The sequence below is a fragment of the Symphalangus syndactylus genome, chromosome 3, assembly GCF_028878055.3.
Source record: "Symphalangus syndactylus isolate Jambi chromosome 3, NHGRI_mSymSyn1-v2.1_pri, whole genome shotgun sequence".
Taxonomy (NCBI): domain Eukaryota; kingdom Metazoa; phylum Chordata; class Mammalia; order Primates; family Hylobatidae; genus Symphalangus; species Symphalangus syndactylus.
Window position 1 is genome coordinate 104,341,872 of NC_072425.2, and position 72,089 is coordinate 104,413,960.

The window sequence follows — 72,089 nt, forward strand, 5'->3', positions numbered from 1 at the left end:
TAATAAAGTTTGACAGGTGTTGGTTTGAGGTCATGGGAATGGCTGCTAATAGGTATGAGGTTTCTTTTGGGGGTGATAAAAAGATTTTAAAATGAATTGAGGTCACGGCTGTGCAACCCTGTGAATATACTAGAATACATTGCATTGTGCACTTTACAGCAGTGGTCCCCAACCTTTTTGACACCAGGGACCAGTTTTGTGGAAGACCATGTTTCCATGGACTGGGGGATGGTTTCGGGATGAAACTGTTCCACCTCAGATCATCAGGCATTAGTTAAATTCTCATAAGAAGCGCACAACCTAGATCCCTTGCAAGTGTAGTTCACAATAGGGTTGGCGTTCCTATGAGGAGCTAATGCCCCTCTGATCTGACAGGAGGTAGAGCTCAGGCGGTAATTCTGGCTTGCCTGCTGCTGACCTCCTGTTATGCAGCCCAATTCCAGCCTGGGGCCAGGGGTGGAGACCCCTGCTTTATAGGATCACTTGGAGACCTTTTTAATTTTACTAAGGTCCAAGCCCTACCAAAGATCAAATGAAAAAGAGGTGAGAAGAGGCCATCAGTATGTTCTAAATATCCTCCTTCTTCTTAAAAATCTGAGTTGAACATTCAGATGGTTCAAAATCACAAAAATGTAAAAGAACTCACTTCCAGTCTTCTCTCTATCCGAGTTGTACCCGGCCTCCACTCTTATACAGAAGTAACCACTTTTATTAGTTTTTGTGAATCTGCAAGTGCACTCGCAAGTGCCTCAGGATCACTTGGAGGATTTGTTAAAACACAGACAGCTGGGTCCCATCCACAGAGTTTCCGATTCTTTAGGTCTGGTGCAGGGCCCAGAATTACATTTCTAACCAAAAAAAAAAAAAAAAAAAAAAGCCAGGACTAGACAAGATCAATGATGAGAATAAGAAAAGGGAGGGGTAATTGTTTATATAAGAGCCTGAGACTGGCAAGCAGAGAAGGCTTAAAGGAGCAGTGGGGATGAGGGTGGTTAAGGAAGATGTGTCTTCCTTAGACAAACTTGCAAAGGAAGGGCCAGAGTCAAGACATTCAGAGACTTGAGGCTGGAGAAGAATCAGCCACCAGTAGTGCACTGTTCAATATGGCAGCCACTAGCGGCCTGCAGCTGTTGAGCAATTGAAATATGGCTAATCTGATTGAGGACATATATTTTTAATTTAATTAAGTTTAATTAATTGAAATGAATATGGAAAAACTGATATTTCATTCAGTTAATGAAAAATTTTAAGTATGCTTTGAACAACTTGGTATAAATCTGTGTTTTCAACTGTAAGTTTTATGATATTTAAATACAGATCAAATAATTCCCATGAAAATCTAGTATCTGAATTAAGATGTTCTAGAAGTATAAAATATATTCAAGATGTTGAAAACCTAGCATGAAGTAAGATTGTAAAACATCTCATCAATAATTTTTATATTGACTACACAATGAAATAATAATTTTTTAATATAATGGGTTAAATATATTAATTAAATAAAAGTAATGTTATTAATCATATAAAAATAATTCCTGTTCATTTTTAATTTTTTAATGTACTTACTAGAAAATTTGAAATGATATATGAAATAATTATGTTTGTATTGGATAGCACTGATTTATACCTGTGGCATGGAATAGAGTAGCTATTAGCTATACGTTGCTATTTAAATTTAAGTTAATTAAAATAAAATAAAATAAAACATCCAGTACCTCAGTCTTACTAGCTACATTTTAAGTGTGCAATAGCTGTACATGCCTACTGGCTACCATATTGCATAATGCAAATATAAAACACTGACATCATCACAGGAGTTCTATTGAGCAGCTTTGGTCTATATCTTTTCAATGAATTAAGAGAAGAGGTCCTGTCCTAGGGGTGATGTTGAGAATTCAGAGGAGAGAAATAAAGGTATGAAATGGTGGATGTAGAAATGCTTCAGGGCATCTACAAGAGATGAGTAGAAGGATTGGAAGTGTAGCCAGAAAGCCCTCACAAAAGCGAGGCAGTTGAAGATTGACAGAGAGAGAGCACGGCAGCATGTCCAAAAAGTCTACATAAGAAGTGCCCTGTTTAATAGGCTAACCAGAAACTCCAGGTTAGGGAAGAAGAGGACATCAAACCCAAAAGGGGACAGAGGTGAAGCATATTGTGAACATCCAAGGGCAAAAATGAAGATCACAATGAAAACAACAAACAAAACATAGTTTGTTAAACGTAAGTGAGAAATGAAAGAGGGGTGAGATGCATCATCTGATAAGAGAAATAACAGGAGAAATGTTTAAGTTTGTGTCATTGGGGTGGAACCATTTCAAGGGATGATGGAGGCTAAGTTTTGACTACATCAGAGGGTAGCTGAGTTTGGAGTCGATAATGAAGGAGTCAGCATATTTGAATGTCAACAACATTCAACAGTTTCTGAGGATGTTAGCTGGTAGAAAAGATAGGGAGAAGACTGGGCAGGTGCTGAAGGTGGAAGAGTATTCAGGAGTTGGTGGGTGGCTGTGGTCAGGAAAGGGAAATGTTGAATAAGCTAATGGTCTGAACCCCAATAAAAGCTGTAAAGAGAGGAGAACGATTATCAGAGTGATGTGGGGAAGCAAGAAATATGCTGATTTACGACATTGCCCTGAACTTCCTTAGTAAAATGTAATCTTTCCTTCTTTTGAACCCTGGGGCACTTTGCACTCCTCAGGTAAAATTTTTATGCTTTGAACTGTGACTATTTATGTAGTAATCTAAGCCCCGCCTCTTACTCCTCTTCCCTACCAACTTCCCTGATCCCCAACCACTGCCTCCATCAGATACACCATATATACTCTCGTCAGACTGGAAGTCCTTTGAAAGTTGGAACAATGTTTTCCTCATTTATTCCAGTTTCTAGATCTCAATAAGTTTATGTCAAGCTAAGTTTGGTTGAGATTCTTGCAAGCAAAAATATATAGAGAGAGCCTGGATCTATAAGTTTAGGTGAAAATTAGAAGAACATCTATAGTGAAACATCACATAGCTCTGCCCTCTGTGTCTTCTTGTTCATTATTTTGTCAAAGATTTGAATGAAGACATCCTTAGGCAAATAACACAAAGCTGAGCCACAGTTCATCTTCACAGATTGTTAAGCAGAAGCAGCCTAGTGGCAACATGGAGGATGGATTCATGATAAAATGGGATCCAAGAAGAATGGTATCAGCACCTCAGTATCATTTAAACAACATCTCTCTCTTTTTTTTTTTTTTTTTTTTGAGATGGAGTTTCGCTCTTGTTGCCCAGGCTGGAGTGCAATGGTGTGATCTTGGCTCACTGCAACCTCCGCCTCCCAGGTTCAAGCAATTCTCCCACCTCAGCCCCTGGAGTAGCTGGGATTACAAGCATGCACCACCACATCCAGCTAACTTTTTTTTTTTTTTTTTTTGATATTTTTAGTAGAGACGGGGTTTCTCCATGTTGGTCAGGCTGGTCTCGAACTCCCGACCTCAGGTGATCTGCCTGCCTTGGCTTCCCAAAGTGCTGGGATTACAGGTGTGAGCCACCGTGCCTGACCCCAACAGCATCTTTTTTTTTTTTTTTTTTTTTTTTTGCACAAAGCACTGTGCTGAGCTCTGCATATGGACCTGGCACGGCAGTAGTCCCATGGTGGAGTGCTAATCATGCAATGTAGAACTATGAAGGCAAAAATGCAAAGCAGTAAATTTCAATGACCTGGTCCTCAGAACAGTGCCTACTAGTTGACTTGGGCAATCATTGTTAGAACAAACTAAAAGTTTAGGACACAAACAGCCAAATAGGAGAAGCTGACATTCATCTACATAAGGACAACAGTTTGAGCCCCGTGACTGATATTTTAATCCTTCAGCACCCAGAGGTCAGGGCTATATATGCCAGGAATGGATCAGTTACGCAAATATAATGGTAACATAGAGCATGTGCCTGGAGCAACATGTCAGTCTGTGTCATCTTGGATGTCCCAGGGACTACACGTGATGTATGCCAGGATATCCAAAATACTAACATTGACTTCCTCCTGACTGCCCTTAATATCCTTTTGAGGGTAATTAACAATTTGGCAAAATTGATTTTGAAAAGAGGGGAAACAAAGACAAAATTTTATTTACTTTTTTCTTTTCTTTCTCTAAGATCTGTTTCCCTCTGTACTCCTTACAGTTCAAGTTCATGCTGTAAATAATTGTGTCTCATTTTGTTCTTGAATTTGGGGTAACTCTATAGTGTAAGGGCCATCTGGACACATTTGTTGTGACTCTCCTATCTACATTTGCATAACCTGGACCATCAACGGGAAAATGCAGCCTGAATTCTGCACAGAGAATGGCAAATCCCAGGCAGTGAAATGGAAAAACTTAGTCGGCCCAGGGACGCCTCCATTTTGGGCTGCAAATTTGGATATTTGGAGCCAAATTCTCATTCCATGTGACTCCAGGGGAGCTTTGGTCAGCGTGTAATTCAGTGTGGGTTGGGAAACGAAAAGACAGAAGAACACGAAACTGCCAAGTTTGAGGCCCCATTACGCAGTTGTGATCTGACCGAAAATACGGTGCCGAGTTGTGTGTGGGTAACTCAGCCATAAAAAAGGCAGCTGTGGTCTTATTAGTCGTGAACTTGAGATCATTTTAGTAAAAGATGAATTGCCCCTAAATGATTGATCTGGTATTTGGAGGAAATGCTGTTCTCTGTGCTTCTCTCAAATGGAGAAACTAACCAGACGCTTGTCCCACACCCAGAATGGGTATTTGTGGTGTAGCTTGTACCATGGCCTGCTGGGGAATGATGACCTTGGACTGACAGTTCCCCTTTAAGTAGTAAACTTGTGTTTTTCATCTTAACACGATATGCCAGAGGCACTGAATAACAACCTACATCCTTTCACATACCACATGTCTGCTCCGGGTTTAAGCTGATAAAAGCTGGAGAGAGTGTGTTCTGAATGGCCTGACTGAGCCTGGAAATGGGGATATTCAATAAGAGATGGCAGGCCCTCCTTTTTTGCCCTGAGGCCCCCTCGAAGAAAATCATAGAGATGCTCTGTGAGCTTGGACTCAAAGTAGCTTAAAATTTCAAGCCAAGGGGAATGTCCCTCCCCTTTTTTTGTGAGATTTTGCAGCAAAATAACCTGTTTGCCTGAGATATTACATTTGTCAACTTTGGCACTGCATGAGAAGGTCTGACCTTGAGAATTACGGGGCTCTCGGGACAATCAGCCATGGAGGAGAAAAGCAAGCCGGTGGCTGGGATCAGTGGGCCAGACTCTCTCTGATAAGAACCCAGAAGGGGAGAGCCTGGGCATCGGGGAGGCCTGCCTACTAGCCTCTGTCTTCTCCTGAGTCACAGAAAAATCAAAACCTGGGAGCAGATGCTGGAACACAGACACCATACCCTTTTATTTCTGTTCCAGAAGAAATAGAGGTAGAGGAGGGATTTTCTTCCTATGCTGCCTCTTAACCTGTACCATGGTGCTAGATTTTCTTCTGAACCTTCTCCCTACCTGTTGGCCCTTCCAGCCTTAGTGGGGGACCAAGGAGAAGGAGGAAGAGACTAGAGAGTAACCCACCAGGATTGAGGTTATTTTGGTCTTGAAAATGCAGATTATTTTCAGGTGTGAACTAAAAGAAGTCAAGTGTTATATCAGCTATTTGGTGAGAATAAAAGTTTTGAGAATGTCTCCTCTTTGTATAGCATTTAATTACCTACCCAACAGTTTCTGCTGTTTCATCATTTGATTCTCACAAAAGTTCTATGAACTAGATCAAGCAGGTGTTATTCCCCAATTCTACAGATGAGAAAACTGAGCCCCCACCTGATTTTGTAGCCAGAAATCACAGAAATATGTGGCAGAGCAAGCGTGGTCTAGGAATTTTGTCATTCTACCCAGTTTCCTGCCAAAGTCTTATCTCATTGCAAAATAACACAATATGATGAGTGACCCTTGGCATACTCTGTCATCATATCTTCATCTGTACGTATGTATGTATGATCCTACTTCAGCTTTGGTCATCTCAGCTGGGATGATTATAACATCTTTCTTTTGGCTGCCTCAAACTTCCCCCCTTGCAATCCATCAAAATATTTTCCAGCAGGATCTTCTTGGCAGACCACTTTGGACTGAAGTGGGTTTCACTTCCCATGAGATAGGAGCTGAATTGCTAATTAAGAAGTCTATCAAGAGGCCCCTTCTTTCCCCTGTCTTCTTTCCTTGCAAGTACATGACTGTTAGGTGGTCCTTCTCACTCCATCACCAAATAAGCTTGCTCTTTTTAGTCTCTGCATGTGATCTGAAACTCTTGGAATAACCCTTACCTGGGTGGATAAGTGTGTACCTATACACATCTTTACCTTTTTGGCTAGCATAGGAAGGCTTTGAGATCTTTTCAGGACACTGGTTTTTGTTTCTTTTCATTTTGTCTTAAACACAGGAAACTTTCAAAATCTCAGCTATGTGGAGGGTCTCATCCTCATGGCTCCCTCTGCCTGGAGTGTTCTGTCTCCAGATATTAACATGGCTTGTTCCCTCACCTCCTTCGAGTCTTCACTCCAGCTTCATTCCTCAGTGATCCCTCTTCGTCATCACCAACCTATTTAAAAAATCTCAACCCACCCACTCCCACTTCCCATCCCCAATCCCACTTACCTTGATCTACCCTTTCTTTTTCCATAGTATGTATCCCCTCCTAAAATACTGTGTAATTTACTCATCTGGTCTGTCTGCTGTTTATTGGTCTGACTCTTCTTTTTAGAATTAAGTCCTAAGAGGAGAGGAAATTGGGTTTTTATTGTTCACTGATGTATCCTAAATGCCTAAAGCAATGCCTGGCAGAAAGTGCTAAAAAAAAAAAGTTTTGTTGAATCAATGAAATTTCAGTCCTTTGTAAATATTACCTCCCTTCTTCAACCTTCAAGATTGTTCCCATTCCTCTCTGCCAATCACTAGTTTCTTCACATGAGACCAATAATTATTTCCAGTGCATAAAAATCTAGGTGCCAGTTTTCATAGCTTGATAAAATGTGAAATGCTTCACCCCCTCCATCCTTTGTGACCCTTCTCCCTGCTCTCTATTTTCTGTCACAATAATTGCCAGCACATGTGTGTTACATGGAATGTTGTGTATAGGTCAGTAGATATCACTGGGTAAAAGCAAGGAAAAGAAAAGTTATTCAATGTTTGCAAGCATAAGGACAGAATCATTTGTGGTGGAGGTATTTGGATAATGGCAGCACATACTAGGCCATGCAGGCCATTGCATGTACAGTATTAGCTTGCAAACTTTCCCTTACCATATGAACCAGTTGTTAGGGGAATGATGGAGTGGGGGGATGATATAAAACATCACCTCATTTACTAAAGAACTGAATAATTCACAAAGAGATACATAGCTGCCAAGCTAATCAGAATAATGACACTGGTTCACTTGATCATTGCCTTCTCAGTAAGGCAGTCTGCTTGGGAAACTAAATTATGAACTGAAGGGCTGCATGATGTATATAAATTCAGAGAAAAGGAAATTGGTAGTGACTAACTGGCAGCAGTGATACCCCAACTCCAGTAATTAGAGATATGGACAGTGGACAAAATGGTCACATCAGTGGTCACAGTACCCTCAGCCTACACCTGCCACAGACACAGTGGCATAGGCTGTCAGCCTTAATTCTCTTGTTCTTGACTTAATGATAACATTATACTTTTGTTATACTCATCGCTCTTTCACTCATTCTTATTTTAATATGCACATGGACTTTACATATTAAAATTTCAGTTTATAAGTTTCCAGTTTATTATATACGTTGATTATATTTTATGCCCATTGCTAAGTGGTAATAATGGCAGAACCTTTCCACTCCAGCCCCGAATTTGAGTAAGAATAATATGGGGTGACTTTCCCTCAACACTATATCTTCAATACATGCATCCAATGCCATTGCCAATGGCATTAGAGAATGGATTACTACTACGATCTATACAGATTATGTAAACTGTGATTTGCCTCAACCACAGAATTCACCATTCTGGCACTAGCCTATACTGTGTGTTCTGTAATTTCTAATGCTATATCCATCCTATATGATAATTGTCCTTGTATCATCTGTCCTAATGCCTTCTGTCTCTTAAGCACAGTAAACGTTCTTATGTGTTTTAAAATGAATGAAAGTATGCCTCTCCATCTACATATATACCTGTGCATAGCCTAAGTGAGACATGAAAGGCAAGCATCATAAATGAAAAGACTAGCAGATTTGACTACTGTCAAATATACTAGAGACTGAAAAACAGTAATCTTATTATCTTAACATAATAAATGTTAACTAAACATACAACATATTGGCAGAATATATTTGCCACATATTTAACAGACCAAACTTAACACATATGGGAGGAAATATTCACCATGACTATTTGTTACTATCCCAAGCATACAAATATTTATGTTAATTTAAAAAAAGAGAGCTATCAGGGAACAGCAAAGTATGTAAGTTGGCAATTCTCAAAATAAGAACTTCAAATGTCCAGAAATATGAAAAGTTTCCCCATCTCGCTAGTGATTATAGACATATGTGCTAAAATTTTTAACACATATCTAACCTGAAAGATAAAGAATTTCATCACTTTTAAGAGTTCAACTATACATATGTTGAAAAGAATGTAGAGGAAGGGACAATCTCAAACTCCATGTCTAGAGTGTAATGGCAACATTTTTTAAAGTTTTCTTTTAGAGCAGTTTTATCTTTGCATCAAAATTGAGAGGAAGGTACAGAGATTTGTCATTTACCCTCTGTCCCCCAACAAGCATAGCATCCCCTTCTATCAATATCCTCCCACCAGAGTGGTACATTTGTTACAATTGATGAACCTACACTGACACTTTATCACTCAAAGTCTGTAGTATACATTAAGGCTCACTCTAGGTGTTGTACATTCTATGCATTTGGACAAATGTATTATGATATGTATCCACCATTACAGTATCATGGAAGAGTATTTTCACTGCCCTAAAAGTTCTCTGTGCTCCACCTATTTATCTCTTCCTCCCAGAGCTCCTACAAACCACTGATCTTTTTATTGTCTCCATGGTTTTACCTTTTCAAGAATGCCATATATAGTTGGAATCACACAGTATGTAAGCTTTTCAGTTTGGCTTCTTTCACTGGAAATATGCATTTATGTTTCTTCCACATCTTTTCATGGCTGGGTAGCTCATTTCTTTTTAGTACTGAATAATATTCCATTGTCTTTATATAACACAGTTTACTTATTCATTCACTTATTGAAGGACATCTTGGTTCCTTCCAAATTTTGGCAATTATGAATAAAGCTGCTATAAACATGTATGTGCATGTTCTATAAGTTTTCAACTCTAGATAAATACCAGAGTGTGATTACTGGATCCTATGGTAAGAGTATGTTTAGTTTTGTAAGAAAGCATTAAACTGTCTTCCAAAGTGGCTGTACCATTTTACATTTCCACCATCAATGAATGACAGTTCCTGGCTCTCCACACTCTCACCAGCATCTGATGTTGTCAGTGTTCTGCATTTTAGCTATTCTAATAGGTGTGTAGTAGTATCCTACTGTTGTTTTAATTTACACTTCCCTGGTAATATAAGAGGTGGAGAATCTGTTCATACGCTTATCTGCTATCTGAATACCCTCTTTATTGAGTTGTCTGTTTAGGTCTTTAGCCCATTTTTTAGTTAGGTTGTTTTCTGACTAACAGGTTTAAGAATTCTTTGTCTATTTTGGATAACACTCTTTTATCAGATGTATCTCTTAAAAACATATTTTCTCCTGGCCTGTGACTTGTCTTTTCATCGTTGAGACTGTCTTGCAGAGAAGAAATTTTTAATTCGAATGAAGTCCAACTTATCAGTTCTTTCTTTGTTGGATCATGCTTTTGGTGTCATATCTCTAAAGTCATTGGTTATCTAGATTTTTTCCTATGGTATCTTCTAGGAGTTTTATACTTTTGCACTTTCCATTTAGGTCTATAAATCCATTTTGAGTAATTTTTGTGACATATATAAGGCCTTTCTTTAGGTTTTTTTGTTTTGTTTTGTTTTAAAAAAGATTTTTGTATTATTATACTTTAAGTTCTAGGGTACATGTGCACAACATGCAGTTTTGTTACATAGGTATATGTGTGCCGTGTTGGTTTGCTGCACCCATCAACTCATCATTTACATTAGGTATTTCTCCTAATGCTATCCCTCCCCCAGTCCCTGACCCTGCAACAGGCCCCAGTGTGTGATGTTCCCTGCCCTGCGTCCCTGTGTTTTCATTGTTCGCTCCCACTTATGAGTGAGAACATGCAGTGTTTGGTTTTCTGTTCTTGTGATAGTTTGCTTACAATGATGGTTTCCAGCTTCATCCATGTCCCTGCAAAGGGCAGGAACTCATCCTTTTTTATGGCTGCATCATATTCCATGGTGTATATGTGCCACATTTTCTTAATCCAGTCTATCACTGATGGACATTTGGGTTGGTTCCAACTCTTTGTTATTGTGAATAGTGCCGCAGTAAACATACGTGTGCATGTGCCTTTATAGTAGCATGATTTATAATCCTTTGGGTATATACCCAGTAATGGGATCGCTGGATCAAATGGTATTTCTATTTCTAGATCCTTGAGGAATTGCCACACTGTCTTCCACAATGGTTGAACTATTTTACACTCCCACCAACCTTGTAAAAGTGTTCCTATTTCTCCACATCCTCTCCAGAATTTGTTGTTTCCTGACTTTTTAAGGATCAGCATTCTAATTGGCATGAGATGGTATCCCATTGTGGTTTTGATTTGCATTTCTCTGATGACCAGTGATGATGACCATATTTTCATATGTCCGTTGGCTGCATAAATGTCTTCTTTTGAGAAGTGTCTGTTCATATCCTTTGCCCATATGGACATCCTTTTTGCATGTGGATATCCAGTTGTTCCAGCACCATTTGTTGAAAGACTGTATTTTCTCCATTGTATTGACATTGCCCATTTGTCAAATATCAGTTGATTATATTTATGTGGGGCTCTTTCTGGGTTCCCTGTTCTTTTCCATCGATCTCTTCATACTCTTTCACCAGTACCATAGTGTCTTGATTACTTCAGCTTTATAATATGTCTTGAGGTTGGTAATATTTGCTCTCCGTCAATATTGTGTTGTGTATCCTGGGTCTTTTTGCCTTTCCATATAATTTTACAGTTTGTCAACATCCACAAAATAAGTTGCTGGGATTTTGATTGAGATTACATTGAAGGTATAGATCAGGTGAGAAAAACTGATATCTTGACAATAATTGAGTTTTCCTACCTATGAACATGGTATATCTCTTCATTTATTTAGAAAAATTTTTGTATTTCCTTCATCAGAGTTTTGTAGTTTTTCTCATATAAATCTTGTATATATTTTGTTAGATTTATACCTAACTGCTTCATTTTTGGAGGTCCTAACATAAATGGTATGATGTTTCTAATTTCAAATTTTACTTGTTCATTGCTGGTATATAGGAAAGTGACTGACTTTGGTATATCAACCTCACATCCTGCAACTTTGCTATAATCACTTATTATGGAGTTTTTTTGGTCAATTACTTAAGATTTTCTACAGAGACAATCATGTCATCTGTGAAGAAAGACAGTTTTATTTCTTCTTTCCCATCTGTATATCTTTTATTTCCTTTTCTTGTCTTGTTGCATTATCTAGAACTTCTAGTATGATGTTGAAAAGGTAGTTGCAGCTGGGTGTGGTAGCATGTGCCCATAGTCATGGCTACTTGGGAGCCTGAGATGGGAGGATTGCTTAACCCAGGAGTTCAAGGCTATCCTGGGCAACATAGCAAGACTCCATTTCTTACAATAAATAAATAAATAAAAAGGTAATTGCAACATCTTAAAGAACAATTTGACAATTTTTTTCAAGACGTTAAACACAAGTACACTTGACTTAGTAATTTCACTTCTATAATCTATCTTAGAGCAATACTCTCAGAAGAGCATAAGGATATTTGAATAAATATGTTTGTGGCAACATTGCTTGTAATAGTAAATTTTCTTTCTCCAAATGTATATCATGAATCATCTGATAATCTATAAAATAAAATCTATGTAGCCATTATAATGAAAGAGTAGATCTGTATGAATTGATATGGGAGTATGTCCACAATATATTTATTTAATGAAAAAAAGCAAGCTTCATAGTAGTATCCATTGTAACAATATTACTATAGTAATATTATGTAGTAATATCTATGGTATAATCTCATTTTTATAACAAATTTCTTTTTTGAGACAGAGTCTTGCTCTGCTGCCCAGGCTGGAGTTCAGTGGCATGCTCTCCACACACTGCAACCTCTGCCTCCTGGTTTCATGTGATTCTCCTGCCTCAGCCTCCCAAGTAACTGGGATTACAGGCGCACACCATCATGCCCAGCTGATTCTTGTATTTTTGGTAGAGATGGGGTTTCACTATGTTGGTCAGGCTAGTCTGGAACTCCTGACCTCAAGTGATCTGCCCGCCTCAGCCTCCTAAAATGCTGGGATTACAGGTGTGAGCCACCGCACCCAGCCTACATTCTTTACATACATATTAATAGATAAAAGACCTGGAAAGAAACATATCAACCCCCTAAAGCTATCAGATAAGGATAAAAGTTTCCCCTTTTATTTCTGTACTTTATACTTCCTTAGTGTTGGATTTTTAAATAGTAATCATATATTTTTTGTATGAGTTTCCTGGGGCTGCTGTAAGAAAGTACCACAAACTGGGTGGCTTAAGCAACAGAAATTTATTACCTCACATTTTCAAAGGTTAGACACCTGAAATCAGGGTGCTGTCAGGGTTGGTTCCTTCTTGGGGCTGTGAGAGACACTCCATTCCATGCCTCTCTCTTAACTGCCAGCAGCCTTAGGGATCCTTTGCTTGTTCAGGGTGTTCTCCTGGTGTCTTCCCATCCTCTTCCCTTGTTGTGTATCTGTCTCCGTATCCAAACTTCCCATTTCTATAAGGACACAGTTATATTGGACTGGCGCCCATCATAATAACCTCAACTTAACTCGATCATCTGCAAAGATCCTATTTCCAAATATTATCCAATTCACAGGTTCTGGGAATGAGGACTTCAGTATATGGGAGCGGCAGTATACTGCAATCCATGGTGTTAATTATGTAATGAAAGCAATTAAGAAAAGGTGGTTTATGCTCTTCACTCCTACATCAACTTCTTTGCCTCCCTTCTATGTTTCTGTTAATGCTTTCTTTGTAAATATCAAAATGTGAGCAGTCTTTCTGACTCTTCCTCTTGAACTTTCTCCTACCCAGTGGCCCCTCCCATCAGGTATAACAGACTTTTTATGCTTTTACACTAGTGACACTTGATCACAAACCCATGAGTGTACAAGACACATGGATTTGTATCAATAATAGTGGGAGTTTAGAGCCTCTGCTTCATTCCTAAGGATAGCAGTTCAAGAAATAATACATGCATTATAGCTCCTGTGAGAGCTTTACTCAAGCCCGTTTCCCTTTTCTCACTAATCCTTCATAATGCCCTAGTTTCATAATGTGATTTAGTGAATTAAACTTGGACAGCCAGAAATTATATAATTAATTACATTTGGCTTCAATTATATTGACTAATTGATCCAAGCCTGTTCACAGGCTACCTGCAACCAGAGGTGGAACAGGCAGGTGGTGAGGGCTCATTAGCTTAGTAGTTCGTGTGTGCTTGCTAATCTAATTTTAAGAATTGTTATAAATCTCAGATGGATCATACCATAAGTCAGAAGAGTCTCACTTCTTCCAAGCACCCCATGTTATATATGTTTCTCTTCATCAAGAGGCCTTTGTCATCTCACCTAGACTGCAGTCCCCAATGTCAGGCTCTCCCTACTCTATTCTCAAAACTCAATTCATTTTCCCGATATGGGCCTTAAATAATGGTGATCCTGGGCTGGGAGTGGTGACAGGAAGCAGTCGTGGGTACAGTAGAAATGGTTATGTGCCTCAGGAGCACAGTGTCCAAAAGCTGTGTCTTTTGATGAAATGGTTGCGAAAACTTAAGACTTTAAAGTCTGGCTAATCAAGATGTCCTCCCAGGAATGGCAGCAGCAGCACCTCAAAGGTTTTCAGAAATGTAGAATCTAAGGCTCCACCCCAGACTACTAAGTCAGAATCTCAAATTTAACAAGAATGTCAGGTGATTTGTATGCATTTTAAAATGTTGAGAAGCCCTGCTTTAAAGGAAGTTTTGTGAAAACAATGGTCAGTAAGTTCCACATGTAATGTTCACATCGGTGGACAGACTGTGCAACCCAGTGAGAAAGCAATAAAAGAGAATACTATTTATTAAAAAAAGTAATGTCCATTTTATGCACTTACTCTTCATGCTACCATCAATTTTAACCCCTTTTTTAAGTGCTCCTTGATGTAAGAACCTGGGTATCCTTTGGTTGTAATTACTCCTCTTTTCACAAACACTGTGTATTTCCCAAAAATCTTCAATATGACATTCTATATTGTATTCTGACCTAAATTTCTAGCCATATTTCCTCTTCCAATTTCTGTTATATACATCAGTCCAATAGGTGTGTTTGCTAATCCTTGGACAAACGCCATGCATTCTTCCTTATTGGACATACTAGCATAGACTTCTCACACTCTCCTCGTTCAGTGTCCATCTCCATGAAGACTTTTTATAATTCTTCAATCAAAAAGAATCTCTCTCGGAATCTTTATTAAATTGTATACCTCTCTTAAACTGATTATATTGTTTTTATGGCAGTCATTTTCTCTCCACTCGATTGGACTAGCACAGTGCCTAAATACTCAGCAGGTGATTAATAACAATTGGATAACTGACTGAATGAATGAATGAATCTGTGGTCAGGACATCACCAAATTATTCCTCGAGGACTGGTTAAGTTCTAAAAACTGTGATTCTATTTGTTTTCTAATTCCTGAGGTGGTAGTATTCATATAATCTCATCTCATATAACACTCTCAGGCAGTGATTAGAGTCTACCAAGGACATTTGCTTGAATCAAAACCAGAAGACAATGTCAGCCTTCCTCAGCCTACATCAAACCCAGACTGATGGTGGTTCCAGTGGCTGCAGGGGCAGCCAGGCCCTCTAGGAGAGGCAATCTCTTCATGACAGCCCTTCTAGCTTACACAGTTACTGAGGGTCAATCAGCTTTCAGGACATAATTTCATCCAAATAATCTTTTTAATCCAAAAAGATCCCAAAAGAGCATTGATGAGAAGAGATGCATATAGCTGCAGCCAGAGGATGAAATGCCCAAACTATTTGCAATGACCACCTGCAGAGATTCTCATTTGATCTTCAGAAATAGCGTTTTCAGGCATTAACTTCAAAAGCAGACTTTATTTTATAACATTATATCATGTTAATTTTACCTTCCCCAATATTGGCATGCTATGTGGTAATCCAGATTACACCAGATTGTACCAACTGTGATCCAACATACAGCTTCTTTTTTGAGATAGATTAGATTTGGTTTCCTTTGCTTAAGCAAGTACAGTCATGTGTTACATAACCGTGCTTTGGTCAGTGATGAACCACATACATGATGGTGGTCCCATAAGATTATAATACTGTCTTTTGACTGTACCTTTTCTATATTTAGATATATTTAGATACACAAATATATAACCATTGTGTTACAATTGCCTATAGTGTTCAGTATAGTAACATGCTGTACAGGTTTTTAGCCTAAGAGCAATAAGCTAATCATATAGCCTAGATGTGTAGTAGGTTATTGCATCTAGGTTTGTGTAAGTACACTATGTTTGCACAAGGACAAAATCACACACATTGCATTTCTCAGAACATATCCCCATTGTTAAGTGATACACGACTGTACTTCAAAGGTGATGCACCTATCAAGAAACTATTGTAATGTGAATATCAGTATCAGAAATAACTAAATCAGATTTCCTGTGGAAACCCAAGGGTGTATACAAGAGATTTAAATTTAAAGTGACTGATAAAATGTAGTTTAGTGATTTTTATTTTGGTAATTTATACATAACAAAAAATTTATCACTTTAAAGATTTTTTTTTTTTTTTGAGACGGAGTCTCACTCTATCGCCCAGGCTGGAGTGCAGTGGCGCAATTTCGGTTAAAGATTTTTAAAATACATCGTTCAGCAGTATTAAGTATATCACATTTTTGTGAAACCATCACTACCATCCATCTCCAGAACATTTTCATCTATTCCAGCTGAAACTATGTACTTATTAAAATGAATTTCTTGTTCCTCCCCTCCCTCAATCCCTGGCTACCACCATCCTACTTTCTGTCTCTATGAATTTGTCTTAGATTCTAGATACCTCATTTAAATGGAATAATACAATATTTGTCCTTTTGCGTGTGACTTATTTCACCTAGCATAATGTTGTCAAGGTCCATCCATGTTGTAGCATGCCCCAAAATTTTCTTCCGTTTTAAGGCTGAATAATATTCCATTGTATATATATGTCAGATTTTGTTTATCCACTTATCCATTCTTGGATACTTGGGTTGCTTCTACCTTTTGGCTACTGTGAATAATGCTGCTATGAACATAGATGTCCAAATTGTAGTTTAGGTTGTTGAGACAATCTAGCATTTTGAACATGAGGTCAATGCATTTGGAGAAGCACAAGCTATAGAGTTTATTCTTCCATTGATTCAGTGTCAAAATCCACATTGATGCTGATAACTCATCATACATCAAATAACTAATTCTGATAATCAATCCTCCAGTCTTTGTAAAAACTGGTGCTTATTAATGTGAAAATAAAATCTAAGCAATGTAAATGGGGATTTTGGCAATTTTACCTGAGCACAGATGATAATAAAGATTGCATCCCTTGACTGGTAGTGGTGGCTCACTCCTGTAATCTCAGCACTTTGAGAGGCCAAGGCAGGTGGATCACTTGAGGCCAGGAGTTTATCAGCCTGGCCAACCTGGAGAAACCCTGTCTCTACTAAAAAATACCAAAAAAAAAAAAAAAAATTAGCTGGACGTGGTGGTGCATGCCTGTAATCCCAGCTACTTGGGAGGCTGAGGCACGAGAATCACTTGAACCTGGGAGATGGAAGTTGCAGTGAGCCAAGATTGTGCCACTGCACTCCAGCCTGGGTGACAGAACAAGACTGTCAGAAAAAAAAAAAAAAAAAGGTTGTGTTTCTTATAGTAAAAATTGTCATTTAATTTAAAAATAGATTCAAAATCAAATCACTACACTTTTTCAAATCCCACCTGATTTAGAGTTATCAAGTAAAGATGTATTAGTGAATACATCTTTATTTAAAATAAATTTTTCCAGATTTTCCATGTGGCTTCCTGAAGATTCTCCACAGTAGCTCTACCTGGGAGCTTCCTCTTATATCTTGTAGTATTTGGAATGAGGGTGATTTTCTTTGACCACATTCTATATTGTATTTATCCACCTTATGCCACTAGCTCTGTAGCCAAAAAGTGAATATGGTATTAATGGGATGCAGTCCTATTGACAGTAATAACAGTGTGGATTGCTAACCACATGATAAGATCAAGATGCATATTTGAATTGGCTGTATTTATGTTCCAGATGCAAGATAATTATCTGACAGCAGAGGCAACATGATTTAATACATAAGGCCCAGGGCCAGGAATCGGGAAATCTGGGTTTTATTCTTGGCTTCATCACTTAGGCCATGTATACATGAGTGGAGTATTTTGTAATTGCACTGTTCTTGTTGACCCCAAACTGCTTCCTGCCCTGCCCTGCCACCAGAAGTGTTTTACTACATTGTTATGATATCATTGCCTCTCTTCTTTCCCTCTATTTCTCTTATCTTTCCTCATCTTCCCTATTTCTTAATAAATTGTACTAAATTTTTATCGTATGAGCAATACATAAATACATTTTATTATTTTTCAAAAACTTACAGAGAATATTGATTCCCCCTGAATCTCCACTTTTCTATTTCTAAGCAACTCTCATTCTCTTGTTCCTAATCTTGTTCTTTTTCCTAACTGCTTTTGTTTCATTGATTTTCTGATTGTAGAGACTCACCCCATTTCTACACTACCCTCTTTTTCATACCTACACCAGCTTGAGTTTCATATAAGATATTCCCAGTATAAAATATTCCTCTAAAATACACTAAGGCAAGGGGAGAAATATTTGAAGTGTGATAGAGAACACAAAAAGCAAACTAGGAAACAGAATGGAAAACAGAAGAGTCCCAGGGATTTGTGGGATTGGATTTTGGGTGAACTGAAAACTGCTCTCAATGCATCCCATCCTATCAAGTGGGTAGTTAGCAGAATTTTTATCTTGAGAATTCTGAGAGGCCCTCTCAAGGAAGCTTGCAATTTCCTCGAGAATCAGAGATCTTTGCATTTCTGGGTTGCTGTCATCCCCACTTTCAGCAAAGAGATGTCCAGGTTGATTTCACATCCATGGGGACACTCTTCTGCCTCATCTAACCTCACCAGGAGGAAGAGGATGGTAGGGAATGAAGAAGGTAAATCCACAATTAAAAGTGCCAGAAGACTAGGGGTACTAGCCATTATCCATAGCATTCCTCCCCCTTAGAAAGAGCATCGCTGAAGAGGCCCAGCATTGGGCTGAAAGGGACTAAGAATGGTCATCTTGCCTGGGTAAATCTTAATTTTTTCCTAGGTCGTGTTGGCAAAGAGGCTGAAAGGAGAAGGTTGGAGACTGGTTATGTTGGCCAGAATGTGCTGTTTGGGGTTGTGTTTTTTGTTCCTTTTCTGTTGCAGTAGTTATATGCTGAGTGATTCAGGATAGAGTTAGCATTTTTAATAATTTTTACAGCAATAAAATATTATTGGCAAAAATAAAGACCCATGTTTCCTTGACCTGAATACTGCCACAAAACTCAGGCAGTTTAGTAATTCTCAACTATATGGATATATATATACACACACATTTGAAAACATTATATATACTCTTTATCTTAAAAATGGAGCAGGCAGGTGGCTGAAAGCTTAATATTACTGCTTTGCCACATACCACATAGTTTAATAAGTCAAACTGCTTCCTGCATTTCATATATTCAGAGGCTTTCATACTTTTTCTGTTGTCTTTTCTTGTCTTTTCCTCTAATTTTTTTTAATAAAGAGATAAAGTATCACAGGTGTAATTATGTCCTTTAGGCATCATTCCCTGATCTCATTTCTTTCTCTTCCTATCTCTTTCCTAAGAGGTAACCAGTAGTCCAAAGTTGTGCATATTTCCTGTTCATGTTCTAAGTTTTAATTGCATCTGTGTGCATCCTGAACTAATATACAATACTGTTGAGTATTTTAAAATTTAGAAGTATTGATTTATTCCATATATATCTTTCTTAAATGTGCCCTTTGTACTCAACATTGTTCTTGAATTTTTATCAAATATTTGTACCACTTCTCAATACTTACAATTATATGTGCAAGTTCCTAATTCCCTTGTCATCCCTTCTATCTAATTGCAAATCCCCAAATGGGTAGGCTCTGTTTGACCTTGTGGAATTGTTGAAGATGCAGTTCTCAACAGCATCACTAGATGTTCTAAGTATATTAAATAAATTTAATAAGTGGGATCCATAACCTGATAATAGCATTTGTAATAACTTATAGGACTGGACCATCCTCTGACATTTAAATTTTGCAGTTTCCTTAGGTGACATTTTGAAGGTTTCTAAAAGTGAGTATAGAATATAATGATCATATAAAATTTGACATATATAATAACCAAGAAAAGGCTATAATATTTTAATTACATCACAGAAAAGATAGGTGTGTCTTATCATTTAAACAGTACTCCAAACATATTCTTACCAATTAATTTATTAGAATGTTAAAAGCCCATATCCAGACTTGGCTCAATCAATGAACACATCCAGAAGTAAGATTAATGTGTCCATATAAAATTTCCCCTGAAAAGAACCAGAGGTCTTTGGAGAAGTGGCTGATTCTGTGACAAGAAATATACAAGATGATCTGGGAACATCTTGTCCTATAGATTTCAAGTAAACTATCAAAAGACTTCTATGGTCATTTCAAAAGGACTCAGGAACCAAAATAAAAAGGCTCCAACTGACCAGAAATAGGATAAGTAACGCATCAATTCAGATAAAAACTGCAATGGATTAAAACTGATCAAATATGTTTAAATCCATGGTCACCTTTGGAGAATGCAAGCCAACTCATAATTTTGGAAATAGGTAAACAAACGGAAAGAATCAAATATTTATCTCAGCTTCCCTATATATTATATGCCAATGGGTAACTGCTATGGTCTCAATGTTTGTGTCCCCCTAGAATTCACAGGCTGAAATCCTAATTCCCAAGGTGATGGTATTAAGAGGAGAGGGTTTTGCAAGGTGGTTAGGTTAAGAAGCCTCTACCCTCAAGAGTTTGGATTAGTGCCCTTATAAGAGACCACAGAAAGACTCCTCTCCTTTTCTACCATGTGGACCCTCGCCAAACGTTGAATTTTCTGACACTCTCATCTTGGACTTCCCAGCCACCAGAAATGTGAGAAATCAATTTCTGTTGTTTATAATCCACCAAGTATATGGTATTTTGTTATAGCAGCCAAAACAGACTAAAGCAGCAACAAATTAGGAAATGCAAGAAAACAGCTCTTTGAATAAGTGTTATAGCTAATAAATAAAGAAGAGATGATAGAATTATAATAGTACTATTTTGCAACCTTTCATGAACTAATGGATTAACAATAGCTGCTAACATCTCACAAATAGAGATAACTCCTCATAAGGCCAGGCACAGTGGCTCATGGCTGTAGTCCCAACACTCTGGGAGGCTGAGGTGGGTGGATTATCTGAGGTCAGGAGTTCAAGATTAGCCTGGCCAACGTGGTGAAACCCTGTCTCTACTAAAAATAGAAAAAAATTAGCTGGGCGTGGTGGTGTGCATCTGTAATCCCAGCTACTTGGGAGGCTGAGGCAGAAGAATCTCTTCAACCTGGGAGGCAGAGGTTGCAGTGAGCTGAGATGGCACCACTGCACTCCAGCCTGGGGGACAGAGTGAGATTCTGTCTCAAAATAAATACATAAATAAATAAATAATAAATAAATAACTCCTGATAGAAATACAAACCACCACTTTGATGAAATAGCCTCAACAAACAAATCAAACTTAAATCCAAGAAAGCTCTAGATCCAGCTAATAATTTACAGGAAATACAGTCAGAAGAAAAGCATATGCAAGAAATATATTAAGCTACACCATGGAGATGCAACCAGCAAAACCCCAACTCAAGGAGATTCTATAGGAAAAACAACCTTGTATCTTCAACAAGTAAATTACAAGCAGAAAGAAAGGAGAGAGAATTCACAGATTAAAAGTGACTTCAGAAACATACCAAGAAATCATAACATGGAAACTTTACTTGAATTCTGATATAATCAAATGAACCATTAAAACGCTTTTATGACATTTATGAGATCATTGAAAATATGAACACTGTATGATGATATGAGGAATTGCTTGATATTTTTAGGTTTGAAAATGGTACTGTAGCTTTTCTTATAATTTGCATGATTTCTTATGTAAATAAGGTATTTATAAATGAATTAGTATATAGGTTTTGATTCAAGATAATAAGGAAAGGACATATGTTATACTTCAGTAACTAATTGATGAAATAATATGAGGAGAGGTATAGACGTAAATGAAATCAAATTGGCCATAACCTGGTAATTGTTGAATCAGTTCATGAGCACATAGGGATTTGTTATACTATTTTATATGTTTGAAATTTTCCATAATAAAAAGTTTTTGAAAAAACCTAACTGGGGAAAAATAAAGTGGGGAAGAGGAATTTAGACACCAAGCTTTGCTTAGGAGTCTCTGCTTGTAGTTTTTCTAAGACAAGAGTTGCACATTCTATAAGAAAAGGGGTCACTTTAGGAAAGGATATGATGTGAAAACCATAAAAATAAATTCCAGGAACTGTACTTGTTCAAACAACATACCTTTGATGTTTGGACCCCAGGGGGTGCTGACATGGACTTCAGAAAGTCTTCAAATTCCCTGAAGTTGTACTCAAGATATTCTCCATATGTGCATATTTCTAAGAAGAAAATGCAAAGCTTCATCAGACCCTTAAAGGGAACCCTTTCCTCCTGAACTTTTAAGAACTACTACCTGCAGCAGGGAAATGAAAACAGAAAGGATTTATACTCCTGGGTTCCATGGCCAACCCAATAGGAAGTGAGGAGCTGTGAGCACTGCAGGATCTCTGTGAACTGGATACTTGGGCAGTACCACAGTATCTGGGTTGTATCTGTGGTCAGTCATCCCTTACTCTTCTAGCTGAAGAAAAGGTCATGGTGAACCCTGACCCCAGGCACTTTACCAACAACTATTGTCAGAGCTCACACAGCTGTAACGGCAGCAATCCTCAGTTTAGGGAATTTTCAAGTCAGCACTTTCTGTTCAGAATATTTATTGGCCCTGGAATTTTCTAATGCTTCGTAAAGGCCCTGTCATTAAGGGTCCTTCTGATGCTGAAAATAAATGAGGCTAAGGTTTAGGAAACCCTGTGTTATTTCAGCACACCAGATATCTAAGAGAAGATGAAATAGAAACTTCCAGGGACATTGACTAGCTTCTCTCAATGATTTATTCGTCTCAGTGACTTATGCAATTCATGATATGCAGTCTCCGAGACAAAAACAAAAGTGGTGAGTTTTCCTAGACTAATCCTTTTTCTCCTACAAAAGGTAATCAGGGCTTTTTGCCTGCTGGGAAAAAAGTTGCAGTGGTGACTTGGGCAACCAGCAAGAAGAGGCTTTCAGAATAGCAAGCAGGTTTTTACTTTCAAGTCTGTGCTATTATATTCAAAAAGACAGAGTTCCAGAGCTCTCAGATGCCAAATGCTCATTGTTCATTAATAATAATAACTATAAAACAGAATAGCATATAGATTGATAGGTCCTTGGAGGTTATAATGGGGATCAAAGAGTTTAACAACTCACTAAATAGGCATGTTTTTAACAACTGAGCTGATCATAGCCATTTTGGAGAGCTTGCATATCTAAAGATAAGCTTATGCTTCTAGTAGAGAAATAATGACCAGTGTATTCTGTTGCTGACCATCCAGGGTTATTTTATTCAGCATTTGATCAATGCTTGGGTGTTAGAAGACCTTGCCAATCATTATTTAAGGGAATCAGCACTGCCGGGTCTTAGATTGGCCTGAAAAAGGGAGAGGCTCCTAGAGAAACTGAGAGATCCAAGCCATTTCTCAGACTGAAACAGAATTAATCACCTATTATAGAATGCCTCTTATGGTGAAGTTATATGACTGTCCACATGCATTTGGCCCCTACCTCAGAAGAAGATGGCCAGGGCCAAGCACAATGCCTTACATGTAGAAGGAACTCAAACATGTGTTGAATGAATTACTGCAGCGTATCAGTGAATTTGAGCATGAAATTGTTAGCTAGAGAAATTTTCTATTCTGGAATTTACTCTGTCTTCAGAAAATAAAGGAATGGAGAATGTATTATGCTATTTTGACATAACCCAAATAATAGTAGCTTGTGTTTTTGAACATTTACTGTAAATTGGGGAGTATTACAAACATTTTACATGTGTTAATTCTCACAAGTTTGTGAGATAGGTGTCATGATCCATTTTTACAAATAGAAAACTGAGGCACAGAGAATTAAATTTATATGCTGTATGTCTTATAACTGGTAAGTGGTACAGCCTGGAATCAAACCTAGTCTGACTGACTCCAGGATCTGCAGTCTTTACCAGTGTTCCAGACTGCCACTACCTATCCACAGCAAATGAACAAAGGCCTTGTTTAAAGATCTACATTACTCTGAGAGGATCTTACAAGGAAAATTTTCTGTGGGATAAAAATGCCATATACTACAGTGGTATAGAGCCTAGGCCCCAGAATCAGGATTTGATTTATGGCTCTACTAATGATCCTAAGCAGGTTAACCTCTCTAAGCTTACTTTAAACTGGAGATAATAGTACTTGCCTCAGAGAGCATTTCTGAAAATTAAATAAAATAGTCCACAGAGGATTGGATAAAAAAAATATGGCACAAGTACATCATGGACTACTATGCAGCCATTAAAAAGAATGAAATTTTGTCCTTTGCAGCAACATGAATGCAGTTGGAGGCCATTATCCTAAGTAAATTGACACAAGAACAGAAAACCAAATTCCACATGTTCTCACTTGTAAGTGGGAACTAAACATTGGGTACTCATGAATATAAAGATGGGTTATAACAATAGACACTTTGGACTACTAGAAGTGGGAGGGAGGGGGATGGTCAGGGTTGAAAAACTAACTATTGGGTACTACATTCAGTACCTGGGTGATGGGATTAATTGTACCCCAAACATCGGCATTATGCAAACCTGCACAAGTGCCACCTGAATCTAAAGTAAAAGTCGAAATTATTAAAAAATAATAATAATTCACATAAAGCACTTAGTATGTTTGGCACACATAATAATGAAAATACTAACATGTTTACTGAGCTATTATGTACTTACTAAACATCCAATAAATTTTAGTTAACATAGTTCAGTGTGCTCAATGACAGCTTGATGTCCACCACATTTGGATGGTTTTTAGTCTTTCCTAACATTAAGGCATGTATTTATCATCATTGAATTCAATAACTTCGTGGAGCAATCTTCATTAGCCTCAAGTTAATGATTAATCAAAAAAGATTGGGTTTTTTTTTGTGTGTGTGAAAGGTCTATATATTACTAAGATGCCCTAAATCAGAGAGTTGAAGAAGGCTAGCCAATTACATGTTGCTCAGATCCACTCCCTGCTAATTAGGAGTTAATATTACTAAAGGTCAGTGAGAAAACATTTTAAAACCTGCCTTGACCATTTATTTCCATATAGAGAAGTGGACTTAACATCAACTCTGGATGTCATCGTAACTTTCAGACCTACTGAGACTTCTGTGGCAAGGCAGGATGGAGAAAAGAGTAAACCAGGACTAGAGGGGACAGACTAGCTCTACCCACTAACTGAGAATCTTGGCCATTACTTAGACTGTGCACAGGGGTAACAGTGACCTTTGGTCTGATTCCAACTTGCCATGATATTCAAGAAGTCTGATCTCTGCCAAGAGCACCACAATAGTCTTTAGGCTACAGTAATATGTAAAGGTCAACTGATGGTAACATCTTGGTTCTTTGGGATTTCATTATAAGAGGCAGACTTTTTCACAAAAACCAATTGTAGCTAGGTATAAATCTGAGGCAAAAGGAGTAAGAACAAGATCCAGATTTTGAAGGAAAGATGTTAAGAGCTAGAAAGGTTTTCAGGACCACAGCCAAATGTAGTCCAGGTCTGGCAGGGAGCTGGAAGGAGTGAAATCCAGGAGCCAAGATGAAAATCTAACCTCCTCTCTGGGAACATGTGCTAGAGGATACGAGAAGAAGCTGCAGCAAAGATAATCATGAAGGGCTTTTTGAGAATTAAGTAGAAACTAAAGCAGTATAAGGAAGCATAGATAAGTTGGAATAGCAGTGGTGAAGACCTCAAATCCCTTCACGCACTAAAGCTGAGATCTCTAAATTGGAATCCATTTACGGAGTTCAGAGGTCCCCCTGGAATATGCACAAGATATTCTTAGGTGAACACATATGTGCAGTTTTCTGGGAGGAAAGTTCATAGCTTTCATCTGATTCTCAAAGTAGTTTGTCATCCAAAAAAATGTATGACGACTGGCCTGAGTGAAGTTCATATAGACTCGATTATTTGGTAGTTACATTCGTGAGACATATTTCCTTAACGTTTGAACTCATAAAAAAACACAGGTAGTAAGTAGTGAAATCACAGCATTTTCACAGGTTGCCGTTCTTCATATCCAAAGAGGACCCACTTGGTCCTGAGAGCCACCTGCCTTCGATGCGGCCACCAAAAGAGACTAAGGCCTGATCAGCAGGCCAGTGTCCCCTTTGCTGACACTGTATCCTCAAGACTGCCCTGGGTGTGTGGCTTCGCCTCTCTCTTTTTAGTCCAGGGTTGTTTATATCATGGAAACTAAAATTTATCTGTGGAAAGGGTTCTTAAACTCCTAATTGCAAAGGGGTGCCAGACTGACAAGGTTTCTCATGGTTCATGTAAAAATGAGAAGAGCAGGGAAAATTAAATGAATTTTCTTTCACAAAACTAAATCTATTCAATTTAAGTAACTATCCTTTATTCTGATAAGGACAAAAGATTATACCCCTACTAATTATTTGATGTTAAACAAAGTATGTGTTGATGGTGATATTTGATGGTGGTTTGTTCTTTGGTTTTTATTCTACTTGATCTATGTTGGTCTGCAATTTAAAACAGAACAAAAACAAAAACAAAAAACCTTTTTCTAGCCCATGAAACCCAAATTGTAGGAATTGGTTCCTGATATACTCAATAGAAATGCATCTAGCCTACAAGTGACTGCCACAATCCGATCAAATGTTTGTTTTTCCACTCTATGCCTAGTGACTACTCATGTGACTGATTTTCTGTGGTGGAGTTGGAACTAAAATAGGCACAACTGACTTGTTTGTTTATTTGTTAAGTAGATGCCTGGCTTAGACAATTAGGATAGCATCAGGACTTAGTAGTTCCATCTTTAACTTAGAATGTGCACAGCATCACATTTAGTAAATGCTCGTTGGAATAAAATTTACTCACTTTGTTCAAGACACATAAGGAACCCTCATGCAGTTCCCTCCTGCCCGCTGTGAGTCACATTCAGCCAACTGCCACCTGGCAGAGGGCTACTCACTTTCTGTGAGTGAAAAGTAGCTCTTATAAAGGGATGGAGTGTTACAGCAAGAATCTACTTATGAGAGTCTCAGTCTCAATTTTATTAATGACTTATTCTGTGACCTGAAATGGTCACTCAAATGGACTTTCTATCTTACTTGCAGGGAATGAAAAAGTGGCAAATTACTGTTGTTGCCTAATAGTCTTAGTATAAGGACATTAGGCTGAATTAGGTATGTAGGCATTATTCAGGAACAGAAATTTCTTGACATAACTATGGACTTCAAAAATTGTGAAGCTGAAATATTTTAATCTCAGGATAAACCCATTATTTAAGTTAAGGTACTTTTGAGAACAAATATGATTACTTCATTGATGTATTCACACCAGAGTATTAATACATTTTGCTTTTTGAAAAATCTATGTGCTTCATTCTTTATCAGTTGGATAGTGTCTATTATAGTTAAGGCTAGTCTATTAAATAATCTTTATATAAAATGACTTCATAGAAAACCTATTAAAATAAACGTCTTATACAGAAAAGTTATAATTGGACAGAAACTATTATTAAACTCATTTTCAAGAATGATTCTCTACAAGAAATACTTTGTATGACCTTTATGTAACCTTGTCAAGGTTACAGGGTTACTTGGACAAGTCAGGTAACATCTCCCTGCTCCTCGATGCTATAAATAAGAATAGAAGCTACCTCAAAGAATTAAATGTGGTAACACATGCATGTTAGCAGAGCAGGACACACAACAATCATTTGATAAACTTTAGCTAATATTATATTCTTCTTCTTATTGGCACACTTGAAGTATCAGTTGCAGAATACGTTAACAGCAAGAAAAAAGCTCTGAACAATCTTATATTGTATTGTTCTACCATTAAGTTGCAAGTTTCCCTCAATTCATCTCTATCGTATCTTCCTGAGAAAACAGCAGAATAGAAATAAGTTCAATCATTCTCCATCTCAAACCTTACAAGACTCTCAGAAAAACCTATCTGATCTCTAGCAAATCTATACCAACATGCACACATGCGTGTGTGTGCACACTTACACAGACACATGTGCACGTGCACACACACACACAAAATGACATGTCATTTTTAGTGAGATTCTCTATGAATTTCAATAAACATCTGTAGATAAGGTTCATTCTTTAGACTAAATTATATTTTATTGCAAACATTGCTATAAACAATAGGAATGTTGCTTAAAAGCATGAGCCTAGAAGGTGGGCCATGTGGTTTCAAGTTTCAGCTCTACAATGTACGATTATTTGTCTTTTCTAATCCTTGGCATCCTCATCTATAACACCTGCTTTATAGGAGAAAGGCTGTAGTTAAATGAGATGCTGCATGTAAAACACTCAGCACAGGGCCTGGCACCTTGTCACGTTTAAAATTCATTAAATTTTAGCTATTATTACTCTTCATTACAGATGTTCTATTTTTCATCTCTAAAAGTTCTATTTGGATCCTTTTTATATTTTCTATTTCTCTCTTCATCAGGCTTGTGTTTTCTCTAAAATTTTTAGCACATGGAGAACATAATAAGTGTTTGAAGTCCTCATCTGTTAGTTCCATCATCTGTTAGTTCCCTTATCTTTGTCATTTCCCAGTCTGGAAATACTTTGGTCATTAAACTGGTGCAATCGTAGGACTCACCTTGTTTGTTTCTCTTCTCTCAGGGATGAGAGTCCTGTGCTCCTTACTGTCCAATGTCTAAAAATTGCTGTTTTACATTTTTTGTCCAGTTTTCTAGTTGCTCAGGGTGGGAGGATAAATCCAGTCCACGTTACTCCGTCTTAGCCAGAAGTTGAAGTCTTTGGCTATTATTATATCTGAAAGCCAGTCTTAGTTATAAAGCAGTCCTCAGCTGTAAGACAGATTAAAATGAGTAACAAATGTGATACATTACAGACTGTACAGGTTTATGTCTGTGGTTATAGGATGTTATTAAATACATGTATCGATTTAAGCATGTACCATTTTATTTTTCTTTTTGTTTTTCACTTCTGAAAATATTTGGTTTTTGAATTCTTGACACTGGGCCAGTCTTTATGAAAAGCCACAAGTTAGGAAGCTTTTGTATAATTTAAAATCCTGCTTAAGGTATGATTAAGGCTTTTGTGAATGACTTGGTAAATTAAAATTTTCCCTAAAAGAAAAACATTTGATTTTTTTGTTTTTTTCTGAGCCATGCAATCTTCTGAATATTGAAAATTAGATTACTCTTGCATAAATACATTGCAACTGTAATTTAACAACCTAAGAAGTAAAGTATTAAGATCCTCCCAAGTGCAAGGTTTAATTTTTATTATGCAGAATCATACTAATATTAAGCATTATTACATTGTTCAACATTAGATGAATTTGTAGAAAGTGTGTGTATGACAGAGTGTGTGTGTGTGTGTGTGTACATCCTCCTGTGCATGTGTGTGTGTATAGGAGACCCAGGAAGAATATGCACACATGCCAGGGAGAATTAAGCTCAATTTCTTGCTTAAATAAATATTTCATACTTGTTAATAAGGTATTTAATCTTCAGGCTGAGAATTATAAATCCATGAAGGGAAATTGAGGAATTCAGACTTTAAAAAAATGCCCTTGAAATGAAATTTAATCACTGCATTTCGAGACATATAAAATATACTACAAAGTGTGAGATAGCTCTACAAAATTTTTATTACATAGAAATCGTTTAAATGAGAAACACCTCCTAGATTCACAAACTGTAGTATATATGTCAAATAAAAATTACTCTTAAATCTTACGTTTCCCCTTTGAGACATTTATTGTTCCTGGAGAAAGCAGTATTTTTTTTCTTATTCCTAAATCTGTCTTCTATTAAACTAGAGAGTTCTATAAATCAGTAATAACCTTTTAGATATCTACCTCTTCATAATTATGTCCTCCAAATCCAGGTAATTGTTTACATATTTTATACAGAAATAAATAGGAGAAAACATATGTTCCATTTGACGGGGGGGAGGTATAAAGATTTAGATTATTTTTCAGCATTTGTGAAGTTTGGCTTTACACTCTTTTATATTACATTTGAATAATTAATTTATTTCACACAGAGAAACAAACACATCAGATGATGCTATGCAGCTCTGAAGGAAGAACATGTATTGCCAGGTAGGAACTGATATGGATTGTATCAATATATGGCTTTCGTTAAATATAATCCTCTACATGAGTTAGTATACCTTGAGTGTACTATGACTATGATTTTAACTATCTAACAAGTTAAAATGAACGTTTGGTTTTAGTCAAATCGAGCTCTGGGTATTGTGATGCTTTTGCTGTATTTCTCAACAGGAAGTGGGTAAACTTCCAAACAAGAATGATCTCAGATTAAGAAACAACACCAGCATCTCGAAGGCTGTCTGTTTGTACAATGAAATGACAGCAAACAGAGAGGCCTGCGGCTGTTTTCCTAGATGCCTACTCTGGGTGCCAGCCATCTGTGTTCATTTAGGTGGTGTATGTGTGTGTAGGTAGGTGAAGGGAGGGGGAGAGGCAGATCTCAGGTTGCAGGTCTGAGTGTGGTCTCTGATACAGAATGAAATCTCTGCCTGGTGCCTCTCAAACAAGACCCTCATCTGCTGGTCTCTCCAGAGAAGTAATTTCACCAATACCAGCTGCAAGGGGTATGTTTTGTGTTTTCTTTATTCAAAGTGAAAGATGTTAAACAGAAATTTTCAGAAGCACTTTTGTTTGGAAGAGGGGAAAGGAAGATCGAGGAAACTGGAAAACATCCATGAAATTAGCCCTAAATCATGGCCAATACTGATCATTTCCTGACAAGCTGTCTGTCAACCAAGCCACAACAATAGTTTATTCAAGGCCCTCTGGTGCTGACAGTGATAGAGTATTGTTAATTAAATGTTGGTACAATGGTGGATATTTTTAAATTTTAACTTTCATAACTGCAGTAGTGGCTAGAACAGCACTTTACTATCAGGAGTCCTCAAAATACATTGCTAATGCCTCTCTTACAGATTGCATTAACAGGAATTAGAAGAATATCAGTTTAAAGTAAAGGCCCTGAGAGCTTATTTGACTCACCTAAGAGCAGTGAAAGAGAAGAGAACAGAAAGCAGACATGCCTTCAGTCATGTTAGCTCTAAATTTGGTATTTATTTGTGAAAAAGCCTATCTAAATACAATGTCTATAAATAGGAGATGGAAATGAGCTAATTTGGCTGCATGATTTTATTTATTCATTATCCATAACCAAAAAATTCTGGTTGTCTTTAGTTAATGTTATATTTCACAATATTTCTATGGCCTGAAATATCATTGGAATATTCTTCCAATGCTATTCTCCCACCCTCTCTCTTTCTCTCTTGCTCTCTCTTCACCCCCTTCTCTCTCATTATCTCTCTGAGTTTTTGTAGCTCTCACTTATCTGACCTTCTGTGACATATTCATAAAATTTCACAATATTTCTGTGGCCTGAAATATCATTAAAATATTCTTCCAATGCTATTCTCCCACCCTCTCTCTTTCCCTTTTGCTCTCTCTCCACCCCCTTCTCTCTCATTATCTCTCTGAGTTTTTGTAGCTCTCACTTATCTGACCTTCTGTGACATATTCTGTTCTTAAACTTGAATTGGTCAATGTTGTGATCCTAACACCCATGTCCTAATGTAAGAGGAGGGCATGCCAGATTCTGGGGTTAACTTTCTGGATGTCATGTCTGCTTACAGAAAAATGATTTGTATTCCCAACTTAGTGTCAAATTATGCATTTATGAAATTACTATAAGGTGTGAAACTGTCCCTCCTAAGCCCTTCTCAAGTAAAAAAAAAATCTTTTTATTAACGGGACCAAAAAGCTACTTTGAGAAAAGCTCCCAAACTTTACAGTAGTAAGAACATTTCAAATTTCTTAGAATGCTGTGTTTCTAGGATTTGATGTAATCAAAATGCTTAGGAGAAGAGCAGGAACACTTATTAAGTATTTCACATATTTTGAGAATTATTTAAAATGAGAAACAGACTCACCTGGGTAGCATTTTGCCTTGAAAATTCACTGGCCCGAGTTTGTACACCGCAATGCAAAAGATGCATAAGGAACTACTTAAGCTGAACTCTTTCTATTCTGTTATTTGACAACCACTATGAGAGATTTCCTCCTGGGTGTAAAGCAGTTTCTTCCTAAGGGCTCTGATAACTCTGTCTCCACCTTTTGCAATTTGTGTCTTCCTGTTACTCTGTCTTATTTCATGACCCAGCAAGCACATATCTATCCAGAATCTTAGGATTCCCATAAAAAGTACAGGACAAAAATCCTATACTCAAGAAGTTCAGCATGTGGTTAGGGGGGAGCAAAACTAATAAATGTAGGAAATAAATGGAGAATCTATATGTTTTGAAGAGCAATAGGAAATGGTTTTGTGAGATTAGGTGAGTAGAAAGCAATGGCATAGATTGGGGAAATAACTTGGCTTATAAGACTAATATTAAAGAGAGCCCTTGGAGTAGAGAAGAAGGCAAGGAAGATGTGTAAAATAGTGTTGCACAGATGAGAGGGAATCAATTAATTTACTACTTGAACTTAATGCCACTGTAGATTCTTGAGTGGGGAGTGACATGATGAAGGAAGTGTTTAGGAAAACCACTCCCACAATGATATTGGAGGTTTGGTAGGAAATGGTCTGGAAGCATGGAGCTGTATCAAGCAGCTGTTGGAGTGATCCACAGTGATCGGACCTGGGCTGAGGTTATGGCAGAGTTAATGAAAATAACCCAATCTTGAGGATACCTTGAAGAAATAAACAATGGTATATGACAGACTATAGGAGAAGGGCACTAGTAAATTGTCCAAGGTGGCATCATGATCTCAAGCTTGGAAAGCTGGAAGAACACTGGTATCACCCAGAGAAATGAGAAAGTTGGTAACTTGGATAGGAAATGCATTTTCAAAAAAATGTAAAATGTATTTGAGAGTATGGTAGCTTCAATTAACATTTTTATATATATTTTAAAAACATTCTAGGCCAGGCATCGTGGCTCACGCCTGTAATCCCAGGCCAAGGTGGGCAGATCACTTGAAGTCAGGAGTTCGAGACCAGCGGGGCCAACATGGTGAAACCCTGTCTCTACTAAAAATACAAAAATTAGTTGGGTATGTGGCTATAATCCCAACTACTTGGGAGGCTAAGGCATGCCAATCACTTGAACCCAGGAGGCGGAGGTTGCAGTGAGCCGAGATTGCGTTACTGCACTCCACACTCCAGCCTGGGTGGCAGAGTGAGACTCCATCTCAAAACAAATAAAACATTCTAATGCTCTAGCATTCCTACTTTTGAATATACACCACAAATAATTGAAAGTAGGGATTTGAACAGATATTTGTACATCCATGTTCACAGAGCAGCATGATTCACAATAGCCAAAAGATGGAAACAACCAAAATGTCCATTGAAGGATGAAGGAATGAACAAAATGGGGTGTACACACACACACACGTGCAAATATTATTCACCCTTAAAATGGAATGCGCCAGGCATAGTAGCTCACACCTATAATCCTAGTACTTTGGGAAGCCAAGGCTGGTGGATCGCTTGAGCCCAGGAGTTCAAGACCAGCCTGGCCAACATGGCGAAACCTTGTCTCTACAAAAAAAAAAATTACAAAAAATTAGCTGGGCATGGTGGCGCACACCTGTAGTCCCAGCCACTCAGAAGGCTGAGACAGGATGATCACTTGGGCCTGGGAGGCCAAGGCTCCAGTGAGCTATGAACACACCACTGCACTCCAGCCTGGGCAACAGAGTGAGACCCTGTCTCAAAATAAAAGAAAGGAATGAAGCCCTGATACATGCTAAAACATGGATGAAGCTTGAGGGAATTATACCAAGTAAAATAAGCCAGATACAAAAGGACAAATATTGTATGATTCCACTTATATGTGGTACCTGTAATAGTCAAATGCCTAGAGACAGGAAGTAGATGGAGTTTATCAGGGATTGCAGGGAGAGGGGAATGGAAAGTTATTGTTTAATGGGTACAGAGTTCAGTTTGGAAAGATGAAAGCATTCTAGAGAAGATGGTGGTGACAGTTGCAGAACAATGTGAAAGTATTTAATGCCACTGAAATGTATACTCAACAATGGCTAAAATGGTTAAGTTTATATTATGTATATTTCCAAATAGAAAAATGAATGTCATAAACAAAGACTGTGTAAACACTGAGGTCAAACCAAGTAAATGCTTCCAAGAAACAAGTGGAATCTGTACACCTGAATTCAAACATAGGACCTGCCACTCACTAGCTGTGTGCCTCTTTTTCTTGTCTGTAAAAAGGTGCAATGATGAGAACTAAAAGAAATAACATGTAGCACTCTTTTTGTACTTGGTAGGTGCTCCACAAATATTAGTTTTCTTTACAGTTAAAAAAAATTACTCTTCAATTTGAACTTTTTCCCTGGACAGAATTAGACTTCAGATATATCCCTGTGTATCTTGCATGCCAGAGAATAACTTCAAAGAAGAGGTACAGCAGCTGTCAGAGAGCAAAGACATGCCTCGCTCATGCAGGAAGGGCACCCCTTTCCTTATGCAAAGTCTAAAAATCAGGAAAACGCAGCAGTAAATATGAGGCTGCCTTTGACTGACAGCTTCCCTTCCTGCCTGTGCCTCTAGCCCAAATCCCAGAAACATCTGTCACATACACTTGACTGTGTTTGATTTTTATCTTAAAGAATCTTTACGACTAAATAAACTAATAAGATGTGAGAAAACTTCCAAGTTCTCAGAAAGCTGACAGTTTGCTCACAAATGCCCAGATGATTTCAGTCCTCTCAGTTCATTGATAGAGAAGGAGGTTCAAGGGAGAAGTAAGACATGTTGAAAAGCTACCACTGCCTCTGGTTAAGAAAGAAAACTGGAAATTATCATAACTATTAGCGTGTGGTTAGAAAGAATTTTTAAAATATCATAAATGTTATAAAAACACTTAGATATTTTCATAACTTCTAAACATTATCATGTTCCTGGTTAATATAAGAAGAATTTTTTTTATTAAAAAGGAGTCAAAGCCAGAATTCACTGATGAGAAAATACTTCTAACAATCTAAATAAGTAACCAAACCTCTCTCTTTAAAAGAAAAAAAGAGATACCTCTGTAAAGCAGATGCAGCAATGCAAAGCGAGATACATGAATGTAGACGTTCATTACATTTGTATAGCCCACATCAGTGTTCTTAAAAACTGCAAGTAATCTCAGAGATCCTGCGTGCTGGAGCTGAGACCAGAATCCAGGGCTCCTAATCCTGAGTTTAGTTTTATGTCCCACTGTATCCACTACCATTGCAGGGGGTCACAGAGTGGTCTTCAAAGAACCCCCCACAAACCACCCCCATATCCGATATTGGCATAACGGATCCAAAATAAAGCCATTTGGACAATTTTGATTGTGATCCTGAGATGCCACCTCATCCAAAATAAGCCTCACTCGCTCTGATTTCCAACTGACTGACAATCCACATCACACCTTCCAATGTGACCACATTTGGCTTGGGCTTGTGGCTTGCATGTTAGTCCACCCCCATACCGACCCCATGAATAATCACCTCTCCAACTGAAGTTCAGACAACAGGCATCCTGCCTCCTGCTTTATATTGCAGGCATTTTAAAGAGACACCCCTGTGGTCTTAATTCCTGGAAAACAATCATTTACACTGTACAAAACTTAAAACTCTAGGGAGGCAGTTAAGTAATTTAGCATTTTTGTTTCATGTGAAAATATTATTTCTAGTTCATAATGGGAAGTTCAAAAACATTGTTTCTTACCATTAAAAGCTCTCAAAAGTGTGTAATCTGGGCTCTTTATAGGTATGTTCCCTATAAAATGCCCTGAGGAACAGAATACAGGTCTTTCTACAAAGAAATACCTTCAATATCTTTTGTTGTTTGAGGAAAGGTCTTTAATTTAGAGTTGAATAGTCATACAGATAAACGCTTTAAAGTCCTTGAAATCTGCAGTTAGTTTAACAAGCTTTTAAGACAAATGAGGAGTGTTTTTCATCTGCTACGTTGTGATGACTGTGAATTGGAAGTAGACGGTATACAGGCTCATCCATTCAAGAAATTTTTTTTCATCCCATTCTGTTCCAGACTCTCCAAGGCAGTTGGACACACATGAATCTGGCCCTCAGGGATCGTACAGTCAAGTCAGGGTTCTGTACAGGATTGAATAGTGTCTCCTCACAATGCCCCTGCACAATTCATGTCCACCAAGAACCTCAGAATATGACTTTACTCAGAAATAGGGTCTTTGCAGATATAATTAAGGCGTAAATTAAGAAAAGGTCATACTGGATTAGGGTAAGACTTAAATCTAGTCATTGTCATCCATATGAAAAGAGGAGAGGGCGCACAGACATAGATACACACAGGCCGTGTGCATGTGAAGGTGGAGACAGAGACTGGAGTGATACAGTTACAAACCAAGGAAGGCCAAACACTGCTGGCCACAGCTGGAGCTACAAGCAGCTCCCCCCCAGGAGCCTTTGAGGGATGGTGGCCTGCCAACACTTTGACTTGGTACTTCCAGCCTCCAGAACTGTGAGAGAAGAGTTTGCTGTTGTTTTAAGCCACTCAGTTTGAGGTAATTTGGTACAGCAGCCCTAGAAAACTAATACAGGCTCCATCTTCAAACAGTCTGATTTAATTGGCCTGGGGTAAACTTGGGCATCAGTATTTTCATGAAAGCTCCCTAGGTGATTCTAATGTTTTAGACCCATCACTCTAGATTGGTGGCTGTCAAGGTCTTCATTAGCATCAGCATCAACTGGGAACTTACTACAAATGAAAATTGTCTGGCCCTACACAGGCTTCCCAAATTAAAAATTCTAGGGGTAGGGCCCAGCAATTTGTAGCTTAACGAGCACTCCAGGCCATTCTGATGCCATTAATGTTTGAGAACCATTGTTCTGGTTGATAGGGGATCCAGGGAGCAATGGAAAATAATCAGTGAGCAGGAATGGAGCAAAGCAATAGGCAGGCATATTTTAGAAAGTAAGGGAGGAGTGTTCATATGTTCTTCTGGCGGCACTGTGACAGTACCTCTGAAAATGTCAACATCATGCTTGGTGTTGCTTAGAGGTATGTGTCCAATCGATCATCTGCCAAGTGTGATTTTTGAAGACATACTGTTTTCAAATGTGCAGGCGGCCCTGACAATTTTGTTACTATTCAGGTCTATAGCCACCCAGACTCAATACATCAAGATTGTGTCTGGACGCACATCCCAGGAGGCAGAGAAGGAGGGCAATCTGAACACCTGAGATGAAAAACTTCATTGAGGCCAACTTCTTTTCACTTCAATTATTAGAAAACTGGCTCCCTTTGCCACTTCCTTCACCCACAGCCCAAAGAACAAAACAGGCCAATACATTTCATTTTGGCATGGAATTATGCTCTTTGCCAGAATCAAGCTATGTGAGGCTACAGTAACCACTAAGGATGGGGTAACTGGAAATTGTCCTCCTTGATGAAAAGCGTTGGTAAAATCCACATGGCTGGCAGTTGATAGAAAAGAAAATATTAGATGTTATTTTTTTCAGAGATGAATGGTTTCAGAATCCAATTTAAATATTTTTATTTGTTTGCTTGATTTTCATCCTTCTGACCTCAAGCCGAAATTCTTCCCTGGCAGCATTGACAACATTCTTTCTCAAGTTACTTGCATTGTAGTCACATATTCAGCTCAACTTTCTCTTATGCCTTTATGGCCCTACTATTGCATTGTCAACTTAAGGTACCATTTCCACAAGCATTAAGGTAAAAAGTACTAATTTTTCTTATAACTCTTTCTCTTACTCGATCTAGATGTAGAAACTACCTTGACAGAAAGAATTAACTTCTCATTTCTAAACAGTACAAGAGAAATTATTAAGTAGACCAAGTTTGTCTTTGAAGTCCCTTTCCCTTTCTTTTTGAGGTACTCATCCCACGCACCCAGTGCCCACAAGCAGACCCATGATTTCTCAGGACTCCCATCTAATGGGAGCAGTCCCCCATTTTTCAGATTTTTCTTCTTCCCTCATGCCTCATAGTACATTGATCTTGTGGATTAAGAAGACCATGCTCTCCCTTGCTTAACAATAGGGATGATGGGTTGAAGATTGCTATTTGTTAATTAGCTGAGGTTACCCTTACTAAAGTAATATTTTAACCCACATGAAGTACAGATATCTTCTTACAAGAAGAAATGTGAATGATAAGAACAGCAAGCTCTTGCAGACATAGCTTGGGGACATCTGCCTTGGAGTCCTTACAGAGTTGCCCCAACTGGTTCGTAGCTCATTGATGTCAAAATCAGCTAGTGTGTTTGTTAAATGAAATGTAGACTATTGCATTCCACCCTAGACCTTCTGAATCAGAGTCTCAGTGGTTGGCACTTGGGACTCTGAATGTTAACAACTCTCCTGATTATTTTTTGGTACACTGGAGATTGAGACTCTCTGGTGTCATGGAAAGATCCCCAGATTCAGAGTTGTTAGGCCTCATTTTTAATCTCATCTTCACCATGTACCATGTAGTCCTGGGCAAGTTGTGCCTCTAGTTTTGGGATTTAGTTCCTTTACTGTCAAATGCAGGCAAGAATACTTGCCATGTCCACCTTAGAGAATAGTCATAAGGCTCAAATGAGTTAAAGCCTCCAAACTGCCCTTTGTATTACAGGGTTGGCACTAGAGTGAGGTGAGTCGGCCACTCACCTTAGGGCACAAAATTAAAGGGGGTCCCAAAAAACCCATAATCAAGATAAATAATATTTTAATGCAATATTTTCAAATAAAAATTACTGCATAAAAGTCCATAATGATCAAAACATCAACACTTGCGATATTTTGGGTTAGTGTTACTAGTTTTTTTCCTTTGGCCTCAGACTCATAGGATAGCATGGCATTGTTACTAATATTTATTTTAAAATTTGATGTTGTGCTTACTGTAGATATTTTGCATTAACTTTGATTTTTAAAAAGTGCTTCCATCCAAATATTATTTTCTTGATTAACTGATTACTGTGTGATACCCCCTTAAAATTTGCACCTCAGGTTAGTAACTCACTGGTCTCTCCCTAGTCCCAGCCCTATAATCTAGAATAGGTTGTGCAGATGCATGTTGTCATTTTTACCAGGCTTGGACTCTCCCAGCGCCAACGTTTCCTCAAATAGTTGCATGCACACGTCAAAAAGCCCTGCTGGCATCCTAGCTAAATCCTGCCTGTTGAATGGTGGGAATGTGGTCCTAAGAACATAAGGCAGGCACAGGCATGCGCACAGTGCTTTTCAGGGGCCTTCCTTTCCCAGGGGCACAGAAGAAGAACTCTTCATTGGGATATTTGGTGTGAGAACCAGTGTAACTAGCGTAACTGGAAAATTTGCATTTGTTTAAGGAAGAACTCCTCCTGCAACCACATACCCATCCCAGAAAAGTTGGGATTTGCAAGTTGCCTCATGTGCAGCTTTTTATTTCAAAGGCTAGTATTATATACCAAGGTTACCAAGTCCCTTGTGCTGGAGGCAAGAATAAGTGACACCCAGGCTGGGTAGCTGGTAACCAGGGAGTGGAATGATTAAAAAGAGGCCTGAGGGTCGGGGAGAGGGGTGATCTGCTGAGCAGAAAGAAGCTCCTGCTCTTAAACTGCTTTTGGTTTCCCCACCTCACTCAAGGAGGCTGCTTAAAATCCAGTAATGAGAAGACACAGGGCCAGGTGGAATAGGTGCCCGCCTCCTCACCTCCTGCCAGCCTGAAAGGTCTAGGATAACACCTTCAACTTCTCTTATAGGACCCCAACATTTGTGCTGTGTTTGCTGTACAAGGAGGGAAAGTGGGAAGAAAGCATGGCATAAAAAGGGGGAGACCCGGCATGAGAAACCGAGCTCAGCGGGACAGAGGACCCTGGATCCATGAGAGTAAGCATCCGGCCTTCACAAAGCAACAGATAAACTTGGAGATGCCCAACTCCAGAGCTACAACAGAGTGAGCCTGGGTCTGCAGGTAAGCAGATGACAGCCACAGGAGGAAAAAAAAAAAAAAAAAAGGTAGAAAAAAATTAACTCTGTAAGTCTTTGACACCAGATACTAAAACTAAACACCAGCAACATTGTGACATTCTCAACCGTAATCTTTACACGTGATATTCTCCTTTCTTCCAATTCTTCCCTGGTCTATACATAATGATTTTTAGAATAAAGTGTTATACAGCTTATCACATATCAGAAAAACCTTGGTGGCTGTGGTAAGCTAAACAATGTCCCCCTCACCCCCCACAAAAAGTCCACATTATAATCCCTGTACACTGTGAACATGTTGGCTTACAGAGTGAAAGAGATTTTGCAGATGTGATTAAGAATGTAGAGATGGGAGGCCAGGCTTGGTGGCTCATGCCTGTAATCCCAGCACTTTGTGAGGCCAAGGCGGACAGATCACAAGTTCAGGAGTTCAAGACCAACCTGGCCAACATAGTGAAACCCCGTCTCTATTAAGAATACAGAAAATACAGGGCATGGTGGCATGCGCCTGTAGTCCCAGCTACTCAGGAGGCTGAGGTAGGATAATCACTTGAACCCAGGAGGCAAAGGTTGCAGTGAGTCGAGATCACGCCACTCTACTCCAGCCTGGGCAATAGAGTGAGACTCCACCTCAAAAAAAAAAAAAAAAAAAAAAAGAATGTAGAGATGGGAAGATTAGCTCGGTTTATATAGGTGGGCCCAAAGCAATCACAAGGGCCCTTATAAATGGAGGCAGGAGGCTCAGAGTGAGTAGGAGGAGTTGAGAAGATCAAAGCAAGAGGCTGGAGGGATTGAGGGAGGGGCTTCTAGGTGCTGAAAAAGTCAAGGAATCCCCTGAAGCCTTGAGACGGAATGCAGTCCTGCTAACACCCTTGTTTTAGGCTTCTGACCTCCAGAACTGTAAGAGAATCAATGTGCCTTGTTTTAAGCCACTAAATTTATGGAGATTTGTTACAGTAGCAATAGGAAACCAATATAGTTGGTAATGGGTTAACACTGGTCATTCTGACTTTTAAAAAATTTTGCCTAGACTTAATAAGCAATGACCTTGTCTTGCAAGTGATTTGGTGGCAAATGTTCAAAGCTGGCAAAACATTTACTTGCTGTGTATTTGGAGGACCTCAAAGTTTGTTTGAGCTGAACATGGTATAGTGCACAGGCCTGACACTTTGGCAGTACCCATGTCAGTGCTATATACTACGAGGCACTTAATAAATGCTTTTTGTCAGTCTCAACAGGAATAACAGCTGACTGTAGGATATGGTGTTCCCATTTCCACTAGGGTAAGACAATTTAGAAAGCTGGATTCCAGAGACTTGAATCATGAAATCTAATATTTACAGCTCCACCTCAAGAAAAAAGAAGTGGGCAAGGTAATGGAACAAATATATAAATGGATATAAATGGGTAACTTTTCTGTATGGTGAGAGGATTTTTAAGGCACCCAGTGATGCCAGTGAAATTGAGTCATTTGGAAGAGTTAGGATTTGGGAGGCACTTTTTGGTAAGTGAGTGGAATAACTTCTTGTCAATTCCATGCTGGCTTCTGTGTCTACTTGTGGCCGTGCCTTTTCTGTTCATAATGGTTATGGCACTGATGTGTTTATACTTTCCAGTGGAGTCTGAATCAACAAGGTTTATACACACACAGATAATTCAAATCCATAAAGCCATGCCTGTGATTCTCTTCAGGTATTTATTGACTTAGAGTGAGACACATGTAGCCACACTTAGCATTTTACCTTATGGTTTCTGGCTCTCTTCCCTGGTTCACATGAAGAGCTGCTCATTCATCTTCACAGTTAAGAGAGATGCCATAGTTTGATGTGCCTTTGAAAAAGAACTTCACTCTATAGAGAGTTAAAGTCATTGTGGTGAAGATGAAGTTGAAAACAGGCATATGATTTTCAGATTCCTTTCTGAGCAGCGACCACAGGCAGGAAGGAGAATGTACTCAGTGGCTACATGAGTACACTCTGTAGGGCATAACCTCTGGACCTATTCTGCCAGCGATTGCATCCCACATTGCCACTTACTAGCTATCTTTTTTTGGGGAACTTACTTAACATTGGTACCTCAGTTTTCTCATCTCTAAAATGGGGATGATTGGATCTATCCTATAGGGGTGTTGTGAAGACTGAATAAGTTAATATGCATGAAGTGTAATCAAATGATCCTGGCCCACAGCATTTATCATTCTTCTTCATAGGTCTCTGACTCTTCCTACTGCTCCACTGAGCCCCCCACCATCCTTGGTGCCAGCACTGTGAAGATTGTTCTTGCTTGCCTGTCTGCCATTCGGGTGACCTCTACAATCTGGCCCCAGCAGAAAGAACTTGCTAGCCGCATGTCAGTAGCAGAGATGGAAGTCTGGTCACATGGTGCCCACATCTATTGAAGTAAACATGCTGATACCAGAGATCCCTGGCTCTCTGTCTTCAAGGTACATGGTAGAACTATACTTCCTAGCTTTCTGTGTGGCTGGGTGGGTCACATGACAAGTTCAGACAGATGAATTATGATTAGAAGCATTTAATTGTTAATACATGTTCTAGTGCTCTTTCCTTCTGCCGTCACAACTGACAATGTTTCAGACAGTGACTTCTCCATCAGGCTGGCTCCAGAGTGAAAATAGAGCCCAGTAGAGTCCGTAGCTGATACAATATGGACATGTAGGGTGAGTGAGAAAATGCTTTTGTTGGGTTAAGCATCTGAGGTTGATGGTTTGTTGCTACTGCAGCACATCCTTACCTATCCTAACAAATATGATTATCATTGACTAACCTGACAACAGAAGAGTCTTTCCACTTCTGCTGTGATGAGGAACAGAGTTTTCCCTGTTGTATCTTAATATTAGATAGCAGCAGCCTCCGGAAATAGTTCTATCTCTACCACTTCTTGTGGCATAAAGCCAGCTACTAAATCTCTTCACGTTTCAGTTTTCCCTTTTAAAAGTAGGAGTAAATAAGACCTTTCTCATGGAGTTATTGATCAAATGAAATAATTAAATAACGAGTATTTAAATTTTAAATTTAAATGAAAATTCAAATGAAATAATGCCTATGAAGTATTTATTTAGTCCATAATATCCTCAGTAAACAGTAGTTAGCCTTACTAACACAAAGGAAATGGACAAAGCCATGTCATTTTCCAAAGCAGTTTCTAGGACCATATTATCTCTAAAAATCCCAACTTTCCGCTGTAAATTTGAGCTAATCCAGAACAGGCTAATCCATTGCAATGGCCTATTCATCCTTCTTCTTAGAGTTTAGCTATCAGTCATCCTGTTGCTGAGAACAAAGCCAGCCTGGTTGTTTGTAAGCAAACCTCTAGAGAGACAGAAACTGTCTTGTATGTCTTTGAATATCCTCTACTGCCTCTAACACTGTGCGTCGGCTATATTTCTGGATCTTTATTTAATTGTTTCGAATGCTTCTTATGTTTAATTTCTGCCATATCCATTAGGAAAACAACGTAATTCTTCCTCCAACACCGATGGTGTAAGCCTCCATGACCGGGCAACATTTGCCCCCACGTTTAAAGAATTTAGTTCTGTAAGGCTGGTTGACCCATCTGACAGGAATTCCTGCACCAAGTGGTCAGTCAGTGAAGATCTCTTTCCACTGGTAAATTTAGCAAGAAAGTAAGATACAAGACTGTATGTAAAGTATATTGTCCTATGTGAAATCAAGGGACAGAAAATAACTGGAAGGAAATATTCCAAAATATTGGCAGTAGTTTCTCCCGGAGAATGTGATGTATACACTTGGATGGGTGATATATCAAGAACTTTTCATAGATCTGGGCAAGAGATATTTTAGAGAGCTCCACATACCACAATCGCCCACAAATAAACGTATTAAAGAACACACAGATGCCTTTATCACTCAGGATGTGGCACTCAGACCTGGCCCAGCATGGTCTATAACACTTAACACCACTCTCATGACCATACTGTTCAGGTCCTAGGGAAGTGTCCCCCTGTATCTCTTCCCTGTATCCTTAAAAGAAAAGGTGACCTAATTTGAAAGTTGATAAAAATCAGGGATTATGCTGATGTTGCTTCAGAATTCTTGGAGGATGTAAGAGAAAAATAGTGCCGGGTTATGAGAAGAACAAAACTTACCAAATTCCTCCCTGAAGGTAACATAAATGCAATAGATTCTTTTACAACTAAGTGTCATTTCTCAATAATGCCAAGAATCCTTTTTCATGCTTCTCTTCTTGTTCACATTCCTGGTTCCCATGCTACTCAATTAACATAATATTCAGAAAAGTTGCAGATGGTGATTTAGGAACATTTTGTAATATTAACATTTCATATTACCCTTAAATTTGCATGCATGCATCATATGTGTATCATAGTACCAATTCTTTATATTGGTAACTAGGTGGACATAGAACATTTACATTGTGAATAGTGTTATCGCTATAAAAACAAGATTTAATTAAAATGTTAATATATGAAATGAAATTTTGGCATATATTAATTATAACTTGGATTTTACCTTTTAAAGTTAATAGATCATTTTGAATATTTTAAAAGACTTTTATAAAGATATAAAATAACTTAGGTTTTATTTTTCTATTAATTTATATATTCTCATTAAAATATGTTTAAATATACTTTGAATATAATTGCAATTTTTAAAGCCTTCAAAGAATTACAGTGAGTTGAAAACAAATTATGTAAACATACTGATTATAACAACAGAGTACTTTTTCTGAAATAAAGGCAAGAAAACTTAATTGATGGAACAAATACAAATTTATAAGTTATGTATACATTTTATTACTCATTCAACCATCACAACCCATAGACAGAAAAGCCAGATGTATGCAATAATAACTTTAGCAGACATTTTGCCAGCCCTCAGACATATAAAAACTGTAGCTTTACATATATCCTTTGCTTTTTGTCACTATGAGGGTATATTTGTCAAGGTAGGAGGATAAAATATATTTTATATAACAGTTTATAATAAAGAACTGAAATCCCCTCCAAGTGTCAGCTTCAACAATCCCCTTGGGTCTATTTGTTCAGACTGGAGTGTCCATCCAGTCTCCCATGCCAGACGAAATATAGATGAAAGCCCTGACTGTCCCCAAATGGCAGTGTCCCTGACCTCGTGGCAGGACAGAAAGAAGGCAGCCTGGAGGAAGTGACTGATTCACCATGAAACAGCAGTTTCACCAAAACAGAGACCTCCCAGCAGCTCCAGGCCAGAATTATAAAAAATTTTAAGAGCCAGTTCCACAGGAAGAGGGCCAATTATGTCCCCAGACTGACATGGTACAAAAGAATAGCAGAAAGATACAACCGTGGGGAAAATTGAGCCCCACAAATAATGTCTCTTGTGGTGAGTTTCCTTTAGTTTCCTCAGCCCCAACACTCAGATATGCTTAAGACAAAAAGTTCTTGAACTTGACAGACAGCTGAGAGCACCGATGGTCTCAAGAGCAGGGATTCTTTGGAAATGATAAGGTGCAAACACTGTCAAATGGCTACCTTTGCATTGAACTGCAGTCTCCAGCTATAAAGGCTGCCAGTACCAGCAGGGGCAAAGCTCTTAGCCATCCCTCAAAACACCAGGCTTCTGGTATCTGAGGGCTCCTGGACTTCCTAATGACAGAGGCCTAGGCAGCCCAGGTTTGGGATACGTTTTTTCGGAGGAATCTCCAGGCACGACACTCAGAGAAACAAGCAGCCAGTGAAGAAGGTTGTGTGGCCCCTGTTGGGAAGGTTACTAAGCAGGGGGACCCTAGGTGAAGACAGCTGGGCTTCTCTGTTTTTTTTTTTTTAACCGTCTTTCTCGGAGCTTAGCTGGACAAAGCCCTGCTGAAGCCAGAGGTGGGCCCATGGATGTGTATCTTCTTCTGGCACCGTGCTGCTGGGAGGCGTCTCCCTTGAGAGAAATTATAAATGTTCTGGGCTCCTCAGAATTCCAGGTTGTTTCTAAAGGCAGCAGTGCAACCTAAATGGATTCTCATGTAAAGCGCCCAGTCAGAAATTGATCTGGGAAGCTGGTGTTAATTCAAGACAGGATTACTGGATACTGAATGACTGAATGCTACTCAGACCTCACTGAGGGTTCACACATTTGAGAAAGCCTGGCATACTCTACCCTGACTTGCCATATGCACATATTCACAAAATGTCCAAGGTCTGATACTATCCGTGTTCAGGTTATTCATTGCTGCCCTCATTTATCAAATACTTATTTAGAGTATTTGATATCAAATATTTATTCAGTGCCTGAGGGTTAAAACACAGGAATGTGAAGAATCACAATATTCTTGAGCCCTTAGATTTTTTTAGGTGTTTAAACAAGGCCAGGTTCTTCTCTAGGTGGAATAAAGTAAAATTCAGTTTGATGGGGGACAGAGGGTCTAAACAACTTCTCTATGGCCTACGCCATTGAAAACACCAAAATTTGTATTCTAAATTTTAATATGGAAATGTGGTCTGGCCTGATTCTCTTCCTTGTGTTATTGCTTTAATCTAATCCTTCTGTGGCAGTAGTCCCCAGTGCAGAGGCTTGTACTAGTGGATGTGTTTGGGGAGTACATAGAGGGAGAAATGTGGGTGTTCTCTGTGTGTGTTCAAAGCTTTTGAAGTTAAAAAATCATACTCTCTACCCTGTGGCTTTTCCACTTACGAGACTTACTCAGACCTTGTGTATCCCTTCCTAGGCCTCTGCTCACATTTGACCCCCATGAAATGTCCTCCAGTCTCTGTCCAGCTCTGTTTCTTGCTCTTGGTGCCCTGTTTATACATCAAAAAACCAGTAAAGCTGCCCAGGAGTACTGATCTCTAATGCCAAGAATAAAAAATCACAATAAAATGTATAGCTAATTTTTCCTGTTTTTAACGTGCCAAGTACTTTACTTTCTGTTTCATTTTATATTCACAAGCTTTGCCATTGTTCTAATGAGGCGCTGAGGTCACGAGACTGGCCTGAGATCACATTGCTGGAATGCAGCAGATCTAGGATTCAAAACCAAATCTCTTTGACCCCCAAACCTGTGCTCTGAGTTAAAATGCCGTGTGGTCTCCTCTAAGCCCCTTTAACACTCACTGTCTCCTGTTATGTCCTCTTTTCCATTCCTAATATGATCCGTCTTCTGTTGTTAATACAGGCAGCCAGAATTTTGTTCCTTTTCAAAGTTTCTTCAGAGAACCAGTCTTAATTGTTGATCGATGTTTTCCATTTCATTAATTTTCAACCTGATCTTTTATTTCCTTTGACCTAGTTTCTTAAGACTTATTCTGCTGTTCCTGTTTTTAATTTCTCAAGTTTGATCAGTTCATTAATCTCTACCTTTCATCAATATGAGCACTCAGGTAATACATTTTCTTCTAAGTACAGCTTTTCTTCAAGTTTTGATATTTAGTCTTGTTAATCATTCGATTCCAAGTATCTTCCATTATATTAGTTCTATGATGCAGAAATTATTTGAGGAGTTTTTAAACTTACAAGTATGCATTTCTCTAACCTAATTGTAAGAGTATAGAATGTATGATACCAGACTTTTCTGTCCTAGCACATGGTCACTTTTCATAAATTTTCTGTGTGCTTGGAAAGAATGCATATTTGCCAGTTGTTGAGCAATGTTCTTATATAGATTCATTTTACCAAATGTGTTGGTGGTATTGTTTGGTTCTATATACTTTGCAATTTTTGTCTTTTGATCTTTTAATTACTGTAATAGAAATATGTATTAAATTTCTCACAATGGTGGTGAATTTAGCAACTTCTTGTAGTTTAACCAGAATTTCCTTTTGATGAAATAAATCTCTGTTTCTAAGTTGATATACACCTAGAATGGTTAAAGCTTCCCAGTGAATTACATCATTCATCATTATCCACCTCCTTAAAGTTTATTGTGTCTGATATTAATTACTTTCTCATCACCAGCTTTCTCTTAAGCAGTATTTTCCTAGTATATATTTTTGTTAACCTTTAATTTTAAACACTTCTGGTGGAATGTCTTCATATTTTAGGTGTCCCTTTAGGGAAAACATAACCAAACTGGATTTTATTTTTTAATTCAGTATGATAGTCGTTATCTTTTAACTAGAAGGTGTAACCTATTTACTCTTATTGTGAATTGTGATATATTTAGTCCATGTTATCATTTCTTCAGTCTTCTCATTTGGGCTTATTTGTTTTTTTCTGATCGTGTTCTTTTCTGCCTCAATTTAAAAATGTGTTCCATTTTATTTTTTCTATTAGTATAAAAATTATAAATTTGATTCCCATTCTTTAATGATTTTCTATAAATATTAACATTAATATTTAAGTCCATGTCTTTGCATTCTCTTGGAATACTAAGACTTTATAATGCTTTCATTATAATGATACCACCACTCCATAGACAAATAATATGCTATTTCTGCTTATTTTTTTAGCTCTACATGTTAAACATTTATTATTATTTTATACAGTTTCTATTTATTTAGATATACTGATATTTTTAACATTTATTCTTACATATTGGGGCTTTCCTTATGGGACCATATTCTTTCTTCCTAATGCACTTTTTCTAGAAGTTTCTTTAGTAAGATGTTGATGGTACATGGACAAAAAGAAAAGAACAACAGACACCAGGGCCTCCACCAGGTGGAGGACAGGAGGAGGTAAGGATCAAAAAACTAACTATCGGGTACTATGCTTATTACCTGGGTAACAAAAACATCTGTACACAAAACCCCAATGACATACAATTTACTATTATAACAAACCTGCACCTGTACCCCTCGACTTAAAATAAATGTTTAAATAAACAAATAAATAAAAAGATGTTGGTAGTAAGGTCTTTTTTTTTTTTTAATCTCAAAATGACTTTAATTCGACCTTGTTCAAAACAGGTGATTTTACTGGGTGTATAATTCTTTTCCTTTCTTTCTTCTTTTTTTTGTAGAGATGGGGTCTTGCTATGTTGCCCAGCCTGATCTTGAACTCCTGGCCTCAGTTGATCCTCCCCACTTGGCCTTCCAAGTGCTGGGATTATAGATGTGAGCCACTGTGCCCAGCCTACAGTTATTTTCTTTTAGAAATGTGTAGAAACATTCCACTCTCCTCTGGCCTCACTGTGCTCTAGAGAAGTCCTTGTATAAGTAATAGCAATAATAAGCAGTTAAAGCTTTTTTTATAGTGTTACAATGTGCCAGGGACTATTTTTGGCTATATTTATACACACTGTCATTTAATTTTCATGTCCATACTATGAAGAAGGTACTATTGTAGGTCGAGTATCCCTTATCCAAAATGCTTGGGACCTGAAGTGTTTTTGATTTCAGATATTTTCGGATTTGGGAATATTTACACTTACATAATGATATATTATTTCATTTATGTTCATTTAAGTTCATTTATGTTTCATATATACCTTATACAAATAGCCTGAAGGTAATTTTATACAATATTCTAAACAATTTTGTGCATGAAGTACATGAAACAAAGTTTTGACTGCATTTTGACTACAAGCCATCACATGAGGTCAGGTGTGGAAATTTTCCACTTCTGGTGCTCAAACAGCTTCTAATTTTTGAGTATTTCGAACTTTCGGCTTAGGGATGCTCAACTTGTATTGTTATTTCCATTTTATAGATGAGGAAACTCAGGCAATTAGTTCGTTAGTGATAGAGCCTAGATTTGAATCGAGGCAATCTGGCTTCAGAGTCTGTACTCTTAACCGTTACACTGGCAGCATTTCTGACTTATTTCAAGTAGAACTTTTAATTTTTACTTCTTAGGATCTGTGTAACTTCCCACATTTTATGTGACCTGTTATTCTACAGTTCTGGAAGATTATCAGACATTATCACTTCAGATATTGGCTTTTCTCTATCCTTTGTCTGAAATATCCAGTAGACATATGTGAAAACTTATTAATCCCTCATATTTTTCGCATTTCTAATCTTTGTCTAAGAAGCATAGTAGTCTCTTCAGTTGGAGTTTCTGTTGCATCATTTTTTCTTTTTTTTTTTTGTCCTAATTGGCTTAACCCTTTGCTTATCTAATTTAATTACTCTATTTTTAGTTCTAGAAATTGTATTTGGTTCATTTTAAAATTAGCTTGGTACTTTTTATAATCTTTTCTTGCTTGCTTGGTTATATTTTTAATGGTCTCTTTAATTTATTTAAGTGTATCTCATACAGTTATTTTTTATATTTCTCCAATAATTTTAATAGCTTTGGTCTTTATTGTTTCTGCTAACTTTCTAATGGTGGTTTCTTTCCTTGTATATGTTTTAATCTTGCATGTGTTTCCTGGAATGGTAATTCTTTTAGACCTAAGTTTGGGTGGGTTTCTTCAAACAGAGTTCACATTGACCTCCACTGTACCCCTGGAGGCACCTCCACATGTAGACCATTTTATAGTAAATTATCAGCTTGAACGGTATAAATAATGTTCCCAATCCACATGAAGGCAGGCTTCTGCTTGTGAAATTATATCTATTTATTATTTCCTCAACATAGGCCAGAGAAAAAGATAAACAAGTTTACTCACTTCCTTTCTCTAGTAGGTGGTCCCCACCATTCACTCAATTTTAAGGGGTCCAGGCTTTCTAAAATTGATATTGGATCATACTTCCCACCTTAGGCATGCACTTGACTTAGTCACTCATCCCTCACTGGAGCTCTTGAAAACCTAAGCTCTGGCTTCCAGAGCAACTACGTACTCTAGTGCTCCTTCCCCTCGCTGGATTTCTGCTTTCCTCCGAGGTTTTCTTTACAGTCTTGCCAACTCAGCTATGCCTTTAACATTACTTTTTAAAAAATATTGTATCCACCATATCTGATCATAACTTTTTAAGCTACCTACAAATACCATTATATCAGCAACAGAAACCAAGAGTTACAGTTTTTACTGTTCCTCGGCTACCTGTTTGCTATCCTATATTGTTTTCTTTTTGTCTTATGTCTCCACATCTTTTGAATAAGTGCTTCATGAGGAACATGCAAATAAAAATTTTACTTCTGCTCATACAAACATTTTTCAGTGATCTGTTTTTCTCTTCATTTTGATTGCTCAAAGATTCATGGACTTTTAAAATTCTAACCCAACATCCGGAATGTGAATGGTAATCTTATCTTCATAGACTCTCTATTTTAAACAATATTACACAAAATGTTGAATCTACTTTCTACCTCCTTAAACTCCGTTCTCCTCCAAGATATTTCTACTTTTAAATCTTCCACATTTTCCCAAAGCAATATCCCATAAAAATCAGCAGGTTTTTGCAACAATTGAAGAAAAAATATCTGACCAGAATTCCTAGTAAGACTTGGCAGAAATGATCTTCCCCTATAATTCATGTGTCCCAAAATTAAAAATCTTCCAGAAAGATTTTCAATGACCACTTGGACTTCTTTCTAGGAAGTTTTCAGAGGTTGTTATCCATAGAAGGGAAACAAGCAGGTTACTTATGGAGAAATTGCAAAGACTTCAATTTGATTTAACATCATAAAACCGGCCAGTGTCATGGATTCCCGTAGAGACTGGGACATCCCCCTACAGTTTACCCATATTATAATACTTCTGAAGTATTTCAGAGTCATCTGAACAGTATCTGTCAAATGTGAGACCACTTGACACTGGTCAGGTACTTTTTCTGCAGAAGCTGTATCACTTATTACAAATCAGTAAATTAGGGCCCCCAAACAGAGCACCAGAAAAGCCATTTGTACTTTGGGAAGATCATGGCAGATGGGAGGCAGGACTAGAATGCAGTTCCCACTCAGACAGACAGAGCAGCATGTGGAGGCTCGCCTCATGAACTTTTGTTCCAGAATAACTGCAGGAATAAATCAGGGAAGCCAAGAGAACCCACAGACCCTTTGAAGGAAACAGATTGCTCCTGCAGGACCCAGAAGATCCTCCAAATACTAACAGGTGCTGGCATCCATGGCTGAGAGACCCACAGAGAGTTCACATCACAGGACTCCGTGCAGATGACCCCCAGTACCAGCTCAGAGCCTGGTAGACTTGCTGGGTGGCTAGATCCAGAAGAGAGAGAACACTACAGCTTGGCTCTCAGGAAACCACATCCCTAGGACAAGAGTAGGGAGTACTACATCAAGGAAACACCCTGTGGGACAACAGAATCTGAACAACAGCCTTCAGCCTTAGACCTTCCCACTGACAGAGCCTACACAAATGAAAAGGAACGAGAAAACCAACTCTCGGTAATATGACAAAACAAGGTTCTTTAACACCCCTCAAAAATCACACTAGCTCACCAACAATGGATCCAAACCAAAAAGAAATCCCTAATTTACCTGGAAAACAATTCAAAAGGTTAGTTATTAAGCTAATCAAGGAGATACCAGAGAAAGATGAAGCCCAATTTAAGGAAGTCAAAAAAAGATACAAGAAATGAGGGGAGAAATTTTCAATAAAATAGATGGCATAAATGAAAAACAATCAAAACTTCAGGAAACAATGGATGCACTTATAGAAATGTAAAATGCTCTGGAAATTCTCAGCAGTAGAATAGAACAAGCAAAAGAAGGAACTTCAGAGCTCAAAGACAAGGTTTTTGCATTAACCCAATGCAACAAAGACAAACTAAAAAGAATAAGAAAATATGAACAAAGCCTTCAAGAAGTCTGGGATTATGTCAGATGACCAAACCTAAGAACAATTGGCATTCTTGAGGAAGAAGAGACATCTGAAAGTTTAGAAAATACATTTAGGAGAATAATTGAGGAAAACTTCCCCAGCCTTGCTAGAGACGTAGACATCCAAATAGAATAAGCTCAGAGAATACCTGGGAAATTCATTGCAAAAAGATCATCACCTAGGCACATTGTCATCAGGTTGTCTAAAGTCAAGACGAGGGAAAGAATCTTAAGAGCTGTGAGGCAAAAGCACCAGGTTACCTAAGAAGGAAAGCCTATCAGATTAACAGCAGATTTCTCAGCAGAAACCCTACAAGCTAGAAGGGAATGAAGCCCTATCTTCAACCTGTTTAAACAAAACAATTATCAGCCAAGAATTTTGTATCCAGTGAAACTAAGCTTCGCAAATGAAGGAAAGGTACAGTCTTTTTCAGACAAACAAATGCTAAGAGAATTTGCCACTACCAACCCAGCACTACAAGAACTGCCAAAAGAGCTCTAAATCTGGAAACAAATACTGGAAACACATCAAAACAGAACCTCTTTACAGCATAAATCTCATAGGACCTATAAAACAAAAATATAAAAACAAACAAATAACAACAACAACAAAAAGATATATGGGCAACAAATAGCACAATTAATGGAATGGTACCTCACATCTCAATACTAATATTGAATGTAGACAGCCTGAATGCTCCACTTAAAAGATGCAGAATTGCAGAATGGATAAGAATTCACCAACCAACTATCTGCTGCCTTCAAAAGACTCACCTAACACAAAAGAACTCACATAAACTTAAGGTAAAGGGGTGGAATAAGACCTTCCATGCAAATGGACACCAAAAGCCAGTGGGAGTAGCTATTCTTTTATTAGACAAAACAAGCATTAAAGCAACAGCAGTTAAAAAAGACAAAGAGTGAGATTATATATTGATAAAAGGCCTTGTCCAACAGGAAAATATCACAGTCCTAAATATATATGCACCTAACACTGGAGATCCCAAATTTATAAAACAATTACTAATAGACCTAAGAAATGAGATAGACAGCAACACAATAATAGTGTGGTACTTCAATACTCCATTGACAACACTAGATAGGTCATCAAGACAAAAAGTCAAAAAAGAAGCAATAGATTTAAAGTATACCCTGGAACAAATGGACTTAACAGACATTTACAGAACATTCTACCCAACAACTGCAGAATATACATTCTATTCATCAATACATAGGACTTTCTCCAAGATAGACCATATGATAGGCCACAAAACGAGCCTCAATAAGTTTAAGGAACTTGAAACTATATCAAGCACTCTCTCAGATCACAGTGGAATGAAACTGGAAATTAACCCCAAAAGGAACCCTCAAAACCATGCAAATACATGGAAATTAAATAACCTGCTCCTGAATGATCATTGGGTCAAAAATGGAAATTAAAAAATTCTTTGAACTGAACAACAATAGTGACACAATATATCAAGAGCTCTGGGATACAGCAAAGGCAGTACTAAAAGTAAAGTTTATAGCCCTAAATGCTTGCATCAAAAGTCTGAAAGAGCACAAACTGACAATCTAAGGTCATACCTTAAGGAACTAGAGAAACAAAAACAAAACAAAACAAAACAAAACCCAGCAGAAGACAGGAAATAACCAAGATCAGAGCAGAACTAAATGAAACTGAAACAAAAAATAAATAAATAAAATAAATGAAACAAAAAGCTGGTTTTTTAAAAATATAAAATTGATAGACCATTAGCAAGATTAACCAAGAAAAGAGAAAATCCAAATAAGCTCAATTAGAAATGAAATGGGATATATTACAAATGACATCACAAAAATACAAAAGATCACTCAAGGCTACTGTGACCACCTTTATGCACATAAACTAGAAAACCTGGAGGAGATGGATAAATTCCTAGGAAGATACAATCCTCCTAACTTAAATCAGAATTAGATACCCTGAACAGACCAATAACAAGCAGCAAGATTGAAATGGTAATTTAAAAACTACAAAGAAAAAAAAAGTCCAAGACCAGAAGGAATCACAGCAGGATTCTACCAGACATTCAAAGAAGAACTATTACCAATCCTATTGACACTATTACACAAGATAGAGAAAGAAGGAATCCTCCCTAAATCATTTTATGAAGCCAGTATCACCCTAATACCAAAACCAGGAAAGGAAATAACCAAAAAAGAAAACTACAGACCAATATCCCTGATGAACATAGATGCAAAAATCCTTAACAAAATACTAGCTAACTGAATCCAACAATATATCAAAAAGATAATCCACCATGATCAAGTGGGTTTCATACCAATAATGCAGGGATGGTTCAACCTATGCAACTCAATAAATGCGATACACCACATAAACAGAATTAAAAACAAAAATCATATGATCATCTCAATAGATGCAGAAAAAGCATTTGATAAAATCCAGCATCACTTTATGACTAAAGCTCTCAGCAAAATTGGCATACAAGGGACATACCTCAATGTAATAAAAGCCATCTATGACAAACCCACAGCCAACATAATACTGAATGGGGAAAAGTTGAAAGCATTCCCTCTGAGAAGTGGAACAAGACAAGGATACCCACTCTCACCACACCTCTTCAGCATACTATTGGATGTCCTAGCCAGAGCAATCAGACAAGAGAAAGAAATAAAGGGCAAGTCAAACTGTTGCTGGAAGAGAAAGTCAAACTGTCCCTGTTTGCTGATGATATGATTGTTTAACTAGAAAACCCTGAAGACTCCTCCAGAAAGCTCCTAGAACTGGCAAAAGAATTCACCAAAGTTTCCAGACACAAAATTAAGGTACACAAATCAGGAACTCTTCTATATGCCAACAGCGACCAATCTGAGAATCAAATAAAAAACTCAACTACTTTTACAATAGCTGCAAAAAAAAAAATAATAAAATACTTAGGAATATACCAAACCAAGGAGGTGAAAGACAAGGAAAACTAAAAATCACTCCTGAAGGAAATCATAGATGACAAAAACAAATGGAAACACATCCCATGCTCACAGATGAGTAGAATCAATGTTGTGAAAATGATCGTACTGCCAAAAGCAACCTACACATTCAACTCAATTTCCATCAAAATACCACCATCATTTTTCACAGAACTAGAAAAAACAATCCTAAAATTCATATGGAACCAAAAAAGAGCCCACGTAGACAAAGCAAGACTAAGCAAAAAGAACAAATCTGGAGTCATCACATTACCTGATTTCAAACTACTATAAGGCCATAGTCAACAAAACAGCATGGTACTGGTATAAAAATAGGCACATAGACCTATGGAACAAAATAAGAGAACCAAGAAATAACCCCAAATATTTACAGCTGGCTTATCTTCAAAAAAGCAAACAAAACATAAAGTGGGGAAAGGACACCCTATTCAACAAATGGTGCTGGGATAATTGACTAGCCACATGTAGGAGAATGAAACTGGATCCTCGTCTCTCACCTTATACAAAAATCAACTCAAGGTTGATCAAGGATTTAAATCTAAGACCTGAAACTATAAAAATTCTAGACAATAACATCGGAAAAACCCTTCTAGACATTGGCTTTGGCAAGGATTTCATGACCAAGAACGCAAAAGCAAATGCAACGGAAACAAAGATAAATAGTTGGGACTTAATTAAACTAAAGAGCTTTTGCATGGCAAAAGGAATAGTCAGCAAACTAAACAGACTACCCACAGAGTGGGAGAAAATCTTCACAATCTATACATCTGAAAAAGGACTAATATCCAGAATCTACAGTGAACTCAAACAAATTAGCAAGAAAAAAACAAACGATCCCATCAAAAATTGGGCTAAGGTGATGAATAGACAATTCTCAAAGGAAGATATATAAATGGCCAGCGTATGAAAAAATGCTCAACATCACTAATGATCAGGGAAATGCAAATCAAAACCACAATGCGATACCACCTTACTCCTGAAAGAATGGTCATAATTTAAAAATAATAATAATAATAGACATTGGTGTGGATGAGGTGAACAGGGAACACTTCTACACTGCTGGTGGGAATGTAAACTAGTACAACCACTATGGAAAACAGTGTGGAGATTCCTTAAAGAACTAAAAGTAGAACTACCATTTGATCCAGTAATCCCACTACTAGGTATCTACCCAGAGGAAAAGAAGTCATTATATGAAAAAGATACTTGCACATGCATGTTTATAACAGCATAGTTCTCAATTGCAAAAACATGGAACCAATCCAAATGTCCAATGAGTGGATAAATAAATGTGGTGTATATATATCTATAAAGTAAAAAGGGAGAGGAGGCTTCACTGAGTCCCAAAGGTCAAATGGGTCCAAATGGGAATATGGAGGGTAACGTGGGTGGAGGGCATGAAAGAACATAGGATATTCAGAAAATGCAAATTGTTCCATATGGCTTTGGCCAAAAAGACAGTGGAAAGCAATCAAGTCAAGAGCAGCTCTTGCTGGGCCTGGTGGCATGCACCTGTAATTCCAGCTACAGAGGAGGCTGAGGCAGGAGAATCACTTAAGGCCAGGAGGTTGAGGCCAGCCATGGCAACACAGCAACACCCTATCTCTAAAATAATATTTAAAAATTAGCCGGGCAGGGTGGCAACCACCTGTAGTTCTAACTACTTGGGAGGCTGAAGCTGAAGGATCGGTTGAGGTCAGGAGTTCGAGGTTACAGTGAGCTATGATTGCATGACTATGCAACAGCATTGGTAACAGAGTAAGACTCTGTCACTAAAAGCAAATTTTTTTTAAAAGAGAAGCTCTTTTAGGAAGCAGTAGAGACAGAAAAGCTTCTGGGGAGAATGGTTTGGAGAGTGAAGTAGAAAGACAAGATCTTAGAAAGGTAGACGAATACCTCAGCAAATGACTGTTGCAAAAAGAGCAAAAATGCAAAATATCTTGTGCCAAAGGCTTATTATTTAGACCAATACTTCCAAATATTACTGTGCGTACAATTTCACCTGGGGTCTTATTGAAATGAAGATTCTGATTCAGTAGGCATGGGATGAGCCTGAGATTCTGCATTTCTAACAAGCTCTCAAGTGATGCTGATGCTGCTGATCCATAGGCCACACTTTGAGTAGCAAGGGTTTAGAATGTATCATGGTTTGTCCCAAGTCATTTATGTGATTGTAAAGGTAGGCTCTCATCCCATCTTTGAAAATCCACCCCCTATTACTAATATTTTCAAAGAATCTGCTTTTAAAGCTTCATATAGGATGTTCCTTAACCTTTTATTGCATTTAAACCCTAGAATTAGATGAAAAGAAAACCAAATTTCATTCTTTCTTCTTCTTTCAGGATGAATATTCTTCTGGGATCTCATTTTCTCTTTTACCAAATACAGCATCTCTTCCAAAAGAATATTTTATAATTTGGTTCTTACATTTCGTGAACATTTTATGGATACACTATACAGTTCCTCTAATAAAGAAGTCCTATAACTCAGTAGATTATAAATTACTTGGAATCTGTAGCTAGATTTCAGAGAATTTTGTACCTCCCATAGTACCAAATATAGAGCTTTGTAACAGTGAATGCTCTTATCTGTCTATTGAATAATACATATATACTCTGCTGTTTCAAAAGAATTTCATGACTACATAGAAACTGATTGTACACATAATGTTTTTTCCTCATGTGCATGTAAATTTTGCATTTCAAAATACTGGGCTTCTTTCACTTCCAATGGGAGTTTTGCACACAGTCTATAAATCTTGCTGTTAAGAAATTTTCCTTCATTATCCTAAATTTATCTTAATTTCAATCCAATTAAAAACTGTTTACTAGAGTTTTCCCCTCATATAATTGAGCACAGTATAGTTGATTTTTTAACTGTAAACATACATCTGTGAATAATTCCTAAATGCCACAGTATATAGGAGATTCTGCAGCATAATGGAAGTAATTTATTTCCAAATTGCTCCCATTTCTCTTATGACTTGCTTGCAAAGCTTTATTAAAATCAAGTCCAGCAGGTATGACAAGAGGCTGACCTCGTTTCCTAAGCATTGTGCCTGCTGCCTGTGCAAAAGACTCCTAAGGCTTTTGCATAGCTCATAAATGCGTGTCTATCTCTGAAGCTATGTCTCTAGTTAGTGATCACAGCGAAGAATACCAGCAATACAGAGAAATGTTTAAAAGCATGGAATCCAGAGTAAGACTGCAGAGGTTCATCTGAACCTCTTTCTACCATTCATCTGTAAAGTTGAATAATAACAGGAGCTACTTCACAGGATCATTGTGAGGACCAAATGAGCTGATGCGCATTAAGAACGTGATTAGTAGTTATTAATATAATCAGTATTAAGGTAGTTTTTAATTCTTACCCACTTCTATAGCAGCCAATTTCCAGGCAATAGATAGAATTGCTACAGACTGTAAAAACTAAACACCATCTGCAAAAAGAGTATAGCAAACATAACATGGTCTGTCTGGTCATCTTCGTGGTCCAATGTGATTGGTCAGCCAATCAAATTCATCTTTCAGAAAAGAATCTTTTAATATTTCCTAAACCAGCTTATTGTTTTACTCTGTGTCTCAATAGACCTAGGTTTTCTATCGGACAATTTGAACAATGTGTCCATTGGATCTGATTCATCAAATTGGTATTGAACATCCACTGTGTGCAAGGTACTCAGCGATACCAACTTGATACCAAGATGTGTGGAAGATACAGCAATGAATATTTATTCAATAGCTATTAAATGCCTTTCTATATGCCAGGCACTGAGCTAGGTGATGATGATATAAAAGAAAGAAGGTACATACAGTTTCTGTCCTTGGGGACCTTCTAGTCTAGAGGGAAAAAATAAACCACAATTATAATGAAGTTTCAGTGCTGTGCCAGGGAAGGACAAAATGCTATGGGAAAGAAGAGCAAGATAAGCAGGAGGTCTAGGAAGGTGGCCAGGTGGAAGTGACCGTAAGTTGAGAACAAAGCATGAGTAGGAATTAGCCAGGTAAAGAGCTAGGAAGAGCACTAGGGAACAGCACAGGGAAATGCCCAGGCAAGCGAAGGCCCCACAGGCTTCCCTGAGAAAGCAGTAGGAGTTAAGTATGACTGCAGTGCAAGGTGTAGTGCAAGAGGGGGAATGAGGGAGAGATGCTGATAGCACCTGGTAAGCCATGGTAAGGAGCTGAGAATTTATCTCAAGGGCAGTGGAAATACACTAAAGGTTTTGGCAGGGGAATGAGATGATCAGATATACAGGCATTGTAAAAAAAATCACTCTGACTGCAGAGTAAGGAAGAATAGGTAAAGGGAGGGCTGGGAGCAAGACTTCAGTGAGGAAAGCCAAATCAATTGCTGTGAGGGCAAAAGCAAGAGCCAGAGATGGCCTGGACTCAGAGAGGGTCATGGAAATATAAAGAAGTGAAGGGGCTGGGCGCAGTGGTTCACGCTTGTAATTCCAGCACTTTGGGAGGCCAAGGTGGGCAGATCACCTAAAATCAGGAGTTTGAGACCAGCCTGGCCAACATAGTGAAACGTCTTCTCTACCAAAAATACAAAAATCAGCCGGGCATGGTGGTGGATGCCTGTAATCCCAGCTACTCAGGAGGCTGAGGCAGGAGAATTGTTTAAACCCAGGAGGTGGAGGTTGCAGTGAGCCAAGATCTTGTCATTGCACTGGGCGACAAGAGCGAGACCCTGTCTCAAAAAAAAAAGAAGGATTTCAAGAGATACTGAGAAGAGAGAATCAAGAACAGTCCATAACTGATGAGAAGTAGTGACTGTGGAAGAAGAAAGAATCAAAGATAACTTTGAGATGAGAAAGAGGACATGAAGTACACAACAGTACAGGGCCTCCTGGTCTCTGTTGTATGGAATAGGAGTTAGGACAGAATATGATCACTGACATAATAGAAATGCAAAAACGCAGGAGTGGCATGAGCAAATAAATCCTTAGGGATGAGGGGTTCAGAAACATCTTGAGAGGCATTGGAGTTGGTTAAGATTAGTGGGGACTGGTAGTTTAGAGATGCTGAAAGGATATTTCCATTCTCCAGTGATGTCAGTCCTATAGCTTGGATCCTTTTCAGTGGCCAGCGTCCTCAGGGCAGAAGAGGCTTTCAAGGAAAGGTACTTCCATCTGTTCATCAGGACCTGGAATTCCTGCCTGAAAACATCTGCGGCACCAAGTAACATTTCTCGAGCTGTAGATATTTGAGGTCATGTCCAGGTCTTTGACGGTTTGGGAATTACTGCTCTGAAAGAATACTTAGTGAAGGGCTTGCCAAAGGTATCAGTACAAATCACTTTCCCTACCCCCCTAAAGTTTCTTTCTTTTTAAAAGAGACAAAAGCCAAATTTTGATACAAATTTTTAAGAGTTTTCCATACCAGATTTTGAAGTGGATTTTGATGCAACATTAGACCTCAAAGAAACAGATACTGCTCTCAGCCTGGATTCTGAACACTGACCCTTTCTCCTTCAGCCCTACTAACCTTAGCCCCACAATCAGAGCTTTCAGCAGTGCTCTGAAGGCCCAGAGAGGAGTTATCCTGACTTAAATTGCCAACCCAGCACATGTGGGATATGTCTTTAACCACAAAATATGTTTTATTTAAGGTCTTTCCTCAATTGTGAAAACTTAAATTTAATAAGGATTGAAAAAGCCTATAAATCAAACACAATAAAATATTAAATTATGCACCTTACTCTAAGTGGGGTACATATATTTTATCATCGAAAGTGTGGGTCTGGACATTCTGGAAATTCTGGTTTCTTGGGCAGACTGGGAGTTGGAAAACAAAGCTGCATTAGTTTTCAATTTACAGAACATGATGTTAGTGATTACATTAACTTAATCTAATATTATTTCCCATATTTAAAGACAAAATGAGAACCTTGTGTTTAGATTGTTGTTGGCTTTAAAAAATATAAATGTGAATGTATGTGTGTGAGTGTGTATGTGTGTGCATACATAAAGAAATAAGGACCCGGCTGGCTTTCCATTTAATAGGCCACATTATTAGTACAGCTGCACATTCTGTGTCTCAGGGGATTAGAAACTCAGCCTAAAATCTCATTTAATTACAGAGCATTGACTACCATGGACCTCTTGCATCTGGACCCAGGAATAATAGAGAACATTTTCTCTGAATGGTTTGTAGTGTTCAGGATAGAAACACATGTAGTTCAATTTCTAACATTTGGTTAAAACGCAAAAAGCAAAAGTTCACAGATGGTTAGCTCAGCCTATTAAATAATTTTACCAAAATTCCTTGACTCTCTTTTTCTTTGGAGGCTTAAAAAGTGCAATTTCTTTCCCTTTCAGATGCAGAGGTGAAAGGGCACAAAATGACTTAGTTCATCTGTAAATGACCATAACAATAGTCCCTACCTCAGAAGTTATCATGGAGAGGAAGCCAGATAACGTGAGTGAAAGGACATCCCAAAATATCAAATGCTATTCAATGTTAATTAAACAGTATTATTATCATTACTTATTTACTCCTTTATTTATTTTTTAAAATAACCTTTTGAGCACCTACTAAGTACGAAGCACGGTTCTACATGAAGAAAATGTAGTTGTGAATATGGCAGACATGACTTCTGCTCTAATGCAATTTCCATTCTAGTGAGGCAGACAGATGAACAAATTAGATATTCCACAGAGAAATGTACTGTGAAAAATATGAAAGAGGATAATATGGTAGACAGTGGCTGTGGCATTTCTTTGGAACAATCCCTCTAAAAAAGTAACATTTGAGCTGGAGACTAAATGAATTAAATGATAAAAGCAAGCCAGCCATTAGAAGAACATTCCAGAGAGAAAGTAAAGCAAATGCAGCGGCCCTAAGCTGTGCTGGATTGAGGACAAGAGAGGACCACAGTGGCTCGGGGGCAGTGAGTGGGGAGAGACAGACAAGCTGAGACTTGAGGGAAGGCCTGTGGCCCAATAGGCAGGGCCAGCCTTGTAGGCCATGGCAGAAGCTGGACTAAATCCCAAGAGCTGTAAGAAGCCACTAGAGGATTTTAAGCAAGGAAGAGATAGATTCTGAGTTGTGTTTAAAATGAAAGTCACTCTGGCTCCTGTATGGAAAATGGATGAGTTGGGTGGTGGAGAGGAGAGTACCCAGAGTTGTAATAAAGACATGAATTAAGAGGCTATTACAATAGCTGAGGGGAGAGGAATGATGGCGGCAGTGGAGTGGTTGCAAGAAGACAGAAAAACAGGCAATCAAAGTAGAGGGGTCAAGCTGGAAGCTTCATAGATGACCTAGAGTTCCAGGCAGAAGTTCAGGGTAGACTTGTAAAAGTCATCAGCAAAGTATTGTAGTGACTGAATTGTCCAACCCATGGCTCACAGATTGCATGCAGCCCAGGATGGTTTTGAATGCGGCCCAACACAAATTCATAGACTTTCTTAAAACATTTTTTTTTTCGAGATGGAGATTCACTCTGTCACCTAGGCTGGAGTGCAGTGGCACAATTTCGGCTCACTGCAAACTTTGCCTCCCAGGTTCAAGCAATTCTCCTGCCTCAGCCTCCCAAGTAGCTGGGATTACAGGCATCTACCACCATGCCTGGCTAATTTTTGTATTTGTAGTAGATACAAGGTTTCACCGTGTTGGCCAGGCTGGTCTTGAACTCCTGACCTCAGGTGATCCACTCGCTTTGGCCTCCCAAAGTGCTGGGATTATAGGGAGCCACTGCGCCTGGCCAAAACATTATGAGATCTTTTTCCAATTTTCTTTTGGCTCATCGGCTATGGTTAGTGTTAGTGTATATTACGTGTGGCCGAAGACAATTCTTCTTCTTCCAGTGTGGCCCAGGGAAGCCAAAAGATTGGACACCCACGATTTGGAGGAAAACAGAGGAGGAAAATCCAGCAAAGGAGCAACCAACAAGAGGCAGGGAGAAATCTAGGAAAGTATGGTATAAGAGCCAAGAGAAGAAAGTGCTAAGGAGGGGCAGTTAAGAAGGAAGGAAGTGGTCAATGAGACAAGCGTAGTTGGAATGAAGAGGAAGATGAGTACCCAGAAGAGGTCATTGGATTTGGTAATGTAGAAATCATGGATGACCTTTAAAAGGAAACTAAACTCTAATTAAGGTGGGCTGGGAAAACACCTGAGGAATGTAGAAAACAATTTTAGACAACTCTTCTGCAAAGTTTTACTATGAAGTATCAAAGAAATGAAACATAGGTCAAAAGTATTCTTGTTAGAGGCATATGAAAAAATGCTCAACATCACTAATCATCTAAGAAATGCAAATTAAAACTACAATGAGCTATCATCTCATGACATTTAAAATGGCTTTTATCCAAAAGACAGGAAATAATGAATTCTGGCAAGGAAGTGGAGAAAAGAAAACCCCTGTGCACTATTGGTGGGACTTTTCCCACTTACTCATCAAAGATTGATGAGTACATCAACTTTGGAGAAAAGTATGAAGGTTCCTCAAAAAACTAAACATAGAACTACCCTATGTCCAGAAATCCCACTGCAGGGTATATACCCAAAAGAAAGAAAATCAGTATATCGAAGAGATATTTGCACCCTCATGTTTACTGCAGCACTATTCACAATAGCCAAGATATGGAATCAACACATGCCATCAACAAACAAGCAGATAAAGAAAATGTGGTACAAACATATACACAATGGAATATTATTTAGCCATAAAAGGAATAAAATCTTGTCATTCGCAACAACATGGATGGAACTGGAGGTCATTATGTTAAGTGAAATAAGCTAGACACAGAAAGATAAATATCACATATTCTCACTAATATGTGGGAGCTAAAAAATAATGAACTCATGCATATAGGGAATAGAATGATGATTAGCAGAGGCTAGAAAGGGGAGCAGGGAAGGAGGGAATAAAGATGAGATGGTTAATGGGTACAGAAATACATTTAGAGGAATGAGATCTAGTGTTCAGCAGCACAACAGAATGACTATGGTTAATAATAATCAATCATATATTTCAAAATAACTAAAAGAGTGGAATTAGAATGTTCGTAACACAAAGAAATGATAAATGCTTGAGGTGATAGATATCTCAATTACTCTAGTTTTGGGCTCAAGGAGTTCAAGGCTGCTGTGAACTCTTATTGTGCCACTGCACTCCAGCGAGAGTGACAGAGCAGAAGACCCTGTCACAAACAACGACAACAACAAAACTAGTCAATAACTTTGTTTTGTATTGCTTTGGTGTTTTCTACCTATACTATGCACAAAATAAAAATGGTTGGCTGACTCCCTTGGGAAACATTTCAACCGGAAGCATTAGGTGAAGTCACTAAATACTGGGTCATCTTGAAACTTATACATGTCACTGAAAAAATACAGTGTGGATATAGACAAATCAACAGTTTAAGTGAAAAGTAGAAACAACCCCCATGGCAATCCTAAACAGAGAATTTTTTAAGCATTCAATTTTATAAAAGAAAAACAGAGTAGCAGTTTTTTTTAGTTGTTAAGTCAGTTTCATCAGATACTCCTTCACCATACATTTAATTTCATCTAAAAAATTTGTCACCTAAGTGAGTATGGTAATTTTCTTAATCAAAATATAATAATGCCAAAGAAGTAGCTTGAATAATGATAGAATACAGTCCTTCATTTGTAGTTTTAGTCATATTTTATAAAGGGCCTATAGGAAGTACTCTAGGGAAAGGAAACCAACATTTTGCTTACTTACCATGTGCTAACCACTATACTTGATGCTATATTTACATTAACTTGCTTAGTACTCACTACTACCCTACAAGATATAACCTGTCTACAATTTAGAAATGAAAAGACTGGCTCAAAGTTTAATAAAACCAATTCAGGTTTACATAGTAATATTGGTGGAGTAGCAGATTTGACCTCAGGTCAGTCTGTCTAAAGGTGCTTCTCACTTCTTTACACTACCTATTTTACATACACAAGAGCAAGATAAGCAGACCATTTCCACCCCACACAAGGCTGAGTATCATAAGATACACTCCTGCACATGTCGAATCCTTTTGTAGAATTTTACACATTTGTTTAACGATAAATTCCTCCTTAGAATCTACAGTCTGTAGGCTCCGTGAGGTCAGATCCTCTCACTTACTACTTTATAAAACCTCTGTACTTTGCACATAGTACTTGCTCACATATCTATTAACTGATACCCTTTAAGGAGATTCATAATTTAAAGAAAATACCAGACAAATATACAGTGATTCAAGATCCACAAAGCAAGCTACTATCTGTCAGAAGACTCATGTCTTGAAAGGTAGCCTGCGTCTGATACAACTCTAAGGCAGATTTTGCCAGGTACATGAAGTTCAGCAAATTCTGTGCCTTTCATTCCTGTCAATCCTGGTCATGACCTCAAAATGTAAGCCTCTCCTGACAGCTGTCCTCTTCAGTCAATTTAGCTCCTTTGCACTTCCCCGCTTCTGACCCAATCCCAATTCCTCCTCTCCTTCGAAAGCATCACGTCACATAACCCTTTGAAACTTGTTTCAGCGTAAACAGACTTCCCTCTACTCTTAGCTGCTACATAGAACGCATGCTACACTTCCCACCTTACTGAAATTTGATGCATCTCCCAAGGGTACTGCTGTGGTGGCCCTCTCAAGGGCCATATTCCTATGCTCCATATTTTGTAGTTCTAAGAGGCGGGTCCTGTGTTCTTTTCACTCCCCAGTGCAGCTTTCAAATCAATATTTCCAAGTCCTAGAGTCTAAAAAAAAAGTTTGTTGCTTGAGAATAATGGCATTTACCATATCATTTCTTCCCCTTCAACTGTCAACCACCAACCACCTAGTCATGGTTTTAGTCAAAAATTTTGGCCCCTGAATCATAATACTTATCTCTACCTAAAGTCCCGTCCAGGTAACTATCTCAATCAATATCCATATGTGACATTTACCTACCTTATAAACCCCAGTCCACTTCCTCACCTACTCTCATACCTCAGACATTGCCATCATTCTCTAAAGTAATGAATGTCAGTGTGTCGCTGTCTAATAACAGGCTCTTTCCAGCTTTAACTCCCTCATTCCCACTATGCCTATCCTGGAACTTCAATTCTCTCCTTTCTCTCCATCCTTCTGTGTTCAGCCTAGACCTCATGATCCATCGTGTCATCCGTCTTTAACACTCTTCCCCACAATCTTGTCCCACATCCTTCTGTCACACTATCCTTGTAAAATCCTATCTTTAACTTCCATGATCTACTGGCTGATAATAGAGAATACACGTTCACAGTGCATCTTGGTGTCCCTTCACATTCTAGATCTTTAATTTTTGCTTGGTTTTCAGCATAACCTACAAATCCTTTATATATTCCTAGCCAGTTTTCTCTCCTTAAATAATAATTTCAAAACCCCATCAATCTTCTCAGGCAGCATGTTCAAAACCTATCTCTCTGTCAAGGCATTACCTCACTTTCTACTTCAGAAACAGTGAAGACATAAGCTATGAGACTTCCTTCAGTCCCCCACTCTCAGATCTATAACATTAGCTAAATCCACCCTTGTCCTTTTCACTTTTTCTGTCTCAGTGGAAGACTTGATCCTCCTGAAGCTAATCCTTAGACTTATGTTGTGGTGTCCATTTCCCAGATCCACAGAGATACAACTCTATCAATTATTCCTGTTTATCTTATCTCTTCAATCTCTCCCTCTCTGCTATTTTGTTCCAATTAGCATATACACACGCTTAAGTCTCTCAGTTGATCTTACATCCCTCTCTCTAGCCATGTGTCCCCCTCTGCTTCACAGTCAACTCTCAGAAAAAATGCTTATAGCCGTTCTGTCAATTTTACTTCCAACTAAGTTTTCTATTAATAACAAATACACTGCAACTACTCTTGCCAGCAACCTTGCTGCCATTCGGTGGGTGGGGTTCTGTACTTATCTTACTCAATCTCTTACAGATGTCTTCCTTCTTGAGACACTTTCTTCCTGAGACACTTTCTTCCACTGATTTTCTATAACATTACACTCTCCTGGTTTTCTTACTATATCTACCTTCTATCTTCCTCTAACTACGCTGTAGGTGTTGTTCTACTATAAGAACCCATTGTTGGCTATCTTCTCAATCTACATATTCTTGCTTAGTAATTTACCAATTCCTATAATATCTACCATCATCTATATCTGTTGTCCTTAAACTTTTTTGGGTCATGAACCCCTTTGAGAGTCTGATGAAAATTCTGGACCTTGTCCCTGAAAAATAAAAGGAATATACAACCATACTTTTTCCAGATAATTTTAGAATGTTCTTGGACCCTCTGAGGCTTATTAATGAACCTTTCAATAAGTATTTCCGATCCACTGTGCCAATAACTCCCAAAATTTATCTGCATTCATCCCTCTTGGGCAAGCCCTGAAAATTAAGCTGCCTGCTTGATATCTTTAATTGGAAATCTGTATTAGTCAGGGTTCTCTAGAGGAACAGAACTAGCAGGAGAGATATATATATACACACACACACATACATATATATATTTGTGTGTGTGTGTGTGTGTATATTTGGGAGGTTATTAAGTATTAACTTACATGATCACAAGGTCTCACAATAGGCTGTCTGCAAGCTTAGAAGAAAGGAGAGCCAGTCTGAGTCCCAAAACTGAAGAACTTGGAGTCCGATGTTTGAGGACATGAAGCATCCAGCATGGAAGAAAGATGTAGTCTGGGAGGCTAGGCCAATCTCGCCTTTTCACATTTTTCTACCTGCCTTATATTTGCTGGCAGCTGATTAGATTGTGCCCACCAGACACCAGATTAAGGGTGGATCTGCCTTCCCCAGCCCACTGACTCGAATGTTAATCTCCTTTGGCAACACCCTTACAGACACACTCAGGATCAATATTGTGCATCCTTCAGTCCAATCAAGTTGACACACAGTATTAACCATCACAAGTCTACCCCTTGTCAACTTGAACCCACACACATCTCCTGAGATCATAATCTTCAAATAAAGACTATAATAAGGTCATAATTACACCTAACATAATACAACTATCCTTCGTACAACTGGAAATGCACCAATCCCGAACTCAAATACTGTTATATAAAGTTAACAAGATTTAAATGCTGATATGAAGTTAATAAATCTTACATCACATGATAAAGGAAAAGGAAATAAAATGAAGATATTTTCTTAGTACACGTGTATACATACACAAACATGTTTTTTTGTTTTTTTTTTTGAGACGGAGTCTCGCTCTGTCACCCAGGCTGGAGTGCAGTGGCGCAGTCTCGGCTCCCTGCAAGCTCCACCTCCCGGGTTCACGCCATTCTCCTGCCTCAGCCTCTCCGAGTAGCTGGGACTACAGGCGCCTGCCACCACGCCCGGCTAATTTTTTTGTATTTTTAGTAGAGATGGGGTTTCACTGTGGTCTCGATCTCCTGACCTTGTGATCCACCTGCCTCGGCCTCCCAAAGTGCTGGGATTACAAGCTTGAGCCACTGCGCCTGGCCGTGTTTTTAACAAAATAAGGAAGAACTACTCATGAGAGTTACAGTCCTTATTTCTGCAGCTGGTCATGTGGCCATAGAGGGTATTGATGACTACCTTCTTCTACCACCCATTCTGTATTCCCTTTGCCTTCAGCAAGCACCTAAGCAGGTCATGGTTTTTTCCTGGTGGAGTGACCAAACCTTCATTTCTGAGGGGTCTGGACCATTTGTAATCCTGCCTGGATTGAGCTGTTGTAGTTTCCCATTGACCTTAATCACAAGACATGGTAATAATAAGAGACATCGTAACGGATCTTCTGTGTTCCACGCATCCTCTTCATTCCATTATGGAGTAGTAGACTGATTTCATCTGGATAGTCCAGATCAGTCACCCCAGCCAACACTATAACTCCTTTTTTAGCCCATTGGCTTAAAGGTAGGAGGAGCCCAAATGTCCAGGTGGCAATCTTAATTTCCAGTTTAATGGAATCGTTGTTGTGTCTCCTGGTGGCAGTGTTCCTCCCTCTGGAACAAAAACCTCTAGGCCAGCAGAATGTAATGTCATGGGAACAGGAAGCAAAAATTTTGCTAGTGGATCACTAGGGGTGATGGTGAGTGGTGACACTTCCATTTCCATCCCTTGATTCCTGAACCCGTGAATCCCGCCTATGGAAGAAATAGTATCACATAATGGACACTGGTTCAGAGTATACATGGCCTTCTGGAGAACTTTACCCATCCCTGCAAAGTATTGTCATCTAGTTGGCATTGTAATTGTGACTTCAGAAGGCCATTCCACCATTCTATCAATCCAGCTGCTTTAGGATGATGGGGAACATGGTAAGATCAGTGAATTTCACGAGCATGGGCCCACGGCTGCACTTCTTTAGCCATAAAGTTAGTGCCTTGTTCAGAGGCAAGGCTGTGTGGAATACCATGACAGTGTATATGGCATTCTGTGAGTCCACAGGTGGTAGTCTTGGCAGAAGCAGTGTGTGCAGGATAGGCAAACCCACATCCGGAGTAAGTGTCTATCCCACTGAGGAAAAACTTCTGCTTTTTTCATGATGGAAGAGGTCCGGTATAATCAACCTGCCACCAGGTAGCTGGCTGATCACCCCAAAGAATGGTGCCATATCGAGGGCTCAGGGTTGGTTTCTGCTGCTGGCAAATTGGGCACTCAGCGTGGCTGTAGCCAGATCAGCCTTGATGACTGGAAGTTCATGTTGCTGAGCCCATGCATAACCTCCATCCCTGCCACCATGGCCACTTTGTTAATGGGCCCATTGGGCGATGATGGGGTGGCTGGGGAAAGAGGCTGAGTGGTGTCCACAGAATGTGTCATCCTATCCACTTGATTACTAAAATCCTCCTCTTCTGAGGTCACCCATTGATGAGCATTCACATAGGATACAAGTATCTTCACAGTTTTTGACCACTCAGAGTGATCCATCCACATACCTCTTCCCCAAATTTCTTTGTCACCAATTTTACAATCATGCTTCTTCCAAGTCCCTGACCATCCAGCCAAACCATTGGCTACAGCCCATGAATCAGTTAATTGCACATCTGGTTATTTCTGCTTCCATGCAAAGTGCACAACCAGATGGACTGCTCAAAGTTCTGCCCACTGGGAAGATTTCCCTTCACCACTGTCCTTCAGGGATGTCCTAGAAAGGGGCTGTAGTGCTGCAGCTGTCCACTTTCGGGTGGTGCCTGCATATCGTGCAGAACCATCTGCGAACCAGGCCCTAGCCTTCTCTTCTTCTGTCAACTAATCATAGGGAACTCTCCATGAGGCCATCAGTGCAGGTTGGGAAAGAGAAGGCAGGGTGGCAGGAGTGGAGACCATGGGCATTTGAGCCACTTCCTCATGTAACTTACTTGTGCCTTCAGGACCTGCCCGAGCCTGATCACATATATACCACTACCATTTGATGATGGAATGCTGCTATGTGTGACCCACTTTATGGCTAGATGGGTCAGAAAGCACCCAATTCGTGATAGGCAGTTCAGGTCACATGGTGACTTGATGACCCATAGTCAAACATTCAGTTTCCACCAAAGCCCAGTAACAGGTGAAGAGCTGTCTCTCAAAAGGAGAGTAATTACCTGCAGAAGATGGCAGGGCCTTGCTCCAAAATCCTAAAGGTCTCCTCTGTGATTCACCTATGGGGGCCTGCCAAATGCTCCAAACAGCATCCCTATCTGCCACTGACACCTCGAGCACCAGTGGATCTGCTCGGTCATGTGGCCCAAGTGGCAGAGCAGCTTGTACAGCAGCCTGGACCTGTTGCAGAGCCTTCTACTGATCTGGACCCCACTCAAAACTGGCAGCCTTTGGGGTCACTCAGTAAACGGGCCAGAGTAACACACCCAAATGAAGGAAGTGTTCCCCCCAAAATCCAAATTGGCCCACTAGGCACTGTGCCTCTTTCTTGGTTGTAGGAGGGGCCAAATGCAGCAACTTATCCTTCACCTTAGAAGGAACATCTTGACAGACCCCACATCACTGGACCCCTAGAAATTTTACTGAACTAGAAGATCACTGGATTTTAGTTGGTGTTATTTCTCATCCACTGGCACACAAATGTATCACTAATAAGTCCAGTGTGTTTGCTACTTCTTGCTCACTAGATCCAATCAGCATAATGTCATCAATGTACTGGACCAGTGTGATATTTGGCAGAAGCGAAAAGTGATCAAGGTCTCTCTGAATAAGATTACCACACAACGCTGAAGAATTGATATACCGCTGAGGTAGGAGAGGAAAGGTATATTGCTGGTCTTGCCAGCTGAAGGCAAATTGCTTCTGGTGGGCCTTCTGGACAGGAATGGAGAAAAAAAACATTTGGAAAGTCAATGGCTGCACACCAGGTGTGAAGGGATGTGTTAATTTGCTCAAGCAATGAAACCGCATCTGGTACAGCAGCTACAATTGGAGTCACCACTTGGTTAAGCTTATGATAATCCACTTTCATTCTCCAAGATCCACCTGTCTTCTGCATAGGCCAAATGAAAGAGTTGAATGGGGATGTGGTGGGAATCACCACCCCTGCATCTTTCAGATCCTTGATAGTGGCACTAATCTCCACAGTCCCTCTAGGGATGCAATATTCTTTTTCATTTACTATTTTTCTAGGTAGAGACAGCTCTAACGGCTTCCATTTGGCCTATCCCACCATAATAGCCCTCATCCTTCCAGTAAGAA

At 38.6% G+C, this 72,089-nt stretch overlaps 1 pseudogene; it reads left to right on the plus strand.

The window, feature by feature from the left end:
• Positions 1-29,914: 29,914 nt before the first annotated feature.
• Positions 29,915-42,163, plus strand: LOC129478373 (putative protein SEM1; annotated as a pseudogene).
• The last annotated feature ends 29,926 nt before the right edge of the window (positions 42,164-72,089 follow it).